The sequence below is a fragment of the Ipomoea nil genome, unplaced genomic scaffold, assembly GCF_001879475.1.
Source record: "Ipomoea nil cultivar Tokyo-kokei standard unplaced genomic scaffold, Asagao_1.1 scaffold0188, whole genome shotgun sequence".
In the NCBI taxonomy this organism is placed as follows: Eukaryota; Viridiplantae; Streptophyta; class Magnoliopsida; order Solanales; family Convolvulaceae; genus Ipomoea; species Ipomoea nil.
The window spans coordinates 969,207-1,041,295 of NW_017616616.1; the positions used below are offsets into that span (position 1 = coordinate 969,207).

The 72,089-nt window shown below is 33.5% G+C and overlaps 5 protein-coding genes and 1 long non-coding RNA gene across 12 annotated transcripts; 3 read left to right on the forward strand and 3 right to left on the reverse strand.

The window, feature by feature from the left end:
- Positions 1–2,949: 2,949 nt before the first annotated feature.
- Positions 2,950–8,935, reverse strand: LOC109180691 (ubiquitin carboxyl-terminal hydrolase 24-like). Its single transcript, XM_019330394.1, has 7 exons — positions 8,533–8,935; positions 6,823–7,458; positions 6,553–6,740; positions 5,769–6,013; positions 5,476–5,621; positions 4,211–4,387; positions 2,950–3,448 (listed from the first exon to the last, which is right to left on the reverse strand). The coding sequence occupies exons 1-7, from the start codon at positions 8,545–8,547 to the stop codon at positions 3,260–3,262; spliced, it is 1,596 nt and encodes a 531-aa protein (XP_019185939.1). The 5' UTR covers positions 8,548–8,935; the 3' UTR covers positions 2,950–3,259.
- Positions 8,936–17,290: 8,355 nt separating this feature from the next.
- On the forward strand, positions 17,291–21,566 carry LOC109180706 (glycosyltransferase-like KOBITO 1). Of its 2 annotated transcripts, none has more exons than XM_019330416.1 (11): positions 17,291–17,714; positions 18,303–18,452; positions 18,581–18,633; positions 18,929–19,037; positions 19,144–19,278; positions 19,390–19,434; positions 19,740–19,927; positions 20,056–20,197; positions 20,373–20,419; positions 20,672–20,762; positions 20,895–21,566. In XM_019330416.1, exons 1-11 carry the CDS (start codon positions 17,373–17,375, stop codon positions 21,171–21,173), a joined length of 1,581 nt encoding a protein of 526 aa, XP_019185961.1. In that variant the 5' UTR covers positions 17,291–17,372; the 3' UTR covers positions 21,174–21,566. The 2 variants fall into 2 exon arrangements, with proteins under 2 accessions (XP_019185961.1, XP_019185967.1); XM_019330422.1 differs by having other exon boundaries at positions 20,672–20,759; positions 20,892–21,566.
- A 1,102-nt stretch (positions 21,567–22,668) lies between these two features.
- On the reverse strand, positions 22,669–25,384 carry LOC109180717 (bifunctional endo-1,4-beta-xylanase XylA-like). Of its 2 annotated transcripts, XM_019330435.1 has the most exons (3): positions 25,095–25,384; positions 23,355–24,171; positions 22,669–23,288 (listed from the first exon to the last, which is right to left on the reverse strand). In XM_019330435.1, exons 1-3 carry the CDS (start codon positions 25,189–25,191, stop codon positions 23,027–23,029), a joined length of 1,176 nt encoding a protein of 391 aa, XP_019185980.1. In that variant the 5' UTR covers positions 25,192–25,384; the 3' UTR covers positions 22,669–23,026. The 2 variants fall into 2 exon arrangements, with proteins under 2 accessions (XP_019185980.1, XP_019185973.1); XM_019330428.1 differs by having other exon boundaries at positions 22,669–24,171; positions 25,095–25,381.
- Positions 25,385–31,363: 5,979 nt separating this feature from the next.
- On the reverse strand, positions 31,364–33,607 carry LOC109180730 (protein IQ-DOMAIN 14). The gene is made up of 5 exons (XM_019330441.1): positions 33,399–33,607; positions 32,967–33,311; positions 32,385–32,600; positions 32,166–32,297; positions 31,364–32,075 (listed from the first exon to the last, which is right to left on the reverse strand). Exons 1-5 carry the CDS (start codon positions 33,471–33,473, stop codon positions 31,518–31,520), a joined length of 1,326 nt encoding a protein of 441 aa, XP_019185986.1. The 5' UTR covers positions 33,474–33,607; the 3' UTR covers positions 31,364–31,517.
- Positions 32,239–33,516, forward strand: LOC109180757. 3 transcript variants are annotated; one of them, XR_002054109.1, is made up of 4 exons: positions 32,239–32,328; positions 32,502–33,009; positions 33,107–33,334; positions 33,426–33,503. It is a non-coding gene; the product is annotated as an uncharacterized LOC109180757 (long non-coding RNA). The 3 variants fall into 3 exon arrangements; XR_002054110.1 differs by lacking the exon at positions 32,239–32,328 and adding an exon at positions 32,341–32,411 and having other exon boundaries at positions 33,107–33,327; positions 33,426–33,516; XR_002054108.1 differs by lacking the exon at positions 32,239–32,328 and adding an exon at positions 32,341–32,411.
- Positions 33,608–37,219: 3,612 nt separating the features above from the next.
- On the forward strand, positions 37,220–40,205 carry LOC109180737 (uncharacterized protein PB1E7.01c-like). 3 transcript variants are annotated; one of them, XM_019330455.1, is made up of 4 exons: positions 37,220–37,358; positions 38,588–38,676; positions 39,489–39,571; positions 39,653–40,205. In XM_019330455.1, the coding sequence occupies exons 2-4, from the start codon at positions 38,605–38,607 to the stop codon at positions 39,912–39,914; spliced, it is 417 nt and encodes a 138-aa protein (XP_019186000.1). In that variant the 5' UTR covers positions 37,220–37,358; positions 38,588–38,604; the 3' UTR covers positions 39,915–40,205. The 3 variants fall into 3 exon arrangements, with proteins under 3 accessions (XP_019186000.1, XP_019185993.1, XP_019186006.1); XM_019330448.1 differs by having other exon boundaries at positions 37,221–37,358; positions 38,523–38,676; XM_019330461.1 differs by lacking the exon at positions 37,220–37,358 and adding an exon at positions 38,014–38,465.
- Positions 40,206–72,089: the final 31,884 nt, after the last annotated feature.

Here is a 72,089-nt window from a genome sequence, read left to right on the forward strand (position 1 = left end):
TACATCTAAGCATTTTCCGAGTTGTTGTTGCATTGACAATCCATTTATAATAATAAATATTTTTAACTCGTAGTAAAATCAGTCAATTTACAAGCAAGTAATGAATATAAAGACTATGTCATAATGTAATTTTTAAAATATTATTATTTAATTCCCTCCTTTATTTTCCTTGTTGTACCCATCTAGTCTAGAATTTTGCAAATTATTAGATAACTTTGACAAGAAAACTTATACACCATATTTGGTAACATACTTAGCTTATCAACTAATTTTAACTTATTTGATCATTATTAACTGTTTGATTTGGTTAAATAGCTATATAGGTTTTTGATTAACTAGCTTTTTGTAACAGCTTATTAATCTAAAACGTTAAAATTTAAAAAGCTACTCAAAGCAGTTTTTTTTAGAAAATCATTTTGCATGTAATTAGTTATCAGCTAACAGCTAAATACCAAACATCTTTTTACAATCAGCTAATGCTATCAACTAGTCAAACTAGCTAATAGTTATTTACCAAATACCAACATAGTCACTACTCAAAAGTATGCATTGAGTAAACTCCATTCTTGTGTAAATCACATAAGAAATGTAAAATGTACTTGTAAAACCGTGTAAGACAAATTTAACCAGAAGAGTGTTTGGAAGAATCAAACTCATAACATTCGAGAGTCTGGTCCACCGCTGAATCATCCCTTCTTGGGCAATTACTTTTTTTATACTTTTCTTGGATAAGTTGGACAACTTGCCCGCCATATGAGTGGAGATATGCCTCTCTTTTTTTTTCTCATTTTCCAGTTGATTTGATTGGAGTGGATGCGAAATTAATCCATTCAAAGACGATGTATAACTTGAGAATAATTTACACCCCTAACCCCGACCGCATTTGCTTCTCAGAAGGGCAAAACTATTGAAGAAAAGTCATAAAGCAAAGCATAGTTTTTCCTATGCAGAAGAAGAAGAAGGAAAGGAGAATAAAGAGGAGTTTGGATCCCAATGTGTGGACCACAGACAACTCAAAAGGCCAAAAAGCAAACAAGAAACAAAGTTCTCCCATTCGTCTCAAAGAAAAGAAGCAAAACAAACGTACACAAAGTAAGAGTTGCTTAACCACACCACTCAGCAATATAAAATATTCAGTGTGATCAGACCAAACAACCACCCTCATGACTCGCTGTTTGGGAAATATTTAATTTCCGATGCGGATGCACACAGAAGGAAATTTATATCGTGCATATTGTGCGCCCGGTGCAAAATGACGTCGTTTTGCACTTTGCTTTTTTGAAAATTCTGTTTTTCGTGTGTTGGCTGTTAATTTCTTTTTTAAAAAATCTCATGTTTTGAAAATGTACATAATTGAATAATAAAATGTACATAATTGCATAACAGAATGTACATAATTGTATAACAAAATACACATACTATTTTTTGAAAAAATAATACACATTATCTAATATAACATAAAACACATAAATTTCATGTTTCGGATGTACATAATTGTATAAAAAACTATACATAATTGTATATAAAAAATGTACATAATTATATTAAAAAATGTACATAATTATATTAAAAAATGTACATAATTGTATAGCATAATGTACATAATTATATAACAGAATATACATGCACTCTGCCGCATCAACTCCCCACACAACCTAACAAAACATCCTTTTGGGAGGCACGGGGCACACAATGCTATGTGCACCGCGGTGCACGGTATAACGATTGCACACAGAAACATTTGCATGTCTCTATGTGCACATGTAAGAGAATTTTCTAACAACATATTTCACACTTGTTAAAATGTTAAAATATGAGGACAACTCCAACAAAGTTGGTCGAACCATTAACTTAGTATTCAGAGTTTTAACTTTTAAGTTAAGTTCAACTCCTAATAGGAACAGCCTATTATAAGGCTTGAACCGGAAAGCTATGACAAACCTAGGCTCTTAAGTCACAAGGTAAAATTTACTTGGTTCACGTCCTCGGGTAGCAGCTATGGGTTTCCCTAATCGTCAAAAAAATAATGAAAACATACATACACAAATCCAGACTCACTCTAGTCCAAAATCCAAGGGTTGGTTATTTAAAAATTGGTTTTTACTATAAAAAGTGCAAACGTAATCTTCACAAAAATGTCAAGGGCTCATTAGGTAAAAATTGGTCTTTCTATTAAAAAAATAAAAATGTCAAGGACTCATTAGGTGAAAACTAGTCTTTCTATTAAAAATAAAATATAGACGTGCACTACTAAGCATAACAATAAACTACAAAGTATATCCACTCAAATATAAAAATACACTTAAGACAGTTGCACTTTTACCTATCATCAAATGCACTTTTACATATTTACCAGATTGTCATCGACTCAAATCAACGGGTAGCATTAATTCGCACTTTTTAGTCCTCACCCCAACTTCCACCAAATTCAAATCATTAGTAGATCCCACTCAAAATAATATTTTCAATACTACAGAGAGGAACAAAATCAAACCCAAAGTTGACCCCATGTTTCTGGAGGGAGACAAAAACGCGTAACCAGACAATTGCTAAGAAACTAAGCTTTAGAAAACTAGACGTGCAAGGGATGCTTCCAACTCCACACTTCTTTAACAAACACTGCAGGACCATTAGGAAAGTGCAGACTGCAGACAACTAGCCTAATCACTTTCCGGCAAAGAAATCATTTTTATTTAGCTAAAATATAAAATATTGGACTACTCATACTTTTTCAAACTCCTCGTTTGTTTATTGATCCTATAATGTATTTGTTTATGTCATCAAGGTGTGAACCTTGGGAAATTTAAGAATAATTTAACTCCTGAGAAGATAGGATGGGATAGAACTAAGAACACAGACTTTTTGACTTCTCTACCTGCATTTTAAAACAATTGTCGATTGGAATTTCAGGAAAGGACAATGAAGACAATGACAAGGGACATTTCTCAGTTTTTCAATGCAAGAACTGTTGTGGATGGTCACAATCGGGACATGGTTTTCTTTAAGGAATAGAAAGGTTCAATACATAAATAGTAACAAAATTGCTAGTACATGTTAAATCTGTCTCCTAACAGGCACTGGATAATATATCTCATTCGATTGTAGGCAAGCAAATACAAGTGTTAACTAAATTCATCATATATCTTTGAGATAGAGTAGACACTGCACTTTGGGAATCGCCAAGTACCTGGTTTGTACTCCTCAGCATCGGCATGCATTCTTTTCCTTGTATTGTTACTGTGTAATTGTCGTTGATCTTCTATATTTGTCTGTAGAAAAGAATGTAAGCCTGGTCATGCAGCACCTTGATGGTGCTGACAGCAGTAACGGTGGCATCATCAAACCGTAACCATTTCCCACAAGGGTAGCGGCAGTCAGCAGTATAGTGTCCCCTTGATGCTTCCCTCCCATGGTGGGTTATTGTGGAAACTAGCTCGTATTTCCGACTCTGAACCATGGTGAATAAAACGAATGAATATACAAATAATATAGCCCTTGTGAATTTGTGCACTATGGAGGGGGCAAAGGAGAGAAATAAAGTACAGTTTAGCATAGTGAAAGTATCAATCACCATAGAATGTCATCCAATATGCTAAAGAAATCAAGGGAGTGTTTGAAAACCAAGTCTCTACACTACCCTTCCCGTTCGGTATTACGAGGGACATGTCCAACCAGACCGGAAGATTAATAGGAACATATAGAAATAGATAATATACTCCCATGTTTCATAAAAACTTCAAATCAAAGTGTAATAAACTCCATCATTAGTTGTAACAGAGTTCATCCACCCTGAGCATTGAGGAAAATTGGTTGGCAGAGACTTCGCCTTTTATGATTATGATAAATGATAATAATAATAAGTGTCAGACTGTCAGTTGACTCGATTGAGCTGAACTTTCCAACTTGATTGATAGTTTAATAATTAATACCATTCAAAAAGCTTTCATTAGATTGTAGAATGAAAGTAATACCCAAAGATTATGTTGTCTATAAGGTTACCAACATTGTTTTTTTCTTCCTCGTAATAATTTATTAGCACTCACTGCAGTGTTGACTAATTTTTTATATTGGATTAGAGAACAAATTTTGCCAGCAAGGACAGGCAATTCCTTTGGTTAGGCTATTATGCCATATACAAGGTAGAGATTTTTATTACGCCAATACAGCATATGTAGCGAGCTTATTTCACGGGCAAGAAAAGGAATATTACCTCATTAGTTGAAGCAGCAAGTAAATCACGGCTTATCACCAGTTCAAGTGGAAACTGCACTGGTTTATGCAATTTGGTGCTTCCATGACTTCCATAGCCAAACCGCTTCAAGTGTAAAATCATGATCCTGGGAAGTGCTTGTATGCTAATAGATTTTTTGGCAGTCCCTATTTCAGCCTGAAAAGTATGTAATACACGATCGCATCATTTATGAAGCATTAAAGACACAAATAAGTAATAACAGGTGCACACGAGAGACAAAACTAGCAACTTGATTGTTGATTACTTCAGCAAAAAAAATATGAAAAATAAAAAGGAGCCAACTGAACATTTTTAGCACATTATTTTTCAGAATAAAGGTCCTACAGCTTTCTTGCAGCTCCTCCTATTGTAGCCAATTAAATCCCAAGATATGAGTAATGCTCCCTGTGCACAACCAATATACCTAAGGAAAAGGCTTGTAGACTCAAACACTGTTAGCACCAAACATGCAAAATATGTCCACTGTTACATCAAGGTTGTTTGAGAAAACAACCCACATTCCTAGCATTCAAAAATAAAAACTAATATGGAGTAATAAAATTAAAAAATCTTCTTATTAGAATGCTTCATTCGTGGCTTCTTGTGTTTGGCATGTTTTATTGCAGTCATGACATTTTAATAGATCCACGATTTAAATGATGAGTCATAATATCATTCTGTTGGAAATGTAAATCAGCAATAACAATATCCTTCTTTATGATAACAAAGATTAATCAGAAATTTATAATCAGTTAGGCTGGTTGGTTGATTTAGGCAGGTATTAAGCACAACTCTAACACCAAATTTTAAAGAGAAGCGGCAACCTTCCTAGAAGCACAAGGAATTAAAAAATTCTAAACAGTAAATGCACCATAAAAAATGCAATGAAAGAAAACAGTTTTTCACAAAAGCAACTTTGGCTGTTTTCAGGGGGATCTATGCACATTCAAGTGGGCACACTAGCCCCAACTCAACTTTGGAAGATTATACTATACTATACATAGTTGTAACAAATTCAATTAAGCATGGGTAATTTGTGGTAGTTCATCACCACTCAGTTCTAAGAAAAATATCTATGGAATATAAAAATAAATGTATTCCCACCAAGTCAAAATTCTGGATCTATTAAGCACATAATGACAACACATTCCATGTTGTGCAAATGAACTGAATCACTCTACATAGGTAATGAGAATAAAGAAAATAAAAGTCAACACTGTAACAAAAACAATAATAAATATTACCTTCCCCATTGGTGATGTTCGGTACTCCTCAAGTGTCTCAGGGGCTGAAAACAGATGAAGAGCGTCTTGAATAGTATGTACAGCTTCATATGAGATATCAAGGTGGAGTAAAAGGAATGGCTGAACAGTGGCAGAGGCTTTATTCCCTGTCATAGAATGCATGCAAAAGCTATGGATCAAAGGCTGGCTAGAAAAAAAAAAATGCTTGCTTTTCAATAAATTTACCAGGAAACAGAAAGCAGATATAAAAATGTGTTTTTTTTTTCTCTTTGGAAGTGATCAAATACACTTACCTCTAGCCTTCACAACACTTCGTAATTGTCCTCCAAAAATTGTACTTAATTGTGAAGGAACAAAGTTTTGCATTCTTGTTACAGCAGACTTGTTCTTTGGGCCAACAGTCTCCCACCCATCATCTTCTTCTAAAGAAACAAGAGATGATTTTCCTCCATCTAAATTTGATTGCCCCTCAAGCTTGAGTAGTTCGTCATGCATTTGATGCATAATAAAGCACAGAAATTCTTGTGCATCCTCTTGTCTGTCGAGTAAAACTCATCAAAGCATTAACTTATTGCACTTTATATACGCTGGTACAAAGTAAAAGAAATTCCACTAAATCCTCAAACAAACAAAAATGCAATGGGGACTTTGGATACAAAACCGTTAGCAAATCTCAATCCCAAATCCCATAGTTAGATATCCAGTTAGATGCCAGAGATCTATTTTAGGTTCTCTCCCAAGAGCAGCAGCAGAAAAGAGTCCACTGTGAAGTCATCATATCCAACTGGAAATACATCATGTCAATAAAAAAAAAAAAAAAAAAGTTCCAAGTCTTATGTATGCCACCAGAGAGCAGGGTGTGGAGGCAAGGGGAGGACTGAATGGGAGAGGCAGAGATAACAAAAATGAAAAGAAGGAAAATGAAGAATAAATAATTTTTTAAAACTTTCATTGCATTCAAGAATTTGCAAGTCCATAGTAAGAGAAGTGACTTAAACTGCAATCAACAAACAATCACTCAAAGATTTAATAGCAGTAGAAAAAGAAAAAATATTGAGAAATACAAGTAATACACACCTTGGCCTGCCTGAGAAAGTAGCTGGCACATCAGGGGTAAAATTCTTCAGAACCATTTCAAACATAGTAGGACTAAATGGCATGCCAATTTCAATATCATTCACATCTTTCTTCGTAGCAATTGAAGAGCTTGGAATGGTAAAATGAGCAATAAATCCAGAAAATGCAGCTATTGTTGGATACTCAACCTATACATACAATTAAGGTCAAAATTACTTCTTGACCAATGCTGACTTCATGAAGAGAAGGGCAAAGATTGAAAGAGCATACCTTGGAAATATTACGAACCCTCAGCCTTTGCAAAATCTCTACAAATGGAGTGCAGGATAAAAGGGCTTGCACTGTAGCATTAAGGAAACATAAATTCCCTGAGTTGATTAAGCCTCGAGGTAGCAAGTCACCAATATGCAGCGGCCCATCAGATGCCTTTAGATCTTCAGAGTATGACATCCTTGCTGAATCATTGATCATCCCATTTGAATTTTCTCCATTTGAGCTCACATCACTGCAGGTTGCTTTATGGAACTGACTGCTTGCTTTTTTTTGGTTCTCAGAGATGCACAAACTGGTAATATTGACATTCTTGACCACTGGAGATCCTTCATTTCCATTTGTGATTGCATTGGGAATCCCTCCATTTTGTTGAAGAACCCCTGAAGAGATATCTGCCACTGGCTTAACACCCCTGGCTCTCTCCTCGTGAGTGCTATGGGATTCTTGTCCTTTTGAGGAACCAGGCTGCATGATTGATGCAGTGCTGAAACTGCCAAATGATAATTCAGGGGCTGGTTTTGATGAATCATCCTGTGATACTTTCTTGTCAGAAGTCTTCTTTTCAGTATTTCCAGATGACTGTGTAAACCATGATTTGGTTTCATCCTCAGTAAAGGAACCAAATAAAAGCATCTGCAAAAGGTATTTCACTTCCACGTGAATAAAAATACTGAAAGTACCAACAAAAGATTGATGACAGTATAGCAACAGAACAAGAAGAAACAAACGTAAAAACAGAGTTAATAAGTAATCACCTAATAGACCCATAATAGGTTTAAAATCACATCAGAATAGTCTGTGTTGTTACTGATAAATTGATGGCACTAAAATGACAGCAAGAAGAAATGAAAATAAAATAAAATAAAAAACAATGAATAAATAGTCACCTAATAGATCCACCAACGGGTTTAAAAACACATCACAATACAAGAGAACAGTAGATTGACTAGACTAGCAGCTTTGAAACTGATTCCCAACAAAATCTTGCTAGACTGATAAAGTAGACAGAACTCGAAATTAATATTTCATAGTCCAGAATCCAAAGTTCCAAACCAAAAGTCAAAGAATATAAATTAAATACCATCTGCCAACTTTATTGAATTACATATTTATCCTTTTGGAGCCATACTTGCCATGTTAAAAATCTCTTATATAGAGAGGATATATTAGAGACTTTAAAAATTTATCTGGGAAAGTTTAAATGAACTTATGAACCAAATGTATTAATTAATTTTTCAGGTAATTTAATTGTAATACACCAAACATGCTAATTAATTTTCCCAGTAAAGTTATTCCCATTTCCATCAAATATATTCCTAGAAATTTAATTGATGAGAAAGTACCAAACGCCCTCTTAAGGCAAACTTCACAAGTTCTTCAACATTTTAAGTGGTGTTAAATTTCATCTGCCAAACTGAGTGGCAGTAATCCCATAATGGCTATTGCCCAGTACCACCAGTTTTAACATAAATAGTAACCGGCAAAACATAACTATGCATCTTATATGGAAAATGTTTTGCTTCCTAACTTTTTAACACCAAGAGAAAGATAACTATCAACAATACATGGAATCTAAAAAGTATACATTTTGTGGAATAAAAAACATCTCAAAGGAATGAACTTGTTCAAAAATTCACGCAATCAAGCAAGAAAAACAAATTCCCAAATCCTTAAAATGCCAAAACAAAGCAACTTGAGCGTACTAACCTTAGAATCACTCATGTTGCGTATAGAGCCTTGAACTAAACAAACAACAACTTTTATTATTACGATCAGGTAATGAAGACAGGTGCATAGAAAAGTGGCGGAAAACTAAGGGTAGTTTCTGAAAAGGAGGCCTTGTTGTTGCATAGCCGGTGCTATCAACAGAAGACATGAACTGAAGAGACAGAAACGAAGAGAGTATTGAAGGAATGCTCGGTCGTCGCAGAGATTGTTGGCCGACGATCCGATCGCCAATCGAAGCATCAGCTGCAAAACCCAACCCGATTGAATTCCCAGCTTTGTGCTGCGGCTTGCGGTGCGTTTATGGAGATGGAGGCGATGAAGTATTCAGCGGCTCGGGTTTAGGTTTGTCATGTAAAAAGGATATACTGCTACTTCTGATGATGATGATTAGGATTCGGCTCCCTAGGTTATATTAGGGGGCGTTTGGTAGGGTGTTCAAAATTTTAGGTAAAATCATTTACAACACGATTGGTTCGCGGAATGAATTTTGAAAGTGTTGTAAATATTAATATGGACATTATTATATATATGATAGTAGTTGTAATTGATAGGTGACTACCTTTTATATGTATTGTTATTACCTTATAATTGGTGATACCTTTGTATATGAATTCTACCGATGAATGAGAAACCCCCCCGGCCTTCCTTCCCTGATCTCTCTATTCTCTATTCTGATATTCTTACATTTATAATTTTTTTATTTGTCACATCTTGGTCTAAATCCTTAGTTATGAACTCGTGAATGAAGTCTGCAACTTCTATTTTTAATGTTATGCTACTATGCAAAAATGCTATGTGCTTAACAGCCAAAAGTGAGTCACACCATGTTGGTTTGCCTGAAGCAAAAAAAAATTGCTAATATTTGATAATATTTCACCATCTAATACTTCTTTTGGCGTTTAATCTCCCTAAGATTGTTGAATGTTTCACTCTTTTTGTTTAATGTGTATGCTTGCCCTATCTGATTTTATATGCCACTTGTGGTAATTTTCATATACATTTGACAACTTATTATGTTGCGATAATCTTTACATTTTGGAGACCCAATTTTTAATTATGGGATGACGAATTGGGTTTCTTAGGGCAAACATAATGAGTTAGATACTACAATTTCTTATCCACACGAGTACTTTATAGAGCATGTGTGAAGAAGAAATTACTGAATTATCTGTTTTGGGGATATACTTTTGTTTAAAATTCAAATCTAACTCACTGCATATCACAAACCAATCCCTCAAGGATTGTTATACCTAGTACATGGTTTCAAAATAAACATTTCCCTATCTGCGTTTTTATTTATAGTGCACAGTCTATTTCAATATATCACCACCACAGCGTACATCTAAAAAGGCTACCAAAGAAGCCTTAGTCTCTTGATTAATTAATGCCAAGAGCATATGATATGAGACTAATATACATATCCTTAGGTACGCTGACTGCATACTTAATTAATGAAGATTGTTTCTCGGCATTAGGGGGAGATAAGAGTTCAAATTTAATAGAATGCCAAGAAATTCCATAGAATAAAAATATCTTCATTATTTTATCCATGTACTAGTTAGACTGAACTGAAAGTTCAGAAGATGATATATTTGTGATATTAGCAAATAATCTGCTAAATACATATATTGATCATACTGATCATAAAAGAGTAACTAGGTCCATATACCATCCCCAATTTGGACCAAATATATCTATCGATACTCCTTGATGCCAGAACTGTAGGGGATCTATATGTGTAAGAGATAAGAATCATTATACTAGATCTAGTAAATAAACATTGTCACTCTTGATATACCTTGAATAATTATGTCTTTGAGACGTTCGTCCAGATGACGAAAAACCCTAGTTAGTTTATAGGTGCACCAAACAAACATAATACTAGGGATGCAGGACAACCAGATGTGATCTGAAAAGTTCTGGGAAATGTCTAGAATCTGGTTGACTTGAATATTGCCATAAACTATTATAAATATGGGAGAGATTTATGAAAGTATTATAGTTGTCGACAACACAATAGCCTGTACAAATTGCTCCATTATATGATAATCTGGATCCAGAGTTATGCACCGGAAGTGCCATGACTATTTAACGTATAAAGGAGCAATTAAGGCATAGCTCGACTCGCTAATTATTAATAATTCTCTTTATTACAATACACCGTTGAGAGTTAACCCCGAAGGTTACAAGTGGGTGTGTGCACGAAAGAGAAATAAGAATAATGAGGTGATATGATATAAAGCGAGTTGTAGTCTTATGGGTTCACGCAGATACCCTTGATTGATTTTAATCAAACATATTTTTCCACGATAAATGGCATTAAGTTCCGCTACATCATTGGCAGAATAATAAATTAGATATGCAACTAATATTAAATTCAAAAATCCCCGAAGGATTTTAAGTTCTCAAAATGAGAAAAGTGAAAATCGCACATTAAAATTTTAAGGTCTTTATAGAATTATAGGACCTGAAATAGTTAATAATTGACCGAGTATTTTCCTCTCGAAGAAGGAATATGTATTTACTATGTGCCATTATGTACTCTTTAAAGAGTTGCGAATGGAGTTATTATCCTCATGAAGAAGGAATAATATGTACCATTATGTGCTCGATAAAGGGTTCATAATGAACTTATTTATTCATTATCTCAGTTAATTTTGATAGTGTAAACATCAATGAAATACCTAAACAATTTGATGATATCAGTTCATGTCTAAAGGCGGAGCCCTTTTAATAAAAGGCTAGAAAAATCTAAGTATTATCTTGACTTAAAGATCGAGTTTTTGCTTGAAGAATTTTATACACCAGTTAGCCTATATATGATTTTGATTGGATATTTAGATAAACAAATATATAATGGCTACTTGAGTACTGGCTATTACTTTTGTATCTCCATAATGCCAAGTTTCAAAACTGGTTGTACTATATTTACCCCATTGTCCCATAGAGGGTCAATAAAAGGATATATAATGAAATCCTTTTGACTAGATACTATGATATTAATATTATACCACGTGAACTCCAGAAGAGTCACGAGATTATTATAGAGTATATTTATTCAATTGACAATTGTATATATTTATTTACAAAATTCCTCTATATAATTTGGAAATTTAATGTATGGGATTAAAGATTGTTATCTTGAGGGGGAGTATCATTTTACATGAATCAATCCTGAAGATTGTGTCTTAGATGACTAACGGCTGTACACTTTTCCTTAGTTAAGTTTTTCCCTACGGGTTTTTCTTTAAATCTAAGGTTTTTAATGAGGCAGTTAATCTAAAACAAGAATACACATACATCATGCACTCTTTTCCTCAACTAATTTTTCCCACTGGGTTTTATAGTGAGGTTTTTAATGAGGCATAAGTATGATATAATTATTTAATGGGGAAATGTTGCAAAGCAATTACTTAAGTAGACAAACCCCAAAATCCTGAAGATTATATCGATTATGCCTTGAAGGCTTATGATTGTACTCTTTTTCCCTTAACTAAGTTTTTCCCACATGGTTTTCTTAAGTTAAGGTTTTTAATGAGGCAATCAGTACAAAATATGTTCTTACAAATATCATGTACTCTTTTCTTCAACTAGGTTTTTCCCACGTGGTTTTCCTAGTGAAGTTTTTAACGAGGCATGAATATATACATTTATACTTTTTTGTCTAGGTTTTTCCCATAGGGTTTTCCTAGCAAAATTTTACAAGGCAAGATCATGTCAAATAATGTCCAAGGGGGAGTGTTGTAAATATTAATATGGACATTATTATATATATGATAGTAGTTGTAATTGATAGGTGACTACCTTTTATATGTATTGTTATTACCTTATAATTGGTGATACCTTTGTATATGAATTCTACCGATGAATGAGAAACCCCCCCGGCCTTCCTTCCCTGATCTCTCTATTCTCTATTCTGATATTCTTACAACAGAAAGAAGTATAATTCTCATATTATGATGTCATGAATTCAATTATTGTCAATTCCTTTTCAGTTCAGTATATGGCATAAAATCATCATATTGCGGTTAGTGGTGGTGTAATGACTTAATCCATTAGAGTTAGAGAACACATATATTGTTCGATCAAGGGATTCATAGATTCACACTATGTTATGAGATAGAGAGAGAGCATCTTTGTGAAGTTGGGGCGTTAAGTGTGTATGGAGGAACTATATTAGAAAGGTAATATAAAAGGTATTTCAAAGCGAGGGGACAACCTTAGTATATATGTTGTTCGTGAATTGCCAAGTACGACTAGTTTCACAACATGTATTGGCGTAAAATAATTAAGGCCTTGGTTGGTTAATGGCGGATCCGCCAAATTTTGGCGAATCCACCATTTTGACGTTTTGACGAAGTCAAAATGCCAAAAAACCATGTTTGGTTATCAGCGGTTTGAAGCAACGGTTTGCTCCAAACCGCTGCTAGGAGCAGCGTTTGGGGTTGGCGTTTTGGAAAAAATTAAATTTTCCCCAAAACGCCCCTGTTTATATATTAATTAAAAAAAAAAAACAAAAAAACAACCTTAAAACTGATTGAGGAGCCGAAATGGCTCCTTAATTTGAGGAGCCAAAACGGCTCCTCAATGTTGCCCATCTGGGATGGGCAACAAATTTGTGGAGCCTTGAGGCTCCTTAAATAGGAGCCTCAAGGCTCCATCACTTTTCCCACCGATGTGGGACGGTGGGAATACAAGAGGGGAGCAGCTTGTGCTGCTCCCTTCTTTCGTTTTTTTTTTTTTTTTTAAAGTTATTATTATTATTATAAATTATAAATTATAATGTATATCCTTGTGGTCATTTTACATGTTAACCGCCAATCTAAACAGCTAATTTTACCAAACACTTTTTTATAAACCGCTAATACAATCTGCTGGTCAAACCTGCTAATACAATCCGCTATCTGATAACCGCTAACACAACCCGCTACCGCTGACCGCTAACCGCTGATAACCAAACAAGCCCTAAGTGTTCAACTGTTCGCGAGTTGAACTTGCTCTATTGCTATTCCTTTCACTCACTCGAGTCGGGCTCAACAACTCTTACATTGACATAGTAAAATGAGTGTGATATGCGAATTCAAAAATATAAGGGCCGTTTGGTTTGTGAAAAAATATTTGATGAGAAATTGAATTGAAATTCCATTGAAAATTAATTAATAGGAATATGTATTTCAGTATTTTATTGTTTGATTGGTGGAAACAAAATTACTGGGAATACTAATGGTGTGTTTGGTTCACACATGTGAATTATAAACGAAATAGGAATCAAATACTTGGTAATGGTAATGAGTTTTGGTGAAATTGTTTTGCATGTTGGGTAGTATGGTGGAATTGAAATGATTACCAATATTATTGTTTGGTTATGTACTTATGTATGGTCTATAATTAGAATAAAGGTTTTAAAAATACAAACAAAAACAAAAAAAAAAAAAAAAAAAAAAACAAAAAAACAAAAAAGCAAGACAATTTATTCTAATATAAAGATATCCAAAACACCAATATGAAAAAAAAAAAAAAAAAAAAAAAAAGATCTAAAAATTATAGTAATAAGGCTCAAATTAGCCATCAAACGTAATGCGAAAATGCAATTGGGTCACTCAACTAAAAAAAAAAGTGCAATTAAACCATTAAACATGGTAAAATCATGCAATTTGTCTCAAGTGACCTGCAATGGCAGGTTACCAACAGATAATTAATTAAAAATTAAAAAAAAAATCAGATCGTGGAGAGGGAGATGTCACCTTCAACTCACCATTTATCCTCCAAACCTTCAGTTAGCTTTGTTCATCCCTTTCTCCTTCAAATCCAAGCCGAGGTCGCCTCTCTCTCATCCATTTTTGTCTCTCGACCAGCAACAAGGAGATTTCGGCGGCAGTGGACGGTGACCCTACTTTCCCGGCAAGCATCAGCAACTATGGCACAAGGCAGCAGATCTGGCGACATCCAGTTTCTCCTTCCGGCGATGGATGACGGGCAGACGGCGGTGGTGGCGGAGATATAGGCGGCGTTTGTGAGCTCTATTGGTGGCGCCTTCTTATCCTCTGGTGTGCAGCGGCAGCGTTCCGGCTAGGTGGGGTCTTCACCGGTGTAATGGTTCCGGTGGCGATGGCGGCGAGCTGCTCTCCCTCTTCCCTCGCAACCCCTGTTTCCGGTGAGACAGCGTAGGTGGCGGTGGATGGCGAGTTTTTCTAGCAAAGAGAGGTATTGCGCAGTCTGACGATGGCTGATTTCAGTGAGACAACGCCATTCCTCTCTTCAGCCATTAATCAAGACCACAGCAGATGCCACCATTTCCTCCTCTGCCATCCGACACCACCGTCGGCGCTGCATCCATTTTTTTCCTTTTATTTTAAAATAATTTTTAATTTCTTTTTAAAATTTTTAATTAATTACTTGTTGGTAACCTACTAATGCAAGTCACTTGGGACAAATTGCATGATTTTACAACATTGAATGGTCTAATTGCACTTTTTTAAAAAGTTGAGTGGCCAAATTGCATTTTGGCATTACGTTCAATGGCTAATTTGAGCCTTAATCCAAAATTATAATCCAAACTTAAAAATCAAATTACCAATTAGGAGGGAGAATAATGGAATGAACCCCTTATTTTATTAGGGAATGAGTTTTATAATGAAGAGATAATCAAATTCCATAATAGTGCTCTAGAAACATGTCAACCAAACAATAACAATGACTTTAATTTCCATTCCTGTTTCCTGATAGCAAAACCCATGAACCAAACACACCCTAATTATATTGTTTGGTTGGATTTGAAATTGTAAGGAATAACGAGTATAAAGACTTATATATACCTACAAATTAATAAGAGTAATATAATTAAGAAAGAAAATAAGGATAAAATAGTCAAATCATATCATTTTCTTTCCATATTTCAGGGAAAATAAAACCACATGTCCCACACAGAATTTTGTTTTGCTTAAATTTGAAGAATTCATTTTCCAATGACAAATAAATTCCATGAACCAAATATATATATATATATATATATATATATATATATATATATATATATATATCACTTTAAGCGAAATATTTTCAATGAAAAAACTTGTCCAACCAACAAAAAATCTCAGAATGTATTTATTGCCAAATAATTTTTTTTTTCTTTTTTTCCCTAGATCAAAATGGGTAACTTTCGTTGATAGCAAAAAGTGGAAAAAAGTTATAAAATGACTTCCAGAAGTCATTTCTTAAGTTTCTAAACAAATCCTTAGTTCTTCCGTTATCAAGTTAATAGCGAATATAATATCTCAATAATAGAATCGGTCAAACATCATTGACGCTTATACTTAAAGCAACTAGAATTTTGAGAGATTACACAACTGATCCTATAAAGATACGATTAAGATGAGTTAATCAATTATGTCATTGAGGCTATACTAATAATTGAGGAATTATAATATACTCATAATTAATAGAACGAATAAGTCATTTTTTTCAGTATTAAAAATGTAATTTCTATTATATTTGTCTCTCTTATTTTGTATCTCTAATATATATTTGTTGAGCTTAATGTATTTTTTTTGTTAGACAATGTATATTGAGTATAAGATGGATTGAACTTACTATATTTATGAGATATATAAAATAATAAAGAACTACAATGATATGTTCATATGGCTAGTAATATTAGATAATGTTGTGATTATTTTAATTTATAAATATTTTTTTAATTATAAATCATAAAGTAAAGATTATTATTTTACATGGATACACGTCCCTTCGATTCCTACGAAGTTAATACATACTTGTATAGTATTGTCTACCTACCCTATTCAAATTCACCGGAATACGGAGTAATATCTTCATTATTATCATCCTTTATTTTTCAATGTTAAATTATTATTAATTTTAATTTAAAAACTTATATGATATCAATTTTGTCGAACTAATTTACAAGATAAATTGCAAGTCACGTAACCAGTTCAACGATCATCTCATAGTCTTTATGTGCGCACAAAGATTCAATTCTAATTTTCCGTCATTTTGAGTTTTTTTTTTTTTTTTTTTCATACATACTTCTAGTAGGATTCTAACCTTTATAGTGTCATATCCAATCATGACCTATATCATAGTCCTCACTTGCTTTGACTATCACAATTATTTATTTTGACCACATAATTTATATGAATTATCACTTTTCTTATTTTGATTAAAATACCATTTACCACAAACTTTTATTTTGTTCATTTTTAGTGCTAAACTTTAAAAAAAAAAAAAATTGACTTTCAGTCCAAAATATCTAAAGTATCTTCCCATGCAATCTGGTTAAATTTGGTATAAAATTTATATAAAATTATATCTTAGATACTTTTAACTAAAACGGGAAATAATATTTTAGATCGAAACACTTAAATGAAACATTACTAAATGTTAAATGCCAAAATATAAAAAAATTAAAATCGAATATTATAAAATAAAAATATTACTATAGTTGAAAATTTAATAAACTTGTTAACCATAAAATTCATCTATTTTTATCGATAATCTAATATACATACTTACTATTATTATGACGATCACTCAATATAATTATTAAACAAAGAAAATATTTAAATTTCATATAAAAAGTAAATCAATTTGTACATATCTTGTGGGGCTACATAGTACATACCATAGCAAAAAAGGGAAAAAATTGAAATTTTGAGAATTATAATGAAAAACATTTTTATGTATTTATAGTACTCAACTTAGTGCATATCGATTCATAGTATTAACAAGTAAAATATATACACTATAGTCTATAGAGTCCATAGCACATTTCGCCCATCCCTCTCGGTCTTTCCCCGTCTACCATGGCGGGTCTCGGCGCTTCTCTCAGGCCCCAACCACCGTCTTCCGCCTCCGCCGCCGCCTCTTTTGCCGCTAAGTTACTTCTCCTCCTTACTCTGCTGCCGCTCTCCCTGGCGCTCTTCGCCTTCGTCCTCCAATGGCGCGGCGGGGGAGTCGACGATCCAATCTCGCGGTGGTCCCCCGAGGAGTCGCGCAAGTTTCCGGGAATGGACAGCTCGCCTCTGGCCACCGTGGGCCACCTCTCTCACTCCTCGGATTGCTCCCTGCTTGGCCGTCGGAATTCCGCGACTTTTCCTTACTACAGGGACTGGAAGTTCAATTTTGAATCAGATCTCAAGCCAAAGGTCTGATCTTTTCTGCTCTTTTTTTGTTTGGTTGTCGTTTTCGTGGTGCTCTGGGGTTTGAGATTTCTTTGCCTTTAATGGGGGGGTTGTTTGTCGTATTGAAAGTTGGAACTGAATTGTGGACTACTAGAGTTGCACATGAGTACATACACAAAATAGGAAAATAAGAACATAATTTTTGAGCTCTGGTAAATATAAAAGAACTTATTGGGGAGTAATGGAGTATTTACCTTCTGCTTTTTTGGCATCCACTGGCAATTAGTTATTTAGCATGAAAAAATGGTGGATGGAGTATAACTATAGGTTAAAACAGTATGTTGCTTTCTACCAAAAGATACTATTGACTATGGGTTTCTTTTGGCACCATCAAAAGCTTGAAATTTGAAGTTGTCTATGTGGTTTCATGCTGGTTTAGTTTTTATTCTGTGATCTTTTATTTTATCTGATCTTATATTTGTGCCTGGGGGAGTTTTCTGATCATACTTTTGATTTGTGCACTCTGTACAAGATCTTTGGTCATCTGAAATGAAATAGTGAATGCATCTTGCCTTATTGATCTAAGGCCTAGTTCTGTTTCTGAATATGCAGATATGTATTACCACAAGTACCTCGGGTAGCTTAGACCAAATTCTTCCATGGATGTACTATCATAAAGTTATTGGTGTATCGACATTTCTACTTTTTGTGGAAGGAAAGGCAGCATCACCTACAGTATCCAAAGTCCTTGAGTCCATTCCTGTAAGTTTATAATATCTACTTCTGTTTCATTGTCTTCTCAATTATGTTTTGCATTTGTGTTATTGGTTTTTTTTTTGGTCTGTTAATACATGGTTTAATGGAAAATGGATATCATGTATTGATTGCAGGGAGTAAAAGTAGTATACAGAACCAAAGAGCTAGAGGAGCAACAGGCTAAGAGGTTTGGTTCAATATTATGAATTAAATTAAGCTTGCATTGTTGCACTTTAATGCATTTTCATTCATGTTTCATTTATAATGCATAATTGGATAAAACTCGGCAAACAAAGTTACTGCTTTTTATTCATGCTATGGCTACTGTGAGAGAGAAACATTGGAAAGTGCATTGAAAACATGTTTGATTGTATAAATTTTTTAGAGTATTCAGTTCTGCAATATTGGAATTTACAGCATGGAATTCTCACATATGCACCTTTTGATGTCTATTCACTGCATATTCTGTTCTTATGTTGTAGCCGGATCTGGAATGAAACGTGGTTGTCAAGTTTCTTTTACAAACCTTGCAATTATGAGCTTTTTGTGAAGCAATCGCTTAACATGGAGATGGCTATTGTGATGGCAAGGGTACAGAACATTATACTCTCACATTTCTTTCCAGTCAGATATTCTGCTCACAAACAGTTGTTAAACATTGTTCTAAGTAATAGTCTAAAATTTTTTAACATGACAGGAAGCTGGTGTTGAGTGGATAATTCATCTAGATACAGATGAGTTACTACACCCAGCTGGTGCTCGTGAGTACTCTTTGAGACAATTACTACACGATGTGCCATCAAATGTGGATATGGTTGTATTTCCAAATTATGTAAGTTGTTCAAAATATAATCAATCAAAACTGACATAATGAAATAAATCAGATGATAATGAAATAAGAAAGGTTTTAATCTGCTGTCACTATGGTACTTCTTTTGTTCAGGAGAGCAGTGTCGAACGAGATGATATTAAGGATCCTTTTACAGAGGTAATCTATATTTCGAATTCATTATTTCTGAGACCTAATGGAATATGTTAATATGTTATTTTATTGCTGGTTTTCCAAATGATCATTATTGATGAAAAGTTTCTTGCATGAATGAAGCAAAACTCCCAGGAGAATAGGAGATCTCAAATAGTTGCTATTCACCTAAATCTGTGATTACTAGCATTTTGCTGGTTCAAAATGTTTAATTTTTAGTTTGATATATGCTTCATTCATAATTTCATACCATGATGTTTGCATAAAATGACGGGACTCAAAATTTTTCTGTCATATTTTGTCCAAAATAGGTTTCAATGTTCAAGAAGAATTACGACCATCTAACAAAGGATGCATATTTTGGAATGTACAAAGAAGCAACTCGTGGCAATCCAAACTACTTTTTGACTTATGGTAATGGGAAATCAGCTGCTCGTATACAAGAGCATCTTCGTCCCAATGGAGCACACAGGTGGCACAATTACATGAAAACTCCAAAGTATGTTTTCTTCATGATCTCATCAGTACATGCTCTGAACTTCTTTGCTCTCTCAATTTGTTGCTATTTTGCATATTTGTCTAAATTGTGTATCAGTGTATGGATTAATTTCATGTTATATATGGCAGTGAGATTAAATTGGAAGAGGCTGCTGTTCTCCATTATACATATTCGAAGTTCTCAGATTTGACCTCTAGACGAGACCGATGTGGTTGCAAGCCTACAAAGGAGGACGTTAAGCGCTGCTTCATGTTGGAATTCGATAGATCTGTGAGTTTCTCCTTGCATTTATTTCTCTTGTGTGTGTGTGTGTGTGTGTGTGTGTGTGTGTGTGTGAAAAACATGCGCTTATTGTTATGATGAAATTCTTATTGGTATTCTTTTTTATGTTGATGCCTTTTATCCTGTAAGTTTAAAATTAAATAATTTTTGTAATATGATGCAGGCATTCATTATTGCTTCAACTGCAACAGAGGAGGAGATGCTGAACTGGTAAATACTAAATATAATTTATCGAAGTATATTCAATGCCTCCTATAATACCTCCCCCCACCCCCCAAACGGGTTTTGTTTTGTGATGAGTTTTGTCAACAGAGAAACCCCTTCCAGTCGATATCCAGAGTGGATGGTTACCTAACAAAAAATAGATACAATATCCAGAGTGGATTGTTACACTTGTCCAACTATAGTTGTTGGAATATATCGAGTATTGAATGTTTAAAATAATTGTTTTTACTGTTTCAGGTATCGTGAACATGTTGTCTGGACAGATAAAACGCTTAACTTGAAACTATTGAGGAAGGGCATTTTGACTCGGATTTATGCTCCCATGGTGAGCTTGTTTGTCTTCAGAAATTTTTATTCCCAACCTTTTAATGATGTTCTATCTAATTGAGCTTTTCACTTGGTATTTTAGATACAATGAGTCTCGTAATATAATTATTTTCTCGTTTCTGTTATTCAGGCAATCATCCAAGGACTGAAAGAATCTGGTGTATTTGGCACTATTATTGCATCTGCTCAGAAAAGTCTCTCAAAGGACAAGTTTCTAGCGTCCATCGAGAAGGGCAACTCATCAAGAGCCGTCGCCTCTCAGTCACTTCCGTCGAGAAAGATTGGTCGGAGCCAAGATTCTCAGGTGACAGCGAGGAAAACGTTACAGATGGCTCCCTTCGAATCTCACGAGCCAGCTGTCCCCCCATTGTCTCCCCCAGGCATGGATATCGAAACCGTGATTGAAGCATAATATGTTCTCCGTGCATGGCTGCTGCTGCTTTCTTCTCGTGTTGTAGTGGAAAGAGCGGGATTTAAGCTTTTAGCAGTTCCATGGATGGCGTTCATACTTGCTCGATCTATACCTATTCCCGATCATTTACCCAAGCGGAGATGTACATGTGTTGGAGAGATGGAAGAGAAGGGAGACAGACGATGACTGCGCCAATACATCGGATCCTCATCATTTTGTGTATAGAAAAAAACCATTTAACCAGTGTGGTCATTCTGTGACAATATTTTTTGAGGGATTTGTATTTGGTGTATCATATTTGGCTTCTCATTTGAGCTCTAAATGAAGTTGAGTAGTTAATGGCTTTGTAACTTTTGTTAAATGCAGTTATAGTAAAAACATTTTTCAGTGTTACCTCAAAGAGCATAAAAGTGGTGATGATTGCAAATTTTTTTAATGAGTAATGGGTATGAATTGAGGTACAAGGAATTCTCTACAGTGCCATGCTGTACTCTAAAAGCTTAAAAATGTTAAAGTCCTTTTTGTTGCTTGTACCTCTCTGCCATTTCTCTGGCAAAATGAGAGTACAACTATAGTGGGGGTTGGTTCCTGCTACAAACATTGTGAAGGTTTTGCTTTGGATTAGAGCATCCTAGATTCCTAGAGCATCCTCCACAATTGCTGTTTCTAAAGAGTTTTTGTAGGAGAGAAGAGAAGGGAAAAAAAAAAAGCAGATCTGACAAAAGAAGATCTTACGCGCCTGCTGCGCTGAACGCGCGGGTGTTGCGAAACAGAAGATCTTACGCACCCGCTGCGAAACAGAAGATCTTACGCACCCGCTGCGAAACAGAAGATCTTACGCACCCGTTGCGAAACAGAAGATCTTACGCACCCGCTGCGAAACAGAAGATCTTACGCACCCGCTGCGAAACAGAAGATCTTACGCACCCGCTGCGAAACAGAAGATCTTACGCACCCGCTGCAAAACAGAAGATCTTACGCACCCGTTGCGAAACAGAAGATCTTACGCACCCGGTGCGAAACAGAAGATCTTACGCACCCGGTGCGAAACAGAAGATCTTACGCACCCGCTGCGCTGAACGCACGGGTGTTAGGCAGCTTTTTCTCCACGCGGGCCCCATATTTCCAGACCAAAAACCCCTCCTTGGGTGTTTGGCAGCTTTTTCTCGACACGGGCCCCATATTTTCAGACCAAAAACTCATCATACGCTGCGCGTTGGATGTTGCGCAACTTTTTCTCCGCGGGCCCCATATTTTCAGACCAAAAAACCCTCTTCATGCAAGTATCTCATTTCTTCTCTCTCATTCACATCATCCTTGTTTTCTCAAAAATCATCCCAAAAATACTATTGGGGATGGCCTTAGACTCCTTGTTCACAAACGTATACAGTTTGATGTTAAGTCTGAAAGCTAAAGCAGGCCCGGGGTACAGCAAAGCAGAGAAACTCAAATTGGGAAAGAAAAAAAAAAAGCAGATACCTGATTCAAGGCTATGTTAAAGAAACAAACACTGTAATTTAAAGTGTAACAGAAGAATAAAGCTGATGTCTGATGACAGGTAGTTAGGACAGGAAGCAACTGACCAGTTGGCTTGTTTCCAAAATAAGCAACTGAATACAGGACACTAACTAAGAATACATTTATACACTAGTCCCTGATATTATAACAGGTGACCTCAAAAAACTTCCATTGACAAAAAGAATGCAAGTTACTGATGATATAAACTTTACTCCTAACAGTCAAAACAAATGGCTCAAAGCCCATTTAAGTATATTGGCAATAAGACAGATAAAGGGTGGGTGTGTCATTCTCCCAGGCAAGATTTCTTCTTTTTATACATGAAGTGTTTTGTATCATTTATAGTCTTTTGAGTTTTTAACTTCCCTCCAGGTGTAAGTTGCTCCCTGTTCACCTCCTTGAAACCTCGAACTTTTGAATGTTGAAGTATGGTATGAAGAGCCTTCCCTCTTCCTGGAACCACCATAGAAAGACTCCCTCCCGGGATTAGATCTTTCTAGGTCAAAATACGTGGGCTGATTACTCTGAAACCCCGACTTCTTCCAATTGTTTCCCCTAGGATCACAATGGTTACCTGAATTCCATGGCTTGTGATCCCTGTCGATCCAAGAATTTCGAGTCTGGAAACCGTTGTGATCCTTATCATTCCATGCATTTCGACTCCAGGAGCCGTTTTTGTTATTGCCCCATTCGTTTTGCCTTGTGCACCCAACGTTCCCACTGTCATGATTCCAAGAATTGTTGAGGCCACTTGGCGCCCCGTGCCCAGGGTGGTCCCTATCGTTCCATGCATTTTGACTCCAGGAACCATTTCTGTTTTGCCTCGTGCACCCAGCATTCCCGCTATCATGATTCCAAGAATTGTTCCAAGTATTATCGAGGCCGCTTGGGGCATTGTGCCCAGGGTTCCAACCCCATGAAGAGCCATTTCCACCGCCTCTCCATCCAGTGCCCTTGAAAGGCCCTCCGGTTCTTGTGCAACTCTCCTCCCACGGATCGCCCACGTTTTTTGAAACTTTCGATTCACTCCACTCGCCCGAACCCTGTCCTGCTTCCGGAGTTCCATTCCCCTGTCCATAGCCAACCTCCCAAGCATTCTCACCGTTATTAAGATTTTTATTATCGTGTGATAGTGAGCATCCGGAAACATCCTCTGAGTTGTTGACATTTGATTCGTCAGGATTGAAGAAATCTCGATCTAAATCCAATATCATTTCGGGGTCAACCGTTGCATTCCAATCAACATCATCAACGTACTTACAGGGATCAGGCAAAGGATTATCAAAGGGAACGCCATTAGTCTTAGCCCAATATCTAGTTTTGGCATCATGAAAGGCTTCTTGACTTGCAGAATCGTCCCACTTAACCACACTATCATGGCAGGAAATGTACTCCTTTGTATAGATAACCTTGTTCCAAGGAATCCCCACGGACTTGCAGAACTCTATCTCCCATGAGGGCACACTATTCTCCTGAATAGCTTCAGCGTTTGGAAACAAAAATAATTTAGAAGCCATAGTTACAAGGTCACAAAATACCATAACACATTTAGATTTGAAATGAACGTTATCACGAGTCAAACAGATAAATATCATACATCCCATTCGGTAAATGGTAGAAAATAGAAATCCACCCTAAATGACAGCAACAAAAACAAACAAGCTTTCCACAAATCAGCAACCGAAAAGGTTTGTGATAGTATAGGCAGAGAACCTTGTATATATACTTCTCCGATTCCATGCCTAAAAATCGCAACCATTATCAACAAATTATTTACCATAGAGCTGCAGATATACAATTCCAAGTGAAATGCTAACTCCCCTCACCAATCCAAAGATTAAACGTGCAAGCACACTTAACACAAAACTTCCCTCCTTGTGATCCTTTTTGTCAGGTATTTCTACAATATTGTGACTCTACCCAGACTCAGATACCATGAAAATATACAAACTTTAATGATTTTCCCAGAAGTAAACTTATCCTCCAAAATATGGTTCCCCTGAACATTTCATCTTCAACTTCTTCATAATTTCATTCTCTCTGAGTTCTATGTTGACCTATCAGATTTATTTACATCTGGGAGACAACAATGATAATCAATAGAACAGTGAGCAAAGAGTATAAGTTCTGGCAACAGCCCCCCAATCCTGCCCCTTTCACCACACACAAAATGCAATTCATACAAGCACATAAGCAACAAAAAACAAAGCAATAAAGTTACAATCTTTTTTCAATTAATCATCACATCACGTCCATCCCAGCAAGGCAAAATTTAAATTTATCACACAAACGTGCCGATTTCAAACCATTTTTCAGGAAATCAAACGCGGGAAATTGAATGACGGCGCCACTAATTAAGATCAGAAAACGGAAACCGCAGAAACGCAATGAGAAGAAAGGTACCGGAATCAAACTTAGCGTCGAAGTCAACCGGAGGGAAATCTTGGTATTGGTAGTTGTAGTTCCTTCTGGGGAAATATCTCCGATTCCATTTGCCCATCTGACGTGATGGGTGTGAGGGCACGCAAGGTAGTGCCTGCAGAACGAAGGGTTCCAAGATCTAGGATCCCAAAGCCTGCTCACTTCTGGAGCCACTGCGCAGATGCTACGAATTCAGAAAGAGGTTCATAACGGCGGAAGAGAGAAGACAAATGGGGTTTTTGCGAAGCATTTATAGGAAATATACGACAAGCCAGTTGTTCACGGTTCGATCAGGTTCAAGAACATGTTACATACTTCGATACTCTGTAGTTACTTTTGCACTCTGAAACTATTTAGAAGGTAAATCGCATCACAAAAAACCTAAATTGTTGAATTTGGGAATTTGTAGTTTTCGAGTTTAATCGAAATTTAAATCACGAAAGGTAATAAATCACTTATATTAAAACTCAAATTCTTATATTGTAATTATCAAATCAACACTTAACTAATTTAGTTAGGAGATTATTTTTAAATATATATATTGAGATATTTCATTTAGTTAGTATTAAAAATGTTACACAAAAAATCGTAAGTATACTCATTATAGGAAAAGAAAATTACTACAGAGTAATATTGTTCCTAAACTACAAAATAATACGGAGCATATAAATAATTAAATACAAAATTTTGTGTATCTATAATTTGAAATTTGCCCAGTAGGTAACATGTATTACAAGTGCACAATTAATCGTGACAGACAATCATATGTCATAGTCAATTTTAATTTTAATTTTTTTTTTTAATTTTAAATATATTTTATCCATGACAATAATTACAAAATGTATAAAGTAAAGTCATGATGAACTCATTTTCAAAAAAAAAAAAAAAAAAAAAAGTCATGATGAACTCAATAGGCAACGTGTATTGCATATTTGCATGTGTGCACTGGGTATTAATTTTCTTTAACATACATATATACATACACATGACACCACCCCCCCTCTCCACACACACACACACATATATATATATATATATATATATATATATTTGAGAATATATTTAATAAAACTCTTTGACTTATGAAATCACTGTGCAAAAGTTAAGAATTCAGAAAGAGGTTCATAAGGCGCAATAGAGAAGACAAAGGGGGTTTTTGAGAGGCATTTATAGGAATGAAATATACGTACGATAAGTTGATTGTTCACATGTTTTAAAATTTGTTTAATTATAAATAAATTTTATCTACATATTGGCAAAAATTAAAAAGTACACAAAGTAAAATTACGATGATGAGTTTAATAGGTGATGGACAATTTTAACTATAATATATATCTACACGAATCAATTATAATGATAGTGTGTAATAATAAAGGTCGAACCACAATTTCATCCAAGTTCATGATCTTATCACGTATTTAAATTAATTAATTAATTTAAATATATGAATATTCACCAGTTGTTATATCGTTGACCGCGGTACACATGCACCGCGATAAAAAACGGCGTCATTTCTTTAAGTAAATAAACGGCATGCCGTTACCGCTAACGGAATCCGCATGTTTGGTGTATTAAACACCAACTGACACTATAGTTTATCTAAATCGACACTGTCTCATGACAAATGAAACTGCAGTTATATCAAAATGATACTGTAGTTGTGGTGAAATGAAACTGCAGTGTATATAAAATGAAAATGAATAACATTTCATATATTTGAGTGTATATTGTACAATGAAGCTGTAATTATATCAAAATGATCATGTAGTTGTGTTTTAATAAAACTATAGTGTATATAAAATAAAATTAAATAACATCTTACATATTTGAGTCTATAAATATCGAATGAAATTGTAGTTATGTCAAAATGAAACTGTAGTTGTGTTAAACTGAAACTACAGTGTATACAAAATGAAACTGAATGACAGAGTCACTTTTTTTGCGGAAGGATGCAGAACGGCGGAAAACAAATGTCGTTTCTTTTCATTTAACAAAATAATGTCGTTTTAATGCGCGATTCATAATCAATTATGCACCGTGCACGATATAATTTGCGAATATTCACTTTTTTGGGCCAAATGTGGATTAATTCATTATCATTATTCGTTGGGCTTCAATTAACGAGTCCAATCAACATAACTTGAGCTTGCCATTCTTCAATTACATTTAATTTGGGCACTGGATCAATTTAATTAATCCAAATAAATCAACAATTGACCCGATTACATCAAGACTATGTTCAAAACATATGAATAAACTCATTATTCACTTTCAACCCTTGTCAATATGTTTTAAAGCATTATGATATTTCAATTAATGACTATTGATGGATTATATTAATCCGGAGTCCGAATTATATAACCCGAATGTATGAATGCATTATGACGAATAAGGATTGAATCAGTGTAAATGGTAATATAACGATAATAATGAACGAATATACGTCATGGGGACGAATATTGTATTAATCGCGTATAAAGTGCTATTACAGGAGTACAAGACGTGTAATAACAAGACAAGAGTGTAATTAGGCAATCGTTATGCGTTCGACCCGTGTCCAGCATGTGTAACAGTGCCGTTAGGCACTGTTATCTCTTTTTTTTTTTTTTTTTTTTTTTTTTTTCAAACCGTTTCGTTATAGGATATATGTTCATAATTTTATTACTATATGTTAATAACTGTATATTCATAACTCCACAAATGTACGTTCATAACTCTATAACTGTACATTCATAACTCCATAACTGTACATTCATAACTCCATAATTTTACATTCATAATTTTCGAAACTCTATGTTCACAATTTTAGAGCTCTATGTTCATAATTTTATCACTATATGTTCATAATTGTAAGTTCATAATGTCAGAGCTCTTTGTTCATAATACGATCAATAACTGTACATTCATAATTCCATAACTGTAGATTCATAATCTCATAACTGTAGATTCATAACTTCATAACTGTAGATTCATAACTCTATAATTGTACATTCATAACTCCATAACTGTACATTCATAATCTTCGAAGCTCTATATTCATAATTTTAAAGCTCCATGGTCATAATTTTATCATTATATGTTCATAATTGTAAGTTCATAATGTTAGAGTTATGTGTTCATAATTTCATAATTGCATAACTGTACATTCATAATCCCAAAAAAAAAAAAAAATAACGCCGTTAACGGCAAAACGCGCGCAATTTTTTTTTTTTTTTTTTAAACTAAATGACGCGTTTTTTTTGAAAAATGACATCGTTTTGGGTCTGTGTCCACAATTCATTGTGGACACAGAATTGTGGACACGGGTCCAGGGCATAATTTGCCGTAATTAGGACACAAGATGTCTAAACAAGACAGAAATGAGGGCTTTTATACTCTATATCGCTCCAATAAATCGGAGAAATTGGAGAAGGTCCCTTCAACCACTTTGGACCGCAACGAACGCGGGACGACTTGAATAATGCGAGGACCCCAAGCCTTGGCCAAGCATGGAGCTCGACCAAGTAGCCTGCCTTAGGCGGCCGACCCCTGGGGTGGTCCAGCCCAAGGAGGCCGAGCCAAGGGGGCCGACCTCGAGTCACCACGTGGGCTGCTTTGACGCAGGTTTGTCCGACCCGGTCCGTAGTGTTCCGCTCTGTAATTATTCCATCAAGTATATTAATAAAAAAAAAAAGTTAGTTTGAGATAAAAATAAATATTTTGATTGAATTAATAAAGGGAAAATGACACTTTTTACCCCTGAGTTATATACTTATAACACTTTTTCCCCCTCAATTATTTAGGTAAGCACATTAGTCCCCTTAATTATTCTAAAAGTAGTGCTTTTTCCCCCTGATATATTAAATTGACATTTATACCCTTAAAGTAAACATTTTATTTATTTTACTACTCCAACAAATTCTTGCGTATACGTAGGGATGACCACGGTTCGATTTGAATTGAACCGGATACTAAAGCAATCGAATTAATAGTTTACGGTTATAATTCAGATCTAGAACCCAATATTTAAATGTCAATTTATTAAAATTATGTATCAAAAAAATTGAATCTTGAACCGTGAACCGGCAGTTCCGGATCTGATTCGCGGTTTTGAACCGTCTTTATTTTAAAATTTTATTTTTTATTTTAAAATAGTCTAAATTCAACAATAAATGTATTTTATTTTTTCAGTTCGGAACATGAACCGTCCGTTCCGGTTCACGATTTTAATAAACTCTAAATATCGAATTTCGATTCTAAATTGTAATTGGAATATTTCGGTTTGGTTGCTAGTGTTTGTTTAGTTTAAACCAAATTATGGTCATAATTTGTTGAAGAAAAAAATAAATTAAATATTTAGTTTAAGGGTAACTATGTCCATTTATCATTTCAGGGGGAAAAACAACCACTTCAATAATTTAGGGGGAAAAAATACTATAAGTATATAACTCAGGAGGAAAAAGTGTTATTTTCCCATTAATAAACTTAATTAATTAATAGGGTTATAGAGCATCTCTATTGATCCAATAACACCAACATTATTGTCTTCATGTATGCATTTATCGGTCTTGGAGATCGAATTCTTATTTAACAAGATTAAACGCCGTCAAAAGAATACGTCTCGTATTCTGTGATTAAGTCAATCATCACATCAGTAATTACTATGTAATATATGATTCGCCTAAATGCTTAGTTGAGAGGTACCATGTCAACTTCATGAGAGGATCTTTAACATGTTACTTTAATATAAATTGAGAATTTCATCAACGTGTTAAGAACTTAAGATATTCTAATTTTCATTTCATGTATATTATGACTCTGACCAGATTAGAGCCTTTGTGCAACCTATCACATTTATTGTATTTAACTCATTAACCTTGGATTAGATTAAATAACAATTGTCAGATTAAACAGTTTGTTTGTTAATCACAAAGTTCTAAGTTAATTCCTATTAAAACAATCTATTAGACTTCTTGATTTGAGTTGATTAGTTATTGACAACTTAAACAAATTTACCTCATTATAAGATGTTACTGATTAAGATTACAAAATGAACTTCACATAAAAGTCTAAAACACACCTCCAACTCTTCATAAATAAAAAATTAAATAACACTTATTCTACTCAATTCAAATTGTTCATAATTTGAGGAAACATATCTTGATCCCTCTATTTGAATCGTATTATGCTATCATTAATTTATTTATTTAATTTAAAATTTGGTTAATTGTTAACCGAATTAACCGATTTCATCCCTCTTTTACTTGTTGTGCAAACAGCTCCTATAGTCAATCCCTATACAACTCCGTTGCATAGCTTCTCTAGCTAGTTGCATTCCAACAAGTCCAAAAGCTTGAATAAATGTTGTCAGTACATCTCATCCCATTTCTTTATGTACTCTGTCTTTATATACCCTTCGTTAATCATTCTCTTTCAGTTTTCTGTCGGCTCAGAGAGTCAGAGATCATCTCCTCGCATTAATTGGGTGCCCATTATTGAGCTTAGTGCAAGAAAGCCTTATAAATTTTAGTTAGGTAAAGCGGCGAGTGTACACCAGCATGGGTTTATTGTAATGCTTTAAGGTTGCTTTCAAAGATTGAATCTTTTTTTTTTTTAGTGTTTGCAATGTACCAATGTGAGTATCTTGTCTGGTTTCTTGAAATGATTAATGATGGGGGGTTGGTGTTGAGGGTTTGCGTGATTGTTTTGGAGACTTTGACAACACCCGTTATTTTCATTGAAAAGGGTTTTGAACTTTTCCCCCTTTTCCCATCCTATTTGGGGCTGAAATGATCTTTTTTCCTTTGTTGTTGGAAGGGATTTCAGATTTTCAGCTAGGGTTTTTGTTGGGTGGAGGCTAGTGAAGGGCGAAGTCCAGCAATAAGTGGTTAGGGATTGTAAGGCGGAGGGCGGAGGCCGGTGAAGGGCTAAGTCCAGCACTTTGCCTTTCGAAAATGTGGCAGTACAAGGAAATAAAGTTGTGCCTTTTAGACCTAATTGCATGAATTTGTGTAATTCAGGGACATAATTGCATTTTTTTTTTTTGAGTTCGATGACCTAATTGTAGTTTGGTGTGCAGTTCAGTGGCCTATTGACCTTTATTCCTAACTTTTTGGCGTAGTGGTAATCGTTTGATCCTAACAACTGATATCAAAGTAAACTGTGCAGTTAAGGTTGACAGGTGCGGGGAATTGTTGGGCGGAGGCCTAAAGGGCCAAGTCCAGATCCAACACCCTGTCTCTGTACTGTCTCTTGAAAATGTGGCGGTATAAGAAAATAAAGTTGATTTTTGCGCAGTGATAAATGCTTGATCCTAACAGTTTTTATTATGAACTGAAATATGTAAGCAGACCATCCAAATGTTACAAATGTTATCATGTCTGGTTAATCATCTGGTGGGCACTATTAGGGTTCCCAATTTGGGCATCACAAATCTTGCTCCAAGCTAATGTTCTTTAGGCTTCTGCTTGATCTCACAGGACCAGGTGCACTCTTCAGGCATGGTGATCTTTGTGACAGGCTTGTAGGATGTAGAACCCTGCTGGTTATAGTGACCTCACTGTTAATAGAGGAGATAGGAGAGAGCCTATACTTGTATGGGGAATTAATCTCGGAATAGGCGTCGAACTTCGTTGGCCTTAGCCTTGGGGAGCTCAGTGATCTAGCTCTTGCCTTGGCTGATTCAGTGGCTGCCATGTAAGTTGGCACAGCTGGGGATGCCACAGGGCTGTCATCCCCGATAGAGTTGTTAAACGATCTTCTTGGCGCCCGAATTGGAGACATCAAACTTTCTGTCTTGTATTGTTTCAGCATATTTGGCTTTGCTTCTCTTTGATCAAACCTGTCTTTCATTCTTGCACTTGCAGAGAAAACTGTTCCCAGGTTTTCGAGATCTTCTCTTTTGGCTAGTTGGGCATCTACCCATTGTTGTAGCCAATACCTTTGATTTGTATGTGCACTTGTCTGTTCTGACTCTGCAGACCTCTGGAAATGTATATATTTCTTGGTGTTCATAGTGGGATTTGCAGAAATGAGAAATCAGTTTCAACTTTCAAGTGTTTCGACTTTACTTACCCTATGACTTAACCAGTATTCCCTTATGCGTTCTCTCCGGATTGCAGCATCCCTCTTGGTTAAGAACATAGCATTTGCTTCCGCCTTTGACAGAACTCGATTATCCCACCTTTTCTGGCTGTTCAAATCTATCTGCATATTGATGAAACCGCCATTAAAAAGTGTAAAGTTAACAGAAGTTGCAATGCTATGTTTATGATCTTTAGCAATTTTACTTGCCTTTATATCTCTCTCTCTTAGGTCCTGGTACTGATTTTCTTGAAACTCTGTTGTGTTGTTCACTAAGTTGCACCTCTGGGCACAGACCTCTGACTGGATGTTTACAATGGACTGCAGGCGCTTAAGCGTGGCAATAGTTTGGCGACGAACAGCATGGCCCCGAATGATTGCTTGAAGCCTCACTAGTCCTTTCAATGCTCGCAACGCTTTTCTTGCCTGCAAAAATGGCACATTAATCTGAGTGGAAATTAAGCCTAGGAAGCTATGGTTTCTGTATAAACTTGTTAGTCATCTGAATTGTCCTTTCTTGAGCTTTTTCTTTGCCATTCTTGCAGAATTCTGGCTAGCTGGTAATAGTTTGAACTTGGATTCTAAATTCCCTTCAAGTTTTTGTGCTTTTTCCCTTGTTTCTATGCCATTTAAGGCAACTTAAAGTGACTCTTTGTGCTTCAGTAGGTTGAGAAAGTAGCTATGAACAGATACTACATTGTAACAGAGTCAGTTGTACTCAAGAAAAGTGACAAGAAGTGGATGAAAATATGAAATGTGTTCTGAAACAAGAAGAGCAAATGAACAACTTACAAGATAACCGCGAAAAGCTGTCTGAATTTTGATGGAAGCAAGGGTCTGAATCTCTATATCATAGTTACAACAGTGTTTTTGAGCATGGAGGTGAGGATTTTCTGACAGTTCTGAAATCTCTTCTTTATGGTGATGGGCAGGCTGAGAAACATAGCAAGGCTCCCCCCCGGGCACGAAAGGCACAGAATCTGCAGCATTTGTTGCAGCAGAAGCTATAACCATGGTGGCATGGTTTCCCAGTTCTTCCTCTCTGCAGGCTTCATGTTCATCTTTTGGGTGTGGTGGAGCTGAGAACAAGGCCAACCATTTGATTCTCAGCCTCCCAATTGGCCTCTTTCGCTTCGCCTGCCGACAAAACAAGGTACAATGTAAGAATTCAACCTCAAATCTCACTGATCTGTAAGCCAAAACCTTGTACTAGTACTACTATACCTTCTCTAATCTGGCCTCCCTCCCCAGAACAATAAGCCTTTTCAGAACACTGCACCAGCTCTTCTTCTTTGCCATGGCTTTCACTACTACTTAGAAAAACACTGAAAATAAAAGGTGGCACCTGAGAAGAGCAAGGTTAATTGTCTTCATGGACAAGTGTGAAAGTGAGAGAGCTACAAGTTAAGACTGTAGATTAAGACATGGCTTGTGAGAATGAAAGATCAGCCTTTGTGACCAAACCAGTTTTCTAGGACAAACGTTGGTGTTTTTGGTGGACAGTCAAACATCACTGCTCCCTCTATAAGTTTTCATCTTTTTCCCAAACTTCCAAACACTTATGGGTGAAGCAAGAAGAAGAAGAGGAAGAATGGGCATGAAATCTGGGTAAAACTGTGTGCTGAAAAAAAAACTTGAAATGACTACATTCTTATGCTGGGAACGTGGCACTTAGAAACCATGGTAAGTCCCCAAACTTTTCCTTGGGAAACTCTACCCTATCCCTGTCTTATATACCAAGCAATTATAAGGAGTTTACCTAAATCACTCACATTCATGCCTCACAGACTTCATTTATGAGAGGGTCTTGGTAGGTTGACAACTACTGTAAAATTTTGTCAAGTTTCATTAATGGAGTCTAAACTCTAAACACACACACACCCATACACATATTTGTTGAGGTTTGGCTCAATGTTACGCACCGGTGTCGACCAGAGGCCTAAAAGACCAAATACAACATCCTATCTCATGTTGCGCCTGTGCTGTTAGTTATAGTTTTTGGTGTAATGATCAATGTTGTAAAAATCCCGCCTAGACACCGATTAATCGGCGCCTAGGCGCTAGGCGCTGGTCGGCCGCCTAGCGTATCACCATAACTGATGTTTTAGGCGGCTGGCCGGCTAGGTGTCCGACTAGGCCGCCTAGGCCTCTTAGGCACCGACTAGGTCGCCTAGTCGGCCAATTAGCTATTGTTCATTTCTTTTCTAAATGGGTTATTTCACTCAAAACGACATTGTTTTGGGCAAAATAACCTTAAATTTCTCAAACTCCAGATGATTTTTAGATTAATATTTAATATTTTAGTATTAAAAATTAAAGTATTAAATAGTTTATAATTATCAAGTCTTAAAAAATTAAAAAATTTTAAACAAATTTTCAAAAAATAAAAAATAAAAAAAAAATTATACGGGCGCCTAGGCGCTAGGCGCTCCCTGAACGCCCGAGGAGCACCTAGCTATTTTTTCAACCATGGTAATGATAAGTGCTCAATCCCAACACAGGTAGAAATATCGAAACACGCACACACATATTTGTTGAGGTTGGGCTCAATGTTATGCACCGGCGTCAAGTAGAGGCCTGAAATACCAAATCCAGCATCCTATCTCACGTTTACATTCTACTGTTAGTTATAGTTTCTGGCATAACGATAAGTGCTGGATCCGGACACAACCGGAAACATCTAATTGGCTTGGCTTGAATAGTTTCACAACTTTAATCTTTGTGGGATGAGAAAAATTTGCTGTTTAGGCACATGGGATAAGCATGAAGTGTTGAACAATTGTTGGTGGTAGGGCTGGTGTTGTTGTGGGTGGAACATAAGCCTGATGTGAATGATGAGGGGTTATTTGGAGGGCAATGGGGCCAATGCACTCTCATCACTTGCAACCTTTCACCCCTATAATTGACATGCTCGAATGTTTGCAGAAAATCCTGTAACTAGCATTAGTCCAGTGGGGCTTTGGGAATTTTTTTTTTTCTTTTCTTACCAGAAGGTACAATGGGATTCCTGGATAGCAGTAATTAGCACCCATGATTGCAACTCCCTAAATATGGTGTCTTTCTTCTTCACAGATGAAACCAAAGAATAAACCACAGATAATCATTGTTTTTTCTTGGGATTTTTCTGGGATAAGACAACCTAATTAGCACCAAAGTGGGATTAGCATGTGATGGTAAAGTTGATTTAAGATTGTGTCAAATCAAGAAAGGGAAGTACACTTCATATTGATCCCCATGTACACTACATCTTGATTTCATTATCAAATCACAATAGACTAGGAAAGAGCTGAGAAAATGCATCCATACACAGACATTGAGAGTGAGAGATAGAGAGAGAGAGAGAGAGAGAGAAATGATGTATTATTGCAGAAGGTGGGGAAGGTAGTAATGTGGGATGGATGAGGGGAGTGCAGAGAAGGAAACAAAGCAGCATTGAGTGGTAAAGAAGAAGACAGCTGTTGAGGGCCCTTTTGTCTTTCTGCTATCTTTCTCTCTCTCTCTCCTCTCTTTCAATTTTTCAATCCAGACTAATTCTAAGTCTCCAGAACCTAGAGTCACTAAAGAAGATAAAATCATAGTTGGATTGCACATTAATGGTTACCCTCACGTGTGCGGTGGGTTTCAAGCAACACGTGGAACCCATGACCTTTGGTCTGACTCTGATACCAAATTAAAATATGTGCTCCATTTCAACTAAAAGCTTAAGCTAATAGTTGGATTGCACATTAATGGTTATATGCTCAACACACCTTACATCTGATCAATCAAGATCTTCAGTAGGATTCGAAGCTCATATTATAACTGAAACAAGATTTTAGAGTAATTGGTCGAATTTACTGAGCTAGTTCTGCGGGGCCTCTCTTTTAATCATATTGTGCACCAGCTAGCTACTGCTGCTACACTGTGCAGTTTCTACTTGCTGCTGCTGCTTCAACAGCTTTATGCATTCTTAATAATGGCCGCCATACCAAATGAGTAGTAGAAGTTTCATCAATACATTATGCTGCATATGCCTCTTGCCTGCCATATAGTACTCAGTCCACCCTATAAACACCTACCTATTATGAACATCAGAACATGGTCTAGACTAGGCATACTAGTCCTTGAATTCCCACTTTTTTCCAAATAAATTATTATTGTGAAAAATGTGTTGAAATACTGATGATTTGATCGGGTTGGAGTTTAAAATAATTTAAAATATAGTTTGACAAAGTTAGAAAATTTGAGTTATAAAAAAAATTAAAATAAAATCATACTGACTATAGTAGAATTGAATAAAGAATTGCACCTTAATCTCGAGAGTCTTTACTATTTTATTTTTCTCTAAAGTTCTGATAAAAGAGATAAATTATACTTCTTCAGTTCAATTGACATTATTTGACTGAAGTTAATAATATTAAATTTATTATTAGTATATACAATTTATATATTTAGAAACTACATTAAAAATATTATTAAACACGGAAAAAATTAACTTTAAAAATAATTAAAAATAGTAAAAAATGGTTTAATTAATGAATAGTAAGTAAAATATGTAAAATGAGACAGAGATTAAGATGTATCTTTATGGTAAGAGTTTTCAAATTTTAGTTAAAATTGAATTAATTGATCGAATAAAAAAATGTATTAATTAGTCAACGACCAAACATTTCCAGTTGAATTAGTAATTTTTTTAATTTTAAGAACTTCAATTGTTGACTCTTTGTGTTCCAATAGGTTAAGAAAGTATATTTAGACAGATACTACAATATAATAGAGTTAGTAACATTTAAAAAAACTTCGGTTATCAATTAATTCAATTTAAAAAAATCAATTAAATGAATTAATCAAATTATCAAAGTTTACTTTTTTTTTTTTAATTTTATTTTATAATATATATAGTTTTATATACATAATCTAATAATATATATATATATATATATATATATATATATATATATGTGTATTTTTGAAAACTTGTATTATAGATTTATAGGTGTTAGAATTTGATGACTTGTATTATTGATTGATCATGTGTAATTTCTTATTATTATTTTGAAACCCTAAACCTAGGCTAATCCCCAAATCAAAGTCAAAATCCCTGATTTCCTTTTCCCGTTTTCCTCTCTCCTGATCCCGGACAATGTGCGGAACTGCGGACAGCGGTGGAGCCGTGGAGTGACGACGCGAACCAGCTGAGCTGAGGTAGGTCTTTTCCTCTTCTGCTTTCTTTTCTCTGTGCGTGTTGTTGTAGTTCTTCTACTGTATTTTGCATATTGCGACTCGCGATCTGCGGCTGCGGGCTCCGGCGGTGTGATTTTAATATGTGCCGGTGTGTATTCCGATGTTGCTGTGTTCATTGTGTTTTGACGAAATTAATGCTGCCATGCAATTTTGTTAATCTGCTATATGAAATTTGTTTGTGTTGTTTTGTTGTCGTTTGTTTTCGTGTCTCAATATCATTAGTGATAGATAAACTCAAAGGAAATTCAAGATTTTGGAATGAGAATATGGAACCAAAGAAAGTCTGAGATGATGTAAATGGTACTCATATGCAGTTTAGGATTAAGAAAATGTTCTAAACTTCTAGATCATATGTCAGGTGTTTGTCTTTTTTATTTATAACGTCTATAGCTCAGTGAATTCCAGCTCTTGATTGCATAGCTTTCTTAGTCACTTTTGACTATAGAGCTCTTGGGGTATATAGAGGAATATATTGTGAAATACTGAGACTGCTGGAAATTGGAAAATAAAGTATTCTTTTACAGGAGAAGTTATGCCATTCAATCAATACTTGAGCTATTTGTGGAGTAGTTTTTTACATGTTTGTATTAATTTGTATTAGACTTTAATTTATGATATATTGATATTATATAGGATGACATGCAACAATATAATTGAATATGTTCATGAACAAGTTAATGAACATGTTACAACTCCATCATTCTCTTCAAGTCAACCAATAGAAAGTAACAATCTCTTACTGAACAAGTAATCACTGTTGAACAGGAGGAGATTATGTTGAAGCCTTGATCGATCTTGGTGTCATTTTAGACATTGTTATGATGTATTGGTTGGTTTTGATTTTAGACATTGTATTTAACTTGTGTTGTAAGATTTTTATATTTTGGACTTTATGGATTTGTTGTTATTGATTGGTTTTCATGTGAAGTATTGGACTAGTTATCATGTTGACATGTTATTTAATATGTTTTATTGTTGATTTGTCTTAAAGCTTATTGGCTTTGAAGCCTTTTTAATGGCCTACATATTAATAGAGTTTAGGGTTTTTATTAAGGAGCGGGCAAACTGGTAGACAGTAGTGGGTGATTAAGATATTTTACTTCAAATTTTTCTTGTTTTTCTTAGGTGGTGGGATTTAGTGAGAAGGTTTTCTTGATAACAATTCCTTTGTGGGTGACTTTGTTGAATAGATCTGGCAATAATAGCCATGACTACGGAAGAGACATCAAAGAACAATAAACGACCTCAAGTGGTGAAGATGGACAGAGCATTCAAATTGGTAAATGATTCTTGGTTGTCCCTAATGTTGTCAAGTGATGTTTACTATGTTTATTGCCTCTATCTATTTGTATTTGTATAAGAAAAATCTTACATTGGATTTTAAGTTGTTGATTGGCAGACTAATGTGTATAAACCAACTCAACTACTCTGACCATTTTTTTAAGGGAAAAATGCAATTTTAGTCCCTCAATTGTTCCTTGCTAGCAGTTTTAGTCCCTACTTTTTACCGTTGCAATGTACACCCCTAACTCTTCAAAAAAGTTACAGTTTTAACCTCTAGAGCAACAAAAGTATTAAACTCTATTAAAATTTTACTTAGTACATGTGTATTTTAGTACTTTTAATGTTTCTTCTTTAATTATAATCTTGTTTAGTCTCGATATTTCATTTGTAAAATAAAAAAAAACATGATTTTAACATGGTCATATAGGGAAAATAGGGACGATGTGTGGCTGTGCCACAATTGAAAATGAAAATTTAGGGAAGAATGTTGTCAAATCTCTATTTTCCAGATGAAATACCAAAACTGACAATGTTATAAAGAACAAATATAATAAAATTCTAAAATATCCATGTACGAAGTAAAATTTTAATAGAGTTCAATAGTTTTGTTGCTTAGGGGTTAAAAAACAACTTTTTTGAAGAGTTTGGGGTGTACATTGCCATGGTAAAAAAGTTAGGAACTAAAATCGTCAGCAATCAACCATTTAGGGACTAAGATTGCATTTTTCCCTTTATTTAAAAACTCGTGTGCCTCATGAAAAACACTAATTGTTTTACCTTCTGCTTGGTTGAACTGATCATTTGCAGGCAGAACAATGGGTTAATAATATGGGTAAATCATCAGATGATGATAAACCAAATGGAGCCATTCTAGAGAGTCGGCCTCCTAGGTTAGTATCTTCTGAAATGCTGTAGCTTTGTTCAAATCACGTCACCTAAATGTCGAGTTTTCTTACTCTTTCATGTTGTAGGCTTGGAATTGGTGCAATAGTTCCTCGTGAATCTAAACACGTACGTTCAAATGATCCCTTAGAAAGAAAATTGCGCGCTACATTGAATGCTAAAGAAAGGAAAGCTGAAAGGAGGGCCGACGAACGTGCAATATCTGCCAATGACAAAAGGGTTGATGAAGACAGTGACGACGAGGAATCTGAAAGCAAAACCAAAGCATTTTCCAAGAAGAGACCTGCAGTTCTCCCCTCTCCTCTTAATCCTAAGAAGAAACAGAAGTAGAACATAAACAGAGCAGGTGCATGACATTGTTTAGAAGTCATTGTATCCTATATGCTTGCTGGGCTCTTATGTAGGGACTTGGACTTGGGAACAATATTGTTTAGGTTATAGCCCAGTAAACATATGTAGTAGATTAGTACCTCCCAAATCACAAGTACTTAGCCTGCTTTCTTCAATGAAGAGGCCCATCTTTGATGGAAACCTTATTATAATCACTGTTTAAAACCAAAGCCCAGTATATGATTTCTGACTGGAAGGCATGAAAGCAGGGCAAATTGTATTACAATTGGATTATTGATAAATGTTCATTTTTAATATATTGAAATTCATCTTTAATTTATTAAAGGTTTATTTGTAGTTAAAAATGATATATTTTTTTAAAAAAACAAATAAACATTGAATATACTAAAGTTTTGGTCTTACCTTATCTAGATAAAGTATAAAATTGGGTTTGTCTTATATTATTGTGGATATTAGTATAATCAGAATTAGAGTTTGAGTTTATGCCTAAAATGGACAGATCTTTTATGTGCATCGATATTTGATTTTATTTATTGAATTATTGAATCATTTTAATTTATATCTTCCAAATGTTTTATTAGAATAGATTATAGAGTGTGAGGGCTATTCCGCTATTGGAATTAGAGATTCAACTTTTTAGAAAAAGGATTTAAGTTCAGGTTCAGAAGAATGGAAGATAAGCCCAAAAAAAGAAGAAAAAGAAAAACCTTTTATCATACATAGGATGATAAAGGTATGTTTGACTGTCCTAGGAATTTCCAAGACCATAATCTGGAATCTTGAGGAATCCCCCCCAAATCTAGCCAGTAGCCAGCAGAAAACGCAAGATACCAACCAGCAACACAGCACCATTGAGTTCCACGTGGCACTCCATCCTGGAAATACCTTAACAGGCGCCACGTGTATGCCACTTGCAAAACGTGTAGCCACCACCACAGATATGTGTCATTGCACAGGTCCACTTGAGCAAATCTGGTCAGAGGTTTGAAGGGATCACTTTTTGTTGTTAATTCCTTAAAAAAAAAACATCACAATCGCCTATGTTTCCACCCCTTCTTCTGCTGCAATTGTTTTGTGGTCTTTAATGGTGCTGTTGAAAGTTGTTTGGTCATACATAACTCAAAGGCATCAGAAGTACGTATCAATCACCAAAGTTTTTTTAGTTTAATTAAACTCATTATAATATATACTAAATTAAACTTCATATTCGGCCATAAAATTCATATAATTGGGTAAGGCATCAAAGAAATCAATGTCATATGCTCTACCTTTAAGTTTGATATGATTAAAGTTTATATAAAGGTGTTCTAAGAATCAAACTTAAAATAGTTTGACACAAATAATAATAGTGATCTGATCCACATATATATGATTATAAGACTAGAAAAAGCAAGACTTTACAGATTGTTAATAACCATATAAGAGTTTCCATAACAGTTACAGAATATAAGATATTCTTTAACAAAAAAGTGAACATTTTATAATATCGCAAGTTATAACGCTATATATTTTACAAAGTTATATTTCAATTGTGCTTTACCATTTATACTTTCCTTATGTATCTCTAGCAAAAAAATAAAAATAAAAAGCACAACTTTATGAATTAAGCACACGATGTCGTCAAAATTTTCAAAAGAAAATTTCTCTTGTCAATTTTTTTTTTTTTTTTTAACTTAATTTTGTATCATCCGATGTGATTATTATCATTTATATTGAATTATAATTGACTTCATCAAGAATTAACAAGATAAAAACACGTTAAATTTGATAAAAAGAATCATGCTATATAACCCCTATTAGAATTACTAGCTCCCTATCCCTGATGAGTCATTACTTTATCAATTTTTTTTTAGTGTTTAACTATCGCGTGAATTTTTTATTAATTCATAATATGATGATTAATTTTTATATAAGTAATAATAAAAAAAAAACAATACCAACTACCACTACTGAAAATTATGAAATTTCCGACCACCTAAAAGTGATCTTAAATCAATTCGAAAGCAAAAAGTGATCTGAAATAGTAACAAAGATTTTTCTGAATACCAAAAGTGGTCGGAACAAGACTTTCGACTTAGTTTAAGTTTACTTTCAGATGGTTGGAAATTTCATAATTTTCAACAGTGTACTATGTAACATGGTACACTTGAGATATATAAAAATTGATGCATGCATGCATATAACATTGGTCTTATTGTACTATGACAAGAAATGCAAAAGCATATATAATTGGGTTGGGTTGGACCGCCATATATAGATGTACAAGAAGACCACTTTCAATCTCTAGAAAATATCGAAAGGGATCACTCCAAAAAGCATCACATTAAGATAACACACCAAATCTTGACCAAATTTTTGGCTTGCTTGACCATCCAAATGATCTTTTAAACTCTTAACCTTTCTTTCTTGTTTCTTGTACTCACCATCTACTTAGCTTCCTTCCACAAGATAATAATAAGGTTTTTTTAGTCAAATTTTTTGTTGCCAAGTAAGAGAGAGGAGTAAAAGGTAAAAAAAAGTCTTAAAAAAAAAGATATTATTTATATACCCAACGAGAGCGTACAATACATGCACCCATTGAGAGCGGTTGGTGTGCGAAATACGCACCAACAGAGCTGTTTTCTATTGATTCTCTGTGCTTCAGTAGATTGAAAAAGTAGTTATGAACAGATACTGCAATGTAATAGAGTTAATAGTATTAATGAAAAAAAAACCTTTTCTTTGTGGTTTCTTGTACTCGCCATCTACTTAGCTTGCTTCCACAAGATAATAATTGAATTTAAAATAATAATTTCCACGTTTCGAAATTCACTATGCCACGTGTTGATTGGCCAAGTGTGTTTGACCGGATTGAATATAAGGTTTGCATGCGTAGGTACCACATGCATTGTCTTTGAGAACAACATGAACCATTGTGGTGGACATCCTCGCTTTCACCAATGAACTTTGGGTGCATACACAAATCTAGATTATCTAGGTTTTCGATTTTTCATTCGTCCTTCTTTTGACTTAATTCCAATAGGTTTAAAGTGGTGATGAAAATGAGGACAAGAAAAGAGAAAGTCATTTCCCTTTCAACATATATGCACACATTCAAGAAGATTATATTTTACAATTTTATAATATTTAGTGTTTTGTAAAATTGTATTGTCCTTATATATATCTTTGGTCAAACATGATATGTGTACAACTTTGTAAAGCATTCTATATTGTAAAATTTCTCTGAGAATGTATTATTTTTAGTCTTAACGTGTGTCACTTTTAGTCTTAAAAAGTGACACATTTTTAACAATTAAGGAACAAATTTTATTTATTTTTGAATTGAGAGTTAAAAGTGAAAACTCTCAAATAATCAAAAGAACAAAAGTGAAATTATAACACTCTAGAAAATGATTTTGCCTTGAATATTTTCTTGAATTATTTGATTTGAAATTTTTTATGTTTTCAACGGTTTAAAATTTAACCAAATGAAATATATATATATATATATATATATATATATATATATATATATATATATATATATATAAAATATTTAATGCAAACATTTTAATTAATTAAACACATGTATGTAGCTTAATTTTAGTATGAAAACAATAGAGCATGAAGTATATTATTAGTATCGATGACTTCTGGTTTAAAAGGAAAAAACCTGATTAATATATTCCTTTTAAGGGGTTTGGATTTAAATATCATGAACCAAGTAGCATGTATAATATATATTTAATTTTGTGGTGCAAATGGACTAGATCTTCAGTAACTACTAATACCCTATTTAGAATTTTGAGTTAAGTATGAGACAAAATAGCTAAAACTCTACATATTTAATCTACTGTTCGAGAAGCAACATAACACGATATTAACTATGACTGGAGATCTGCACTGCATCCGCTTATGCTATTACGTGGTTAGACTATTTTTAGATTACATTTCTTCGATACGAGTTTGAAAAAATATTGATGGAGTATATTATTGGTAGCACCCATTTGATATATTATTATGTGTCAAATCTAGGCTTGGACCACAAATCCACAATTTAATCATAGTGTGAATGTGTTCCTTCTCTTCTGTCATTTTAGTGGCATCTCATTTGGTGATTTGGTCCAAGCTACGTGATTTATTGGATACGTATCTTATAAGTAGCATGTGTAAATATTGCAATAATATTTTTGACCAATTTTACTTTCCTTTAATAAGAAGTCTATTAATATGTTCGTTACATATATTTCCAAATCCTAGGTCACGACCGATTTGTTGCCCTGATAAGGATTTCTATCGCTGGTCTCCATCCGCTTCTCTCGCAATAATCTTCAAGCAAAATAATACGTTTGAGAGTTTAATAATACAGTTTAGTATGTATCATCGAGTTTATTAATGATTAAAGTTTTAGTAAAAAAAATTAGGTCAACCTTTAACCGCTGATTTATCAAGATGAATGAATCAAATCAGTCTCCACATTTAACATACAAGTATGTTCTCACTAAACCTAACCCATATATCTATATATAGGTGGGCAAACATTCGTGTGGGACTTCCGTGAGACGGGTCGAGTCAAGATAAAATGTAATACTTATACTGAAAAATATAATATTAATAAGGAATAAAATATTTATTACTTTTATGAGAAAGTATATTACATTTGACGAAAAATGTATTGCTTTTACATTTTGATTTAAAACTATTGCATTTTTTTCTAAAAGTATTATATTTTTCCATATAAGTAACAAATACTTGCCAACATTACTTATACGGGAAAATGTAATACGGAGTACTTTTGATGAAAAATGTAAAATTTTTTACATCAAAATTAAATATAAACGTATTACATTTGTCCTCAAAAGTATTATAATTTCCCTTATAAGTAACAAACACTTTATTCCTAATTAGTATTACATTTTTTTTCAGTATAAGTATTACATTTTCATATTGGCGCGACCCTCTCACAAATAAGGATCCTTGAGGCAGTCTCACACAAGTATGACCATATAGGAGAGGGTTAAGATAAAATTATACTCAATAACATGTACACCCTATGATATAGGCAAATGTGCAATTGACAAACGAATGCATTTTGTAATTTTGCTTGATACAATTTTACATTCACACTTTTTGTAGAAAGATATGTTCTCATCTAAATCGACTCTTATATATAGATTAAATTTAAGAAGGTGGAGGTACTATAGACTTTCCTGGAAATCAAAACTTTTAAGTATGGGGTGTTTGACGATTAGCATCCTATTTTTCATATTCATTGCATTTACCGCACTATATTCATGCATGCATCTTCTTTTTTCTTTATTTGGATATTAACTAAATAAAAAATAAAAATATGCAATATTGAAGGAATATATTATAAGAAGGTTTGGTTGGAATATGTTCGAAAATGGACATGACACTAAGATTCTGTAGGCGCCTAATATTCGTGGCATGCAGTTGATGAACATCGTATCGTATCGTATCGTATCGAACAACGTAAGCCAATTTTAGTGAACTAAGTAAACCTAATTAAACACTATAAAGGAATTCAAGAATCGTATTTGATTAGTGGGACCTAATTAGGTTTGGGTTTGGTTTCATTGTTATCAAGATTGCCAGTGTGGATATATATAAGGGCATACTTCTACGAGAACAACCCTCGTACAAAAATTAAGAACCAATTAGAGTCGGGTATTTTCGTATTTAGAAAGATTTAATAGATCATAAGTAATTAAAGAAAAATGTGATGATATTTTTGTGAATTAATAATTTAAACTTTAAAGTATATTTAGCAACACTATATATAGTGTAATTTAGCAAAACTATAGAATGTATCTATTGATATTTGATAAATCTTGAAAACGGTAATAAGGTGTAGGGAATTTAATAATTTGAAATAATTACTAGAGTTTTAGTCACGGTAAAAATGTAATTAATTCAAAGCGTGTAGTGTCACATACATTGTCCTTAAAATCAATTTGTTTCCTCCTGAAATCCTTCACTATCAAGCCCTTTTAAGTGCATAGACGAACTTTGTAATAATTACAAAAATTTTGTTGCGTGTTTTTCCTCTTTTTCTTTCCTTTCTAATCATTATTTCTACTAAATTGATGATTAGTATTTGTGCACATTTTTCACGGGAAATTGATCTTGTTGTTAATTATGTAAGTCAAACTATATATATGTGTGTGTGTGTGTGTGGCCTTAAGATTTGGAAGGATATTATTGGAGTTAAGTTTGAGATGTTGAATTAGAAAGTGACTAGCTGTAGGTTGGTGCCACTAAAATTATGAAGTATATAGGGAGATATATAAGACCCTTAATTAGGCATAGTAGAAGAGAAGTACCTTTTATGCATGCAACTTAAAGCATCTTCAATAGGGCAAAGTTTTTGAAGAGTTTTTGTGGGTGTAACCTAGGAAAAAAAAATTTGAGAGGGAAGGAAAATAAAAAAGGAAAAACAAAATTTGAAATGCAAAAAAAAAAAAAAAAAAAAAAAAAGATTGCATGTTAGCAACTACATGCGCCTGACTGTGCACCTCAGTGCTGTTCACGCTCAGAACAACGCAACACTGCTTCTTTGTTTTGGTGGGCTCACTTCAATGACCAAAAATTAGTGTCTTGCAGAATGTTCTGGTTTCTTCTATCTCATCTCCATCTCTCCTCCATATAAGCATTGCTTCCTCAAAACTCACACCAAAAATCATTATTGTGCGTGGTTGTCCTTAGTATATATTATTATAATATGCAATACAATTTGTCTTAATTAATTGATTATCATATATTTTTTTTTTAATGATTTCTGTCTAGATATCAATATGAATCATTCTAGATAGTTTTCAACTTCACGTTCGATATTTAATTTGAGGGTTCATATTTTTGAGTTCCCACTTAAGGAGGATTAGAGTATTAGACCACCTTTGCATGCGAACTGTAAATGTTTAAATTGAATGACATCTTGGCCCTGTTTGGTAAGTGGCTGATAGCTGTTAGCTGATTGTGTTAATTAGAGAGTATAATTAGTTGATAACATTAGTTGGTGTAGAAAAGTGTTTGATAAATTAGTTGTTAGCTGATAGATGCATGTTTGGTATAATTTCTTTTCTGAAAAAGCTAATTGAAAAAGTTATTTGGAGTAGCTTTTTGAATTTTAGCATTTTGAAATTGCAAAAAGCTAATTAACCAACCACTTATATTGATATTTTACTTAAATCAAACAATTAATAGTGATTAAATAAGTCAAAATTAGCCTATAGGCCAATATTTTACCAAACAAGACCATTGTCTTCAAATTCAATATTTAAAGTTTCATATTTTTGAATCCCCACTTATATATGGAGGAATAGACCCCTTTGGCATGTAGACCGTAAATTGGCTAGCATCTTTTCTTAATTAACGTTCAATATTTGAGACTCCATATTCATACGACTTTTTCAAAAAAATGATCGAAAAAGTTAATTATTGGTAATTTAGCAACAAAAAGTTAATTAATTAAACATTCATACTCCGTATTAGTTATTTAACAATGTCAATCAGCTAATTGACGATATGCTAATCATATTTTACCAAACAATGTCAATCAGCTAACTATTTTACCAAACAAGACCTATGTCTTTACTCATCATATTTTGTCCTTAAACCTTTATTCAAGTTGTTTACATTTTTTTTTTGTCTCTTAATTGTTATTTTTGACCCTAATTCTTGACACTTTTTATGGAGATTCTCTTCACATATGCATTGCATGCGAATCTTTAATCTGAAAATTCAAGAGTGAAGTAGTTGAACTCCCTACCATTTTACAGTTCTTTAATCTACAATTTTGATAACAAATCAATTGAATTCCCTATCATTATACATTCTACAATGTCAAGGAATTGAATTATTACATTTTCAAATTTTTAAATAATTAAAGATTTGTGATGTAGACAGATGTGAAGAGTAGCAACCAATTAAAAAGTTTTGAAATGATAAGATTTATTTTAGAATGTATTGTTTAAGAATTAGGGACGAAAATAACAATATAATTACTCAATAATTATAGACGAAAAAAGGACAATCTAGATTATTATAACTTAAAGGATGAAATACGAACGTAAATACGATCAAATTAGAGACAAAAGTAAAATTACTCGAGAATTTAAGTGTAAAAATTATTATTTTTTTCAAAATTGTATTCCCCATATTATACACACCATTTTTCTCCTCCAATATATAATAATCAGTCTGAGCATGTGTTTTAATTAATTGATTAATTAATGCTTAATTACTATGCTGGGTCGTCTCAGGTGGTTGACTCGTGAGTCAACCACTAAAGGAGAATATGGAGGCTATAAACAGAAGATTAATTACCAGCAGACCACTCGTCAAATGGAACTTTATCCGTGTCGCCATTAACAACGTTAATTACAGATGTATCCGTGTTTATGTCTGGCTGCTGAGTGATAATTAAAGTTGCAATACCATAAATGGTCCAACAATTGTTAATTTAATTCTATAAAAACGTCTGATTATTCAATTAATTCACTTTGTTCTTGTCATATATGGATCATGGATGCATGCTTAAATTTTGAATTAGTCAAAATCTACTACCGCTGTGTAGTTACACCTTTTTGTCGATTTTGTGGGCTCCTAATGGTTTAAATATTTATAATTTCATTTTTAAAATTTCCTCCAATGTACATAAAAAAAAAAAAAAAATCTAACAACAGTAAAATTTTGAATTAGTGGGAGTCTAATATACTTAATAATGACTAAATATCAAATAAAATATACCAAACACAACGTTGGCCAATAATTTTTTTTTTTTTTTTTTGAATGCTACTGGTTCTATTACAATGTAGTAGATGTTCATATACTTTCTCAACATACTGAAACGCAAAAAATCAATAACGCTTCCACTGAAGCTCGAACTCACAACCTTCCAAATGGAAATTCAAGTCTTGGTCGGTGCCCAATAAAGTAATTTAGGAAAAAAGTATCATATTGACAATACAAGTCTAATAATTAATAGCGCAATTAGAATTTCTAAGTCCAAAAAAAAAAAAAAAGTAATGAAGTCTCTTAATTACACCATATGTGGTGCTGACTAACCTAAACATGCTAATCTTGTATGTTGTTTAAGTGGATCAAATTTTTATTTTTATTTTTATTTTTATTTTTTAAAAGTTATTGGTAATTCTCAACTAGTGGACGTCGAGATCTAGATAATCTTGGTTGTCTTGTCCATTGAAGATATCCCAAAATATAAACATGCATGAATGATAGGTCCTACCATTCTATAGGTTTAACACAAGGTTTATATATATATATATATATATATATATATATACACACACACACAATATCAACTTAAGTCAAAATAATATTAAATAGTAATTTTAATATTATGAATTTGAATGTTTACCTATGAAAATGATTAATTGTTTAATGGAAAATAAAATCACAAAGCATGGGCGTCCAATAACCCATCTTGCATTTGGTCTTGCCCACCCTCCGGGTTGACAATACATACATACATACATACATACATACATACATACATATACATACATACATACATACATACATACATACATACATACATACATACATACATACATACATACATACATACATATATATATATATATATATATATATATATATATATATATATATATATATAGGGTTGCATTCACATGCAAACCCCCTTAAAATACAAACGTGTGGACAAAATCTAGCCATAGAATGTGATAAGATGGATGGATTAGATTGAATCTTAAGATGGACACACGGATTGTTAATTTGTGAAGCCAAGGGTAATAAAGTGAATGCACCCCCAACATAAATAAGGAATGAATTGTATTTGAATAATATGCTATAATTAAGGAATTTTAATATTGCAAGGATTTGAATACATCATGTACTGCCAATTTACCCACCCCTTTCACGAGAGAAGGCAATTGCTTAATTATATGGAACTACTCTGCTTTTAGTTGTACCAATGGTTGGTATTAATTCAGCAGAGCTTTGCACACTGTTTAACACCATTGCGCACACACATTTGTAATTATTAAGCTTATAAGCTAACAATGAACCACTCACCTGTGTGAAATTTATATATTTTTAACCCATGATAGAAATTTATGAAGTAGAGCACACACATAATTAACGGAAATGTGCATTCATGTATTTAAAACTACGCGTTTAAGATAACATTGAATTAGTTTCGTTTTTTCTCATTTATATATTTGTTAACCTTGCACACATTTACACGCAATTGTGCATGCACACGCCACACACGTGTTTATTAACCATGTTTGGTGAAATTTAATTTGCTGACGATGTTGACATTTTGTAATACACTTTCGTAATACCTAAGCCTATAAACTAATGGTGAACTACTCATTTAGTCATTTGTGTGAAATTTAATTATTTTTAATCCATGGTTGAAATTTATGAAGTAGTGCACACACATAACTAATGGAAATGTGCATTCATGTATTTAATACTATGCGTTTAAAATAACATTGAATTAGTCTCGTTTTTCTAATTTATTTATATATTTGCTAACCTTGCACACATTTAAACGCATTTGTGCACACACGTGTTTATTAACTAAGCCTAAAAGCTACTATATAGTTCAATAGTCAGATACGTAAAATTCATTGAGATAGTAGCCATGTTTGGTGAAATTTAATTAGTTGACGATGCACACATTTTAACTCCATTGTGCGTGCACACAGATCCGTGTCCCCGTGCACCCATGTATTTAAAAGTACGCGTTTAAGATAACATTGAATTAATCTCGTTTTTCTCATTTATATATTTTTTTTAACCTTGCACACAGTTACACGCATTTGTGCACACACATGTTTATTAACTAAGCCTAAAAGGTAATATATAGTTCAATAGTCAGACAGAAAAGACCTATCAGAGGAATAGACCCCCATGGTTTATAACAATACGAATACTAACTTCATTTGAAGTTGAATTAAATACTTGTCAAACGTTTGAATTTTACCAATGGTTGGTACTTAGTTCGAATAAACTATGCACACTGTTCAACACGATTGTGCACATACGGTTTTTATTAGAAAGCCTAAAAGTTAATAATGAACTATTCACTACTGTGAAATCGATTTAGTTTTTACTGATGGTTGAGATGTGTTTAAGTGTGCACGCACAGTATTTAACGAGAAGAAACACCCACGTATTTACAAACTGAGCATATACGATTATATGGAACTAGTATGTTTTTAGCTTTACCCATGGTTGGTATTCAGCAGAGCTTGACACACTGTTTAACACCATTGCGCGCACACGTTTGTAATTATTAAGCCTATATGCTAACAGTGAACCACTCACTTGTGTGAAATTATTTATTTTTAATCCATGGTAAAAATTTATGAAGTAGAGCACACACATAATTAACAGAAATGTGCATTCATGTATTTAAAACTACGCGTTTAAGATAACATTGAATTAGTATCGTTTTTCTCATTTATATATTTGTTAACCTCGCACACATTTACACGCAACTGCAACAAAAAAAAAAAAAAAAAAAAAAAAAAGTTAATATGCACACAAAACTAAGGAATGTGCACACTCCCGCAACCGACAATGCACATACCTAAGTAAAATAACAAACCAATTAGCCATAGCATAGAACACAATCCAAAAGCAACCTAAGACACATCTAACAACATAGTAATGCTCGGCAATTGCCCCACTTTATTTACATTCCCACAAACAAAAACTTCATCTCAATTTATCAATGCCCTTTCACTTCTATTTGATAGTTATACCCAAATTTAATAGGTAAAATAGGAATACAACTAAACTATGAACAAATACCAATAATAACGAATCAATTCAAGTGCAAATAATTAAATTCAAATTAAATGATAAAAAGAGCAATTGAGAAACATTGCAGGAAAACTTCAAGTGTTCAATCATATGATAAAACTTAATTAAATGGCAATATTATTAATCCTCGATCTACTGCAAAGGCTTCATGGAAAAGTCATTCAAGTTCTCAGACAGATAAATTAGCAGAGCATTAATAAAATGATAGATGAAATTGAAATTAACAAAGCTCTCACACCCTTGCATAAACTAATGAAGCAATAAATTAACAATAAACAATATCAAGGAGAATAATTTATAATTGCCGTATGAACTTGTTGCTTAGGAAATTGCAAAAGGTGAAATAAACTCCTGCAAACCATTACAAACTAATTGCTGCGGACAATCAAAGTAACAACCACCACCGATTCGCCGCTGCCCAGACCTCCACAAGCAAAATCTACACCCACAAAAAAAAAAAAAAAAAAAAAAAAAAAAAAAAAAAAACTAGATGTAGATTCCGATGGAAATCCGGCGCCCACAATATCACACCACTACACAGCGACTAAGCTGCGTACAATGAAGCACAAAACACAAGAACCCCCAAAATAAAATTGAAAACGGCGATAATAGAACAAGAACAAACCTTGGCCGACACCGGTGGTCCCCGCCACTTCGCTTTTCCGTGGCCCCCACCGACGGCCTTTGCTACGTGGAAGAGACGACCGAACAACGAGAACAGAGCAGCCGATGCGATTAGAAGAGCCTGTCGAATACACTCTGAGAACGTTAAGAGAGAGCGAAGGCGGAGAACCAGACACACTGGGCGTGAAAACTAAGACTAATCTGACTAGGTGGGGCGTGGAATTGAAAGAATAGTTTGACTAGGTTACTATAATAGATAAAATACCATAACTACCCTCCTTAACATAAAAACTAAATAAAATATCATATATATCACGCAAAGATCCTAACCGTCCAACATTAAGATCCAACAGTCACATCTTGTCCACATGATTGTATTTTAAGGATTGTTTTTACCTGAATGTAATTCTATATATATATATATATATATATATATATATATATATATATATATATATATATATACACACACGCACACACACACACACACACACACACGCAAAATTGATGATTTTTATCCCTAATGTAACTCATCTCGACCAATTTGAGTGACAAACGTTTTGACAATTGATCTTCTATAAGAAATTTGTTCATCCTTATTCAAGACTGATATTGTAGATATAATTTAATCATACTAAATTCACGTTTTGACAATTGATCTTCTATAAGAAATTTGTTCATCCTTATTCAAGACTGATATTGTAGATATAATTTAATCATACTAAATTCTTGTAACCTTTCAAATTTTCCTTTCTTCTCCTTTGTATAAAATTAAAAAATCCACCTTGCATATCTAAATCTAAACCTACAAAGTACAAATACAAATAGGCCCATCCCCAAATTTGGTTAAACATATATATTAATTGCCGTATTGACAACAGTATATGTGTGTGCATGTGTTTTTGGAGTGTGATGCACAATGGGTAGCAGTGTAGCACGACGATGAATGCTTTATAATAATATAATGAACCCAAAAAATAAAAGAATCATTATACTATTTTACGTTGTACAACATCGAACGTGGGTTTGATAATAATTAGTGAATGAACCAATTCAAGTGGAGAAATAACAATCAAATGATGTGTAGCTAATAGCTAGCTAGCAACCTAGTAAAAAATAAAAAAAGTTTATGAAAAGGAGGAGTGATTCAAAACAGTAGCATACACCAATATTAAGCAAATCATAATTATGTTGAAAAAAACCCAAAAAGTCTGAGCATAGGTAAATTAATCACTCAACTCAAAATAAGTTTTTAAATTTTATTTTGCTAATAATTTGATATTATTATTATATTATAAGATTCGAATCCTGCATTAAGGAATTTGTAGGTCAGTTGATGCAGATCTCACAATTTATCTTTTTCACCAGTTAAGATACATTCTACAATTTATGTTGGTGAGAACTTGATCAAAGCAATAATGTTGTAAATACCAATTACTGAAATTTCTACTACAAACACTAAAGTGATGATATATATAGTAGATGTTGTAATTAAGAAATTAATCTTTAAAAAAATCAATTTGTTATGTCTTAAATGTTGGTGCCGTGTGATATAATTAAGATATTGTGTTTAATCATGTATAATCTCAGTCAATTTACGTGTAATTAATAAATATAAAAGGTTTTCAAAAACAAAAAAAAAAAAAAAAAAAAGTTTGTTAGTATAATTAGGTTAATCTTCAAATGTTCTATACAAAATTTGTTTTAAAAAAATTAGCACAACTTACTATATAAAGAGGAAAAGTCTAAGTGGCCCATTGCACCAAATTAAAAGTGAATGTAAAAAAATTTTAAGACTCGTATTACATGCAACAGAAACATTGTTTCCAAATATCTTTATTATACTACACCTAGTATAACTTTAAATCTTTTTGGATTGTACCTGGTGCAAGATGAATCGATTAATACTATAAATTTTATATATATTTGTGTGTGTGGAATTTATATGGTACACTGCTCTCCTAGCTAGTGTCATATAAGTGAGTGGCAAGTTTTAAACATTTGACATATATGCTTATATATTTTTAATAAAACAGTTACAAAAATCAGAGCATTTGTCCGCGATGAAAAATTTGATGTATATAATAAGGTGAAATAAGATCCTACTTTAATAGGTAGTGATTAAACTACTATTGGTGGTGGTAGGTGAACGACTTTTTTGCTTTCTTTCTTTTGATAAAAAGATATGTAGCGAATTGAAAGTATTACTTTTGAAGAAAATATCAAACAATACATTTTTATTTAATTTAAATTTTATTGTGTTATAAGGAAACTCCTAGTCAATATTTAAGTAACGATACAAGATAAATTGCATTAGGAAGAAAGAACATTATTGCAATACTTCTCTAGAAACACCATGTGCAATAGGCTCAACTGAGAAAGTGTTACTTGCTTCAAATAGCATAGTGGGGTTCCAACTTTTTGTGTGCAGAAGTGTACACTTTGGTGTTGAGTTCCGAAATGAGATTGGCTCGATTTACCTCATTATAGGTCTGTGGACAAGTTTATGGGGTCCAGGATATTGTCCGGCGAAATCAAGAAATCTGAATTATCATAATAAATAATCAAACTCGTAATTTCATGACATGAGAATCATGTTTTACTTACTCAGTCACCTCTTTCGAACCTGATTTAAAATTTATAATGTATATATATAGTTGCACGCTGTTGTGTAATTTCACATGGTAAAACAAGTAAAGTCGGAAGGGACGAAGATGAGATATTTGATGTGAACTCTATTTGCCGACTGCTTATTCTGTATGCTAACCATGCATGTGCGATTGACTCATCATCAACGCAAAGTGCCAAATTTGTAAAAGTTAATTAGGGATTATTGATGGTGGGAAAACCCTATTTTTATCAACTTAACTATTCAACATGTGGCATGTCACCTATGAGCAAATCCTACATCCTATATATATCATGGCTTCCCGATGCATGCACAATACCACTCACAACGTTATTACAATCTGCGTTTCATTCTAACTAAAAGGTTTGTATTTTAATCGTGTAATATGATAAAAATGTTTTAATATTTTAATATTAAACAGGGAGCGTAAAATAAGAAAATGTGACATTTTTGTTTGTACATAGTATTGTGTTAAAATATGCATTATTTTAATTACTATAACTAAAAGTTTAAATTGTTAGTGGAAATACATGGTACATTTACTATATATAGTTTGTATCATTATGGGAATATTGCTTGATAGTGAAAGATGAGAAGTTTTGTATGTGATATGTTCTTAGTTTCTTACTAATAAAGGAGAATTAGTTGATTTTTTCTTTAGTTTCTTTTAGTGAATTGACAAGATTTATGTGATGAGATATTTTTTATTATAATTTTACAATTTCCATTAGCTAACCACCATTTTTTTTTAATAATACTAGTTATAAAAGATATGAATTCATCCCAACGATTTAACAATAAAATTTATTATATATAGTTCAATTTTATATTATCAACTGATCGTGAAATGAAATCAGAGATGGGAAAAAGAAAAACTTACCATAAAAATTAAAGATGACAAACATCCTTATCACTTAAGATTGTGAGAGTCTTGATCTTTCGACAAGAACAGTGAAATCAGATACTTTTAAGTTTGTGGTTCAAACTTATATAACCGATTATTTATTACTTTAATTAATCAAACTAGTACTTCATTTAACCACCTCTAAACAAAAAACAAAAAAAACAAAAAAAAAACTCAACAAATAGTGATACATGATCTCGAATTCAAAATTACCTAACACAAATAATTTCCGATAATAATAAATGGATGTAATATAATGTCGATCAATTCATGTTGGTATAATGGCATCAACGGGATAAGATAAAATTGATTAATGTTAATCTTATTGGTTTGAGCATCTTAAGCAAATCTTGTGCCCTACCAACCAAACGACAACTATATCTTGAGATTTTCATAGGCAACAATGATAACGAAGACGACGACGATTATATTCAATTGAAAGACGACCACACCATATATGCATGGCGGCTCTCGGCCGCATCCACCGCCTGCGGCCGGCTTCTTGGTGGCGATTGGCCTACCTGTCCAGTCATCTTAATTCATTCTCTCATCATATGTTCACTCATGGCACTAATCTAGTCTGCGTGCATTCGTGTAGTGATTTATGTGCATTTCTGAAGGGTTTTACGAGACTCACGGGAAGAGGTGATCTCATTTGATTATTACTCTCCATCCTCTCTCTCTCTCTCTCTCTCTCTCTCTCTATATATATATATATATATATATATATATATATATATATATATATATATATATATATATATAATCATATGAGACAGGGCCGTTCCAATAAAAATTGGGGTCCTGTGCAATATCATAATTTGGGTCCCTTTTTTTCAAGTAATTTCTATATATAATAATAGTTGTTCAAAAAATTGTGTCAAAAGTTTAAAATATAAATATTGTATAAAAAATATATCTAAAATTTTCATTAAAAAGTGACATGCGTCATGCACATTTAAATGCAAAATCATCTACCAAACTTTATATCAACTTCTTCCAAAATCTCTAAACAATTTTAGTTGTTTGCAAATGTATCAAATCAATTCACAATTAGGCTTGCACTGAATTCGTTGATCGAGATAGGGTTAGGGTTCGAAGCTTTGATAGCCAGAGAAGAATAGGAAGCTGGTGAGAGAAAGGAATCCTTCAATAGTTTGAGACAAATTACGGTCCACACAGTTGTGTAGACCACTGTCTAAAATATCGTCGTGAATATTATGAGTAAAAATAATGTACATTATGTTTTAGAATAATGTAATTACGTGTTAGAATAATGTATATTATGTGTTAAAATAATGTACATTACGTGTTAGAATAATGAAACATCTGGGTAATATAATGTACGTTATGTTCTAAAATAATGTACATTATGTTTTAGAATAATGTACATTATGAGTTATAAAAATATATGTTACAACGGGACGTGCGAAAAAATAAAATTAAAAAAAAAAACGATGTCGTTTTTTGATCGTGGTCCACACAAAAATTATTCTTTATTCGATAAGTGGATTGTCAATTTGTTGGCAAATTATTGTGTGGACCATGGTCCACACAATGTTATGTGGACCATAATAAAAAGTACATTTTTAATATACTAAATGTACATTATTTTTGTACTGAATGTACATTATACAAAATAATGTACACTCAGAACAAAAATAATGTATATTCCCTGAATATAATGTACATTATTTTTGTACTGAATGTACATTATTTTTGTATTAAATGTACATTATTTTACAGTAGACAAAATATAGTCCATACAACTTGTGTGGACCATGGTCCACACAATAATGATTGCAATTTGTTGGAAGACTTCGAATCCACTAATCCCATTATATAAACTGTATACGCATTACATATAATTTATTTCAAAAAAACGTATTACATATAATTATGAACCTATCCAGTATCTATACATATTACATATTTTTTTATTTTTTTTTAATATGGGGCCCCCAAAATTTGGGGGCCCTGTGCAAAGGCCCTGGGCAGACTTGCCCAGGGCCGGCCCTGATATGAGAACAAGTCATTAGTAAAAAACTAAGAATTAATCTTAGTATTACATTTGGAAAAATTGGACGGATCATACCAAATTTAAAAGAAAAAATAGGGTGACATTTTCAAAATTATCAGCAACTTTACTAGGCAAACTTAACACTTAAATCTGCACATCTCATAATTTTCTAGGTTTGCACACTTAGTATTAACATATTGCACATTTAGTATTAAAAGATTCACTTTCATAAATGCGAAAGTGCATTGCACTTAAGGTTTTGATTTTAGAGTTTATGACTAAATTTTTTGTTTTAATTGATTTAGGGGTTCACTTTTTACCGCTTAGGGTGTAGCATTTACACTTTAGATTTAAAATTTACCTTTTTCGTTATTTAAAAAAAAAAAAATCAAAGTTTGCATATTTAGTTGTTACATATTGCATATTTAAGTGTTCAAGTTTGCAAAGTGAAGTTGACGATAATTATGAAAATGCAACCGCATTTTTTTAAAATCTGATCTGATCCATCCGATTTTTACAGATGTAAAGAATATATTACCGTACAGTAGAAGATATATTATCGTAGGTGCTTATTAGTATTAACAGCCCGTTTGGTTCGGAATAATATTTGAGAAGGAATAGAATTTCAATTTCAGTGAATAAAATTATTGATGAGAAGATTTACTACATTATTTGATTGGGTTTGAAATTGTAAGAAATAATTAAAAAGTTCAATGGTATGAAGGCAAAATTGTCCTACTAATTTTTTATGAAAAACAAAATACAAAAGGTGAGTTAAAGAAAATTTTTTCCTCACTCTAGATGAAAACATTTTCCAATGGAAAAAATTATCATGAACCAATCATAGAAAATCTTTTTTTTTTTTTTTCCTCAAATGTAAGGAAAACTTCTTTCCATCCAATCATATATGTTTTGGAATTTTACCAAATATGATGGGAATAAAGGCAAGGACAGAATGTTGCAAGTACTTACTACAACCTCAAAAATATATATGATTATACATTTTATCGAATCGATGTAAAATGCATCAATGTTTTTTTCTTCTGTGTAGTCCACGATTTTCACCGTCGGACACAGTGACTAATCCTTTCACTGAATTGTAGACACCTCTAGGACAGTTGGTCTGAAAATTTAAATTTACTCCATACCCAAGGTCAATGATCGAACCCTTGATATTTGGTTAATGGTGAATGAATTCCTTCTACTCAATCATACTTTCTAAGTTTAAAAGGCATCGATGTTGATTGATATTGTAGACTTCTGTCTAATTATACTTTAATTTGTTATTTGTACCAAATGAAAAAAATTTACAAATAAAAATGAATATTAAAAGTTATAGTGTTTTTTTTTTTTTTTTTTTTTTTTTTTTTTTTAAGTGTGATAAAAATTATAGTGTTTAATTTTATAAGTTTGAACCTCAAATTTAAGAGATACTCACCCCAAATGTTATGAAATTTGGTAGAAAAGATAAATCCTATAATTGGTTCCCAACTGCCTCTACACTAGTGCCCACAAGGCCAAGATATTAAATTTTATAAAATCAATATTTTTTTTATAGTGTCGAGTTGTATATAGTACACTTATATACGTATGCTTAGTAGTACTCATTGAGTGCTAACTATATCATACACAAGTAACACAACTAATAAACATATTTTTTTCTAGATACAATTTGGTATTAGTGTTGAAATCTAGTTGTAAAAGTATTTTTTTTTTTCCTATATATAGAATAGCAATTATCTAAATTTAGGGTGTGTTTGGTTCAAATATAGGAATTAAAATTGGAATAGAATAAAATACTTGATAATTAGAATGAATTTTGGTGAAAGTATTTTGCATGTTTGGTAGTAGGATGGAATTGGAATGATTACTAATATTGATGTTTATTATGTATGAACCTATAATCGGAATAAAGATTTTAAAAATACAAAATAAAAAATCAAGGCATGCAATTGATTTTAAGTGTGCTGATGAAGTGAATAGGCAATGCAGTGAGGAAGTCGATGAAGCGAGAAGAGATGAGTGAGGAGGTGACAAAATGAGAAGACGATGAAATTAAGAGGGATAAAATGACGGAATTAATTTAATGATATCTGATTTAAATTAGATAATAATGAGTTTTGTAATTACAGGGGTAATCAAATCATATACCTGTATCCACAAAAAAAAAAAATCATATACCTGTGTTTTAAAAATTTGTCAACTAAACAATGTATATAACATTCATTCTTATTCCTTGTATCTAACCTCGTGAGGGCGGTTGGTTCAGGTAATCTGTGTCTGGCAATGTTATATTACCTTGTTTGGTTCAAGTTATGAGATTACCTAGTGATATTGTATTAACTCAAAGTTGATGTGGCAGTAATGTAATTACCTCCATTTTTTATGTAACCTAATATTATCTTGAATTATTCCAAATTTGTCCTTGTTAACTAATCCTCCATCACCACCACCACAACATATATAAAATAAATATATGTTTATATAATCAAATATAAATGTTGTATATTTATATATTTATTTTTAAATTAGTATTAAAGTATTGATATATATTCATACATTTTTTTTTTGAAAACATATATATTCATACATATAAGTAAATAAATATACACAAATACATATGTGTGTCAGAGTGTATGTATATATTATTGAGGACATTATAGTAAATTGATCCACATAACCGAAAATATACAGAGTAATCCTTAACCAAACAAGACAATATTATATTCCCACAATCCAAATTAAACACATAAAATAATCTTACATTTCCAAAATCTTACATTACCTTCATAAAAATAATCCAAGATTATGTGAACCAAACACACCCTAGATTTTATTATTATTATTATTATTTTTGAAATCACACCCTAGATTTTTGAAACCATCTAAATTTAGTTAGTACTCATTTATATGTATACTAGTAATTGTCCCGTGCGATGCATGAACTATTATTGAGCTCAAAATTAGTTTTATTAAAAATGTAAGTATAACTATACAATGTAATATATAATATATATATTTTTAATGCTACTGACTCTATTACAATGAATATATAATATTTTTAAAAGTTTAATTATGCTATTATTATGTTGATTTTAAAGTTTATTGTTACTTGTATTATTATTTGAATTTGCATTCAAAAAAAAAAGTATTATTATTTTAATTTGATTTTTTAAAAAAGGAATTTGAATTTGAAATAACTACTTTAATTATATAACTAACGTATTTAAATAAAACTTGTAAATAAAATAACGTGCAATATTTGTCGAAAATCTCCACCAAAAACTTATTCATTTGAAAGATATTATTTATGTAAGAACTATATTTATTTTATATCTAATTTCTCCTCTTTATATATGTGGATTCAAATTAATTATAATTGAGGTTTAAATGAATATATACAAATTATATTAAATATAAAACTTTACGAATAAATTTGAACATAATAAAATTTTTTTCATACTTCATTATGCTTTTATATATATATATATATATATATATATATATATATATATATATATATAGGCCTATAATAATAAAATATACTTTATAAAATATAAATACAATAAATACATTTACCCATATAATTAATGCATTCATATTTGCTAATCTTGTTTCTATCAAAATGCATTCACACTTTGAAGAGAAAATTTTGTTACTAAATTCAGCTTTATTATATATAAAAATAAAGATAAAGATCTAGAAGGTATAGAAAGACACAAAGGTCTTGTCAACAAAAAAAGATACAAGGTTAATTTTGTCGTTTTGCTATGTCCGGTCCATACTCCATAGTATTCACAAAATGTGGAGAGACAGTGGATCCCACGCGTGTTATGTGGGATGCTCCTCCTAGGTAAGGTAGTATTTCAATTTTCAATCTGACATTTTTTATGTTTCTTATTTTTATTTTAATTGTAATAAAAGAATTTGCAACAATGGCCTAATCGTTAGCATTTTTTGTCCTTGACAACTTTTTCTCACCCCCACCCACCACACACACATAACCTAGACTTATCGATTCGTCAAATTATATCTTAAACTCATGAATCAATCCCAAGTTTATAAGAGCATCTTTATCTGTGAATATTTAGGGGAGAATGTCAAAGATTATTCTTACAAATTGGAGAGAGAGTGTATGAGAGAGAAGAATTGAGTTCAACTACAAGGGGTGAGAGATTGGAACAGTAGAATGGAAGAAAAGCTGAGAAAGAAGATTGAATGTTGTGCACGTTTGGCGCACAGCAAGCCACGCCTGACATGTACTGTAAACCTATTTTTTTTTTTAAAAAAAATTAGTTTTACTTTTTTTTTTTCTTTCTTTTTTCTCTCCCATCACACATTCTCTTTCCTAATCACACTTACATAAACCCCTCAAAAATCGCAACTGAGATCAACTGATGTGGATACTCTAAGGAGGTTCATTATTTAATAGTAACCAAGTAATGAGCATTTAATTAGTATACAAATAATGAATATAATCTTAAAAAAAAAAAACATTCAATATATTTAAAATGAACATCTTGTATATTAAAAAATGTAACTTATGCTCACGATCAACCTTATAAGGTGACTTGGTCCGTGATATAATGATTGAGATTCAACAATCATTATAGTCCATACAGTTGTGTGGACCATAAATAAAAAGTACATTATTTGTGCACATAAAGTACATTATCTGAAAATAATTATTTGAGTACTGAAAATACATTATTTTGTATACTATCAAATAATGCATATTCAATACACAAATAATGTACTTTTAATATATTAAAAATGTATATTGTATTATAGAAAAATACATTATTTTATATCATGTACATTCAATACACACATAATATATTTTTAATTTATTAAAAATATAGTATTTTTATAGTCCCATATGATCCACGTAATAATTTGCCGGAATTCAATCCCACCCGGCCACCCTTAAGCATTATTTTTTAATAAAAAGTATTTGCAACTATGGCCCAGTCCTTAGCATTTTTTTTGTCCTCAACACCTTTTTCATATTTCTTTGTTTAATAAAGTCCGGTCTCCTCTTCTAGAAATCATGCAAATCTAACTGCTTATGAATATTATTATTATTGATGATGAGTGATTGAGTGGACAAGGTTGCTGCCTTTCCATTTCACACTACTGTAATTTTTATAATTTTAAATTTGGTATTCGCATTTAAAAATCTATATATTCAAAATTTCATTAAAAAATTATATCATATCAATTAACTTGTAAAGTATTATCATGACATAATCACGAATTTGGGATTCAATATAAATAGCCCTTTAGACTCATCATATTCCAGGACATCTTACATTGTCTCGTATCGTATTTACTATATCTTTCAAACCAGATTAAAGTTGTCGTCCAATCTTATAGGCTCGGGCCTTTTGCTCTCGATTGTATTAGCGCCATACAAAATGCAATGCCTATCTTTTTACTCAGATCTAATAATAAATTGATTTTACTCCTTCACTACATATTGTAAATACAAACCCTAATTCCAATGCAAAATAATTATTAAAATGTCACTTTAGAAGAAAAATGTAACAGCACTCAACATGTATAATGTGATATTACGTACAATGCGATTCGATCTAGCACAATATTTTTTTTAGTGAGGTAATGAAAACAAAAGAGAGTGTGAACTCGTCACTCCATTGCTTATGATTCATGAAGATTGTCCCGACAAATAATTATGGAGGTTCAAGTGTGATTTTCTGCTATGAAAAAATTCAACCATAACAATGATGGTGTTATTTTAATTATGTCCACATAAATCATAATCACAAGATATGGTGGGCATCCTTCTAAGGGATCAATTTGCATTCTTTGTTGGATTTTTTTTTTTTTTTTTTTTTTTTTTTTGGCGATAAAATCTCGCAATCACTATTTAAGAGTATATACTAGATAAACCCTATTCTTGTGTAACAGTTTGTAAACGTAAATCACATAAGCGAGATAAAGTGCATTAAAAAGAATTTGTGTAATAGACGCGACTAATATAGTGTTGGTAAAAATAAATATATAACTTTCTAGTACGAACTTTTTTTTTTTCAATATTTAGGGTGTCTTAATTATATAACAAGAAATGTATTTCATCTAAATTTTCAAATATCAAGTGATACTTTTTATAATCATAATAATCATCTTCTTATAATTATTTTCTTTAAAAAAATAATTAAAAAAGTTACACTAATCATTTTGAATTGGAAAATGTTACTTTTCTTAATTTAATTATTTATCTCTTTTTCTATTTTACCTGTCATCTTTAATAACGACAATCAACTACTATCAACCTAGAAAATGAAAGAACTAACCTATTCGTCTAAATCGATCTAGACGAAGAGAGAAATTTGCACCCCGGCCTATGTGCAATAGACAAATGAAGAAAGTTGGTAAGATTTTTTTAAAAAGCAATGGTAGCTAAAGAACATGATAGATTGATAGGAGAACCATAACATGTGACTCTAAGTTAACAAAAAAAAAAAAATCAAGTTAACAATAAATTTTAAATAATAAATATGAGTTTGACATCTACCCAAGTAATGACCTTACAATTATAAACAATAATAGGCAGGATTAATTCCACATTTTCTTAAAGTTATCAGCTATTTTCTCGAAATTTCATAGGCAAAACAAAATGCTAAGAATGAACACTACTTTAATAACTGAATATTTAATTTCTATTAGGTTTTGAATTTAAAACATAGAATCAAATCAAATTCAAACCATGATCACTTTTAATTACTATTTAGCCAATAATCCAAAATTTAAATAGTATAGAGTAAAGTAATTACTTCTCCATATATATTAGAATATACCAAATTAAGAGTTGGGTGGGAATCTATTACGAATAATTTAATGTCTAAATTTGTAGCCCACAAATGCATAACTGGAATCTTGATTTGGACACAGAAGGGAACCTTTTAGGTATCCATGCATTTTGTTTTTCTTATAGTGTGTGTGTGTATATATATATATATATATATATATATAGGCTAATTTTCCGGTGCACTCCACTCTTATAGTGCGAACGGTGTGAACACATCTGGTGCGTTGATTACGTGCATCCGACTGCCCAAAAATAAACGTACATCGCCTTGCGGCGCACCGACACACACACAATAAATCCTTATGCTTTTTAGACCGCGTAGGACTCCAACGCAGATCATTACAACAGTTTGGAAGTTCCCACGGCTCTACTGTCGGTGATAACTCCCCGAATCCCAGGCGCGATGACTTCTCACGGTGAAGACCCGCCGGCAGCCGCCGCGCCATTGCATGCGCGTACAGGTATCCACCCCATACTCATATTTTTTTTTTTTGTTGGAATTGTTGGGTGTGCCGCCATTACGCGTGTCTTTGAATTTGGGTGATTCTGTATGGGGTCAGGCAGCCTTGGTCGTATGAGTGCATGCATTCGTAGCAACCACCCACAACTAAGTTGTGTGTTTTTTTTTTTTTATGCTGATAGTTGGCCTTACATTTGGGACAACCAACCCCCATTTATTTGTCTGTAGCATTGTGAACAAAGTTCCTGCTACTCTGCTTAGAGCTTTACACATCAACTTGAACTTCAATGTAGTGGATGAAAAGTTGTGGGTTTTTATATTATGAATTTTTGAACGCATCTATGTTAACAATGTTACCGTGCACCTTAAATTCATTGCAGAGTTACCCGACGGTGATTTAGGTACTGATGATGTAACACCCAGCGCACCCAGGTTTAACAGTGCGGGTAAACAATATTGGATACCCACTGTGGACGCTGACTTGCTTCCAGCCATCGGTCAGCGTTTTAACTCCCTAGAAGACGGGACCCAATTCTACAAGACCTATGGCCAAGCAGGTGGATTTGACATTAGACACAGCTCTATTAAGAAAGATCGAGGTGCTGCAATTATTTCCCGCCATTTTGTATGCAACCGACAAGGGTTCAGAGGAGGTGGCCGTAGCACACGCATACCAGAAGGTAGTGTCAGCAGAGGTAGCAATAAACAACGACGTAGACGAATTTCTAACAGGGTGGGGTGCCGCGACGAGAAACGGCTTGCACGGCTCTTCTGGGCGGACCGTATCAGTAGAGGGAGTTTTTCTTGTTACAGTGATGTGATCTCGTTCGATGCAACTTATAGCACAAACAGGTGTGTTGCTTCCACCCATATATATAATTTGATTTGTACTTACTGTTTGCATGGGTTACTTGTTAATTTTTTTACACACTGTTCACATCTATCTAAGTGTGAAAATTATGGGGGTTAATCTGTTACTTAAGTGCTCATGCGTAAATGGGTTTGCATGAATATTAATGGGTGTAGAAGTCGTCACTAGACTCGCTTCCACCTGCACTTAGTTGATGGGCATGGTGTGCATCCTGACCTGAGCACACCAAAAAGCAGACAGGTTAGGACCCGGACTAATATATTTATAGTCAAGCACAAGAAAGTGAGCAAACTACACTTTTTAGTGAATAATTACAAGTGACCAACATATATATTTATAGACAAGATCTAAAAAATGTAATACCCATTCCACATAGTCTACGTAGCAGCCACCATACAACATGCATGTGGTGTTTATAAATATACATTCCTAGCAAAATACGATTAATAATGCAACCCCAAGTTAGTCTTACAAGAGAATAAAAATTGTTGAATTCTTCATCCGTGTTTACAGAGCGGTTCATGTTTAACAATTCCGAATGGAATAAAAAGAGGTAGGAAAACAAAGAAGCTGTATCATATTTCGAATGATGCCATTAAAGGGAGAATTTGGATTGCAAGGGAGACTGGTCTTATCCACATAAAAAAAAATAAAAATAAAAAAAAAAAATAATTCAGAAACACTGTTTTCAACAAAAATATATATAGATCAAACAAATAAAATCCTAACATTCTTATACAGTGTGCTGTGACTACTCTTTTACAGACATAGGTGCAATGCCTCCAAACCATACTCCAAAAAAGGCAAAAAAGGAAACAGGAAACATGAGCTTGGAAACAGGAAACAGGGAACAAACACGTGCAATTCAGCTAAAAAATTCACACTAATCGACAGTAAAGTTTAGGCTTTTACTGCAATACACGGTACCGGGCAGGAAACACGATTATGTATATGTAAAATGGAGCATCGATTTGCCGAACAAAACAACTGAGTATAAATTAAAAACAAAAGGGGATCGAAACTAACCCCACTCCGCCGTCCGTTGCATCGACCGTCTCCTTGAAGCGACCCTGGTTGCTACACCGGAATTCGGACGGGAGTAAGCCCCACGAGCCGACCCTCTCGACCTCTTGAAGGTGCGGGACCCCACCGCAACCCTGTACGAACCAGATGCCGGCGGCGTACCCGGCGTCAACGGACGCCCAGCCCTAGCCCCCTTCGACCGGCGATATGCACTTGACCGCGCCATGAACGGTGAACACCCAACCTGCAACCGCGTGATGAACAGAGAGCAGCGCTACTGGAAGCCGTAGAGACGGTAGAGTAATTAGCTCTCAATTAGAATTCTGAAGCCTGGTTACTCCAAAAGGGGCCCCACAAATGTCAACAACGAGAGGCAGTACTCAACACTGCGGCGCACACCAGCCCCGTGCACCCTCCGCCTGGACCATCGATCATATAAGATGAGGGCTATGATGAGTGCACACGGTTCACACTTTAAGAGTGGAGTGCACCAGAATAAAATTCTATATATATATATATATATATTAGCGTTCATATGCGGCGGTGGGTCGTATCTGTGTCATTGAATCAGTTTAATCTAACGGCAGTGGCTAATTACTGAAGATTTGAAGATTTAAGCGCGTTTTGGTAAGTGGGGGTGTTATGGTAATTATAGTGATCGCTCGACAGAATACAAACAGTGCTAACAAAAGGCACCAATAGTGTTAGGAAAAGCACAACAATGAAATGCACAAATACACCAAAAAAACACACAACACATTCAAACAAATACATCATATAACTCACCACCTCCAATGGTGTATTTCTGAACACTGTGTGATGCTTTTATTCATACCTAATGGTGCGTTCTGGTGATGCGTACCTAATTTGTGCATGTTTTTTTGGTGTGCATTTTTTAACATGGATGATGTATATTTGTATAACTATTAGTGCGCCGCACTGACTACACGGGAAGGCGCGGTCGCACCTGAACTTGGCACCAACACGAATCCACAAATACACCAGAGTAAGGTTAATAATGCACCAATAACGAACATAAAACACACAACACTATGATTTGTCCTATTCTGGTGTCCATGACGACTTTAGCCTTGCAGTTCGCGTAGTGTGAGAACGTGCGCGAAAATATTGGAGAAGCCTTGATGAATGTAATTCATTGGATTTATCTAATCTAATGGCCTGCAATTGACCGCACCGCCACACCTAACAACATTGCCGCACCTGAACCTTCCTCTATATATAAAGATGCTCATATGCGGCAGTGCACTTAGGTGCGGCAATGTGGTCATATCTATGTCATTGAATCAGTTTAATCTAACGGTAGTGACTAATTACTGAATATTTTAAGATTTAAGCGCGTTTTGGTAAGTGGAGGGGGGGGGGGTGTTTTAGTAATTATAGTGACCATTTATAGCGGTCGTTTGATAAAATACACTAACAGTGTTAACAAAAGGTACCAATAGTGTTAGAAAAAGCACAACAATGAAATGCACAAATACACCAAAAAACATACAACACACCCAAAAAATACACCATATAACTCACCACATCCCAATGGTGTATTTTCGAACACTGTGTGGTGCTTTTATTCATACCTAATGGTGCGTTCTGGTGATGTGTATCTAATTTGTGCATGTTTTTGTGTGTGCATTTTCTAACATATATGGATGGTGTATATTTGTATAACTATTAGTGCGGCCGCATGGGAAGGCGCGACCGCACCTGAATTTAGCACTAATACAAAGCCACAAATACACCAGAGTAAGGTTAATAATGCACCAATAACGAACATAAAACACACAACACTATGATTTGTCCTATTCTGGTGCCCAATGACGACTTTAGCCTTGCAGTTCGCGTAGTGTGAGAACGTGCGCGAAAATATTGGAGAAGCCTTGATAAATGTGATTCATTGGATTTATCTAATCTAATGGTCTGCAATTGACCGCACCGCCGCACGTGAACTCTCCATCTATATATATATATATATATATATATATATATATATATATATATATATATATATATATATATATATACACGCGGTTCAAGTACGGAGATGCTTCTTGGTGAAAGATGGGTGAGATCTGAGTTGTTGATCAAATTTAGATGAACGACTCAAATCAATGAAAAAACAAACGTGTTCTCAATTAAAGAAGCAAAGTGTAAAAAATGGTGCACCTTATGTGTTACAAATACGCACCTTAAGCTATGGAAAGACACACCTAAAGCTTTAGACCGACGCACTTTAAGTTTCAACAAAAAACGCACCTAAGTTCTCAACTGAAGAACTGACGCACCTTAAGGACAGAAACCACGCACCTTAACTCCTTTAGAGAGAAAATCATGCACCTAAAGCTTTAGACCGGCGCACCTTAAGTTTCAACAAAAAACGCACCTAAGTTCTCAACTGAAGAACTGACGCACCTTAAGGTTCAGCAACTGACGCACAGTATCCGCATGTGATCTCTCTTTTATACACACACACACACACACATAGAATAGATATCATATGCGGAGGCTGTGTCCAGGTGAAACATGCGATGAGATGATAGCCATTGATCTAGCCAAAATCAACGTCTAGGATGAACACAGATTAAAAAAAAAATGTGAAAATTTGGTATTTTGCGTATTGTTCAAACTTAAGGTGCGTCATTTTTACACTTTGCTTCTTCCTTCTAGGATGTGAGTTTTTTTTTTTTTTTTTTTTTTAAAAAATCATTGATTTGAGCCGTTGATCTAGATTTGATCAACGACTTAGATCTCACTGCATGTTCACACTTGCGAGATTCTTTGCACTATATCTCATCCATATATATATATAATTAAAAAAAAAAAAACCATCAAGAATAAATTAAAGTATCATTAGATGAATCATTATAATGATAGATGATATGGTTTATCTAAACTAATTTATTTTATTATGGTCTTTTGTCAGTGCTATAACCGTTGCATGCTGATTTTTCAACAAATTAAATCAAATTAAAGAATGATAATTCGAGAGGAATATATATACTAGAGGATAGTAATGACACATTATGGTATCTAAATCTGGCATGTTTGAGTTGAAACCTAAATTTGAATTGAAACCAACCAGAGATCGATCACCATCATATCATCATCATCACCAGCAAATATATATATATATATAATGCACAACCAATTTTTGAGAGAATATAACCCACGTTCACAAAAACAAACATGTCTGTACAAAAGCAGGCACCAAAATTGGAAGATTTTGATTCCACAATCTATCAGAAGATCTGCTCTAATTAAGCTACAATACATATCCATCATCACCACTGTTCTCCCAGCCAGCTAATTTGCTTCAACAGCTACCTATATATATATATATATAGTACTTGCCATATATCATGCAATGTAATAGAATACGTACTATATATATATAGTAGCTAAGCTACCCCCACGGCCATGGCGTTTGCCTTTGCAGGCTGCTGCAGCGTCGCGTTCCGTGCCCGGCCATCGTCGGTCTTCAATTCCTCGATAAGATCAGAGATGAGGCCCGGCCCCGACACAACTAATCATAAACCGAATAACATTATTATTTTTATTATTAATATTTCTTGGAATGTGGAGTATCATATGGTGATGTGGAGCCTTGAATGCCATGAATCTTGCAGAGGATCCAACCCGACTCTACCCTCCCATCGCTTTCACCCAATCTGAATCAAGATTCGCTGTACGTACGTACGTACTACGTATACTAGTGTTTAATTTATACCAATTCAATCTCTTCATCTGCTAATTACGCCTAGCCCAAGCAGCCCGGCCTTTGCCATGACAAAAAAAGATTAACAGTTCGTACGTGTGTATTTCAAACCTAGCTAATATTGGTTGCTATATAAGTAATCCATTATATCTTTTAGCGGCGTTTGGTTCACAGAATGTGAGATTGCTGGAATGTTAAATTTAGTTTAAAACTGAGATATGTAAATAAGACAACGGTAATATGATAAATTGATTAAAACGTCCAAAACCTAATATTAATAATAAGACAAGGGAATGTGAGATTACTTAAGAAATTGGAGGGTATCTCACATTCCCTTCCAATAGCTAAAAACTTAATGCGGAATTTATTTGACATTCCCTGAGAAAGTTACATAATTTGAACCAAACATGAGAATCTTATATTAGCAAGCAAATATAATATTGGTTATCTTATATAACCTGAACCAAATGCCGCTTAGGGTGTGTTTGGTTGACAATGCGTATTAAAGTGATTGGTATTGTTTGGTTGATAGGTTTTTAGAACACTACTATGAGTTTCAAATACCTCTTAATTGAAAAACTCATACTCAAATAAAATTAGGGTATCATTATCCTTTTTCATTCCTTATTCCTCCTCATCCTCTTTGATTAGTGTTTTTAGATTTTTGTTTTTATTTTTTTGTTCATATTGGTGTTTTGAATGTCTTTATATTAGAATCAATTGTCTTGATTTTTGTGTTCTTGTATTTTTAAAATCTTTATTCCCATTATTGGATCATACCAAACCAAACCGCATTATTGATAATCATTCTCATTTCATCGTACTACCGAACATGAAAATATTTTCACTAAAACTCATTACTATTACCAAGTATTTGATACTCATGGATTCACATTCCCATGTGCGAACCAAACACACCCTTAGAGTTAATTTTATTTTTTGTCTTAGATTTATAGGTGACAGCCTACTTTTAAGTCATTTTTATCTAAACATTCACTTTTGATCATAATATTATTGTGGCATAATCATTTTTCATCTTTTATTTTTAATATACATAATTGAATGCTAATATAGTTGTATTTTTAATATATTACGGAGTATAAGTTAATTCTCAGTGTATTACATTTACAATTTTGCATCAATATATAATGAATTTACTTTAAAATAAAGTCGTTAAAAATGAACTTATATTAATATCGGTGATATAAATTGTTAATTTGGCATGTCTGACAACTTCC

Coding starts and splice junctions, on each gene's coding strand:
- LOC109180706 (XM_019330416.1), top strand. CDS start 17,373: ATGGCGGGTCTCGGCGCTTCTCTCAGGCCCCAACCACCGTCTTCCGCC. Junction 20,198..20,372: donor TGTTGGAATTCGATAGATCT/GTGAGTTTCTCC, acceptor AATATGATGCAG/GCATTCATTATTGCTTCAAC. Junction 20,763..20,894: donor GGATTTATGCTCCCATGGTG/AGCTTGTTTGTC, acceptor GTTATTCAGGCA/ATCATCCAAGGACTGAAAGA.
- LOC109180737 (XM_019330455.1), top strand. CDS start 38,605: ATGACTACGGAAGAGACATCAAAGAACAATAAACGACCTCAAGTGGTG. Junction 38,677..39,488: donor TGGACAGAGCATTCAAATTG/GTAAATGATTCT, acceptor GATCATTTGCAG/GCAGAACAATGGGTTAATAA. Junction 39,572..39,652: donor CTAGAGAGTCGGCCTCCTAG/GTTAGTATCTTC, acceptor TTCATGTTGTAG/GCTTGGAATTGGTGCAATAG.
- LOC109180730 (XM_019330441.1), bottom strand. CDS start 33,473: ATGGCAAAGAAGAAGAGCTGGTGCAGTGTTCTGAAAAGGCTTATTGTT. Junction 33,312..33,398: donor GGGAGGCCAGATTAGAGAAG/GTATAGTAGTAC, acceptor TTTTGTCGGCAG/GCGAAGCGAAAGAGGCCAAT. Junction 32,298..32,384: donor TAAGAGAGAGAGATATAAAG/GCAAGTAAAATT, acceptor ATCAATATGCAG/ATAGATTTGAACAGCCAGAA.
- LOC109180691 (XM_019330394.1), bottom strand. Junction 4,388..5,475: donor GAACATCACCAATGGGGAAG/GTAATATTTATT, acceptor CATACTTTTCAG/GCTGAAATAGGGACTGCCAA. Junction 3,449..4,210: donor TTGCTGCTTCAACTAATGAG/GTAATATTCCTT, acceptor ACCATGGTTCAG/AGTCGGAAATACGAGCTAGT.
- LOC109180717 (XM_019330428.1), bottom strand. CDS start 25,191: ATGGGCAAATGGAATCGGAGATATTTCCCCAGAAGGAACTACAACTAC. Junction 24,172..25,094: donor CGACGCTAAGTTTGATTCCG/GTACCTTTCTTC, acceptor CAAACGCTGAAG/CTATTCAGGAGAATAGTGTG.